This window comes from Salvelinus alpinus, chromosome 7 (genome assembly GCF_045679555.1).
Source record: "Salvelinus alpinus chromosome 7, SLU_Salpinus.1, whole genome shotgun sequence".
Taxonomy (NCBI): Eukaryota; Metazoa; Chordata; class Actinopteri; order Salmoniformes; family Salmonidae; genus Salvelinus; species Salvelinus alpinus.
In genome coordinates this window covers 43,605,900-43,666,847 of record NC_092092.1, presented here as the reverse complement: position 1 = coordinate 43,666,847, position 60,948 = coordinate 43,605,900, and the positions used below count along the sequence as shown (strand labels likewise).

Below are 60,948 nucleotides of genomic sequence, written 5' to 3'. Positions count from 1 at the left end.
TACTTCAGTGCCTTGCTTACAAACATGTATGTTTTGGGATATTTGTATTCTGTACAGGCTTCTTTCTTTTCACTCTGTCGTTTAGGTTAGTATTGTGGAGTAACTACAATGTTGTTGATCCATCCTCAGTTTTCTCCTATCACAGCCACTCTGTAACTGTGTTAAAGTCACCAATAGCCTCATGGTGAAATCCCTGAGCAGTTTCCTTCTTCTCCGGCAACTGAGTTATGAAGAACGCCTGTATCTTTGAAGTGACTGGGTGTATTGATACACCATCCAAAGTGTAATTAATAACTTCACCATGCTCAAAGGGATATTCAGTGTCTTCAATTTTACCCATCTACCAATAGGTGCCCTTCATTGTGAGGCATTGGATAACCTGTGGGGTACAGAGATGAGGGAGTCATTAAAAGATCATATTAAACAAAATGATTAGTCCATGAAATGTATTATGCGACTTGTTAAGCAAATGTTTACTCCTGTAATTATTTAGGCTTGCAATAACAAAGGGGTTGAATATTTATTGACTCAAGACATTTCAGCTTTTCATTTTTAATTAATTTATAAAAATTTCGAAAACATAATTCCACTGATGCTTGGGTGCCGGAGGTTTGACAAGCCAGCGTTGGATTATTTGTCTGGTCGTAGGATGGAGCCACAGCCTGCAGCTACTGCAGATGTCAAGTGCAGCCAGGACATTGAGGCCTCTCCTGCCCTGTCTGCTAGCACTGTGCTAGTTCCATCCCTGAGGGTCCTGCTACCTCCAGACCTTCCAGATCTTACCTCTGGGAACCATATGGACATCACCTTGGGTGACCAGAAGTCACCCCTAATCTCCCCCCTGACCTAGACATCCAATTTCCTGCCACCACTGTAGGGTCAGAGTTCCCTTCCTTCACAGTAGGGTCAGAGTTCCCTTGCTGGTAGGGTCTGAGTTCCCTTTCTTCCTGGTTGAGTCAGAGTTCCCTTCCCTCCTTGTAGGGTTAGAGTTGAAGTTTCTTGCTTACCTGGCAGGTGTAAAGTGTCCAGGCTTTGAGTGTCCTCCCCCAGTGTATCCTGCCCCTGTGGTAGGTCTAGAGTTCCCTGCCTTCCTGGTAGGTCCAATCAATCCTGCATAATTATAATAATTTTCCTTGTCAGGTCCAGAGTCAGTTTCCCTGTCAGGTCCAGAGTCAGTTTCCCTGTCAGGTTCAGAGTCAGTTTCCCTGTCAGGTTCAGAGTCAGTTTCCCTGTCAGGCCCAAAGCTATCAGCACTAGTATGTCAGCCTTCAGCCATTTTAGCTTCGCTGTCTCCAGCCCTAGTCAGCCCATGGTCCGCTGCTCTGCCAGGCTTTCGGTTACCTGCCCCCCTAGGTCCACAGGCTCTGCCTTCAGTTGGTTAGCAGCCCCCAGCCTCAGTTGGTAAGCAGTAAGCTCCCTTAGTGCTACACGTCAAGTCCCCTGTTCTAGTTCCAGGCCCTGGATTTCCTGTTCAGCTCGGCTCTGCGTCAGCTGTTTAGCTAGGTCTGCAGTCCCTGCCCCTAGTCTAGCATTTCCCGAACTCGGTCCTGGGGACTTCAAGTTCAAATAATCAACTCACCATCAAGCTTGAATATTTGAATCAGCTGTGTAATGGAATGTGCACCCCTTGGGGTCCCGAGGACTGAGTTTGGGAAACACTGCCTTACCCAGTTCACAAAGTTCCCTAATCAGCTTTGTTCACAGTCTACTGCCATACTTGGCTCTAAGCCTCCAACCTTAGTTGTAAGATCTAAATCCCCAGGGGGACCACCTGCCTCCTGCACTGGAAGACCCTCCATCACTTGCACCTGGGAATCCACCTGACCTTGTCTCTGAGGCCCAACCTGTCACTACCTTCAGATCCCTGATGAGCCTCACCCAGGGCTTCCCACCTGCTCCACCGTGGGAGCCATCACCTTCAGCAGTCAACTGCTAACGACAGTTGTCGCCGGCGTGCCACATTCCTCCATCGCAGAATGCGAGCCATCTCCTCCAGCTGTGGCCAGCCTCCGGCACTGTACTCAGAATCCAAGGATGTGACCTGTACCAGCTGAGCACCCTGAACCAGCTAATCCAGAGGATCCTCCTCCACACCCACATCCATGGGTTGCCCAGGACTGTCCTTGTGTCTCTGTGCACCTCCCTCATTGGGCTGCCTCTAAGCCCCTTGTGTGCACTGGAACCGGCACCCTACTGGTCCCCATGGTCCTCTAAAGAGACCTTAGTAATCAGCTGCTCCTCTAGTTCGGCCAGATGCACACTAGGACTAGACCCCACCTTGTCTGGTCCCTTTGCTGCTCTGCCCTTTTTCCCTCCTGTCCTGTCGGATAGGACTAGGCCCTTTCAGGACTAAGCCCCCATTGAGGCCTTTTATGATGTGTAGATTTCCAACAGAAATCCAGAGGCCCCCCTGACATCTCACGTTAGTGTGTGTGTCCATGGCATCGCAAGAAGGAGAAAGTGTTGTGCCTACGGACTGTTCACGTGCTGTTTTCTAACCAAAGTGTTGTGTGCGTCCATTGAAATAAGTAATGCCCTGTTTACATTGTGATGTATTTCATTATGCCGTACGTTACCTTCCCGGAGTCTTGCCCTGTGATCATTTCTTCTGGGAGATTGCAATATATGACCTTTTCATTCAAGACAGGATAAATATTTTGTTTCAGGTGATAATAAAACATGTTTTGTTGACTTACTTTTTCCTCAACTTGTTACTCTAACTTTATAGCAAGTCAAGCTTGCACTGCAGTGCAGCTAGCTAGCTAGCTAACTGAAAGATAGGCTAGTTTGAAGATACCACTGTATCTAGTGACCTTCACCTAATAATTATTATCAAAAACAAACCATCCCAATAAACGGGAGGCAACAGTCATATAATACAATTGGCTTAACAGACAATGTGTATTATTTAACATTACTATTACAATAGTACTCACTTATAGGAATGTGTAATAGTTTACCCATAAAGCCATCACCAAAAACCACATATTTTCATCTTTCATCTAACTTCTGTTCTTCGACGGACTCTGTCTGGACTGAAGACAACGTTAAGTCTCGCAACGGAGCCTTCAACCGAAAGGGGGCATTGCGATTCCACTCCATTGTGGATGTATCCATTGAAATGCATGACATCCGGCGCAACGTAACAGAGTACTTATGGGTAATGTGAACGAAGTTAAGTGTTGGAAATGTTAATGGGATAGGATTAGATGTAATATTAGTGAGTGATGGCTACCTTACTGTGCAATGTAACTGTGTAGATAAGTTTGTAAGTAAGAGGTTTGAATTGTTGTTGCTAGCTCTGAGCTAATGGTAGCACTGTCTGGTTATATGTACCCTGTGCACGCTACCTCATCCAGTTAATACTGTTTATTCATTATTACAAGAGTGTTTACTGAGTGCAGCTAGCTTACTCAGTATTAAGTGTATTAACAATGGTTATATTGTTTACATGCTACCGCTGCGAAGTATAGCCTCACTCGTGCCCCCACACGTGCAGTTGTTAATTGCCTCAGATAAGATCTGTAGCCAGGCCATAGAGGGCCATACATCTTAATATCCCTAGACTCAGTTCTCTTTCCCTCTCTGCCAATATGTTTACATTGCTGATGTGTGAATATCCCTGTGTTAGCCTGTACAATTATTGCATTCGTTGATATGTTTTTAATCAGGTCAAATGTTAACACATCCCGATCTCCGTTTAGTTTGCATGTCTGTTGTGTTGCGTCTATTTGTCTCAATAGCCCCCTGTGAGTGGATCCTAATGATTGTATTGCTCTCCCTTTTTAGAACCACACTTACATGAAACCCTTCTAATGGAAGCAGCTGTGTTTGTGGCGGTGACCAAGTTCCAGTAATGGGCCTCAACATCACGTTCTAACCGGACAGCACAATAACGGGCAGAACCAAAACCAATCAGCAGTAACTAGCGGGTGAGTGCATATCCAGCCAACCGACGTTCCTAGTTCCGGCCGGATTTCTCTCAAAGTGTATGGTTTTGGTTTTTACACTGTGTTCCTCTTGAAGTTAGATTACACACTTACAACATTTCAGGCTTTTAGTGTGCTAGACGTCATGTTTACACGACTAAAGGAGCCGTCGAGGAGATGACACCCATGTGGATACACTTTCCTGAGCAAAGAGAGAAAAGTGATTTGGCTGTTAATGTTGAAAACCTTGGGAATTGTCTCTCTATACACTGTGAGGCTATTGAGTTGAAGTGCTTTGCCCGCAGTGCGATGAACATTATTCATATCATATTAAGTGTGTGACTGTCACTGTAGACACGTTTACAGCTGCGAGTAGTTAACTGGAGAATATTAGGCTTGTCAATATTGATTTCCCAGAATGTCATAGACAATACTGAACACCGATAGATATATAAAATACTTCTGATATTCCTCAGTAATAACATTGTAATGACTTCCAATACAATGCTAGATTATGTTTGTGATCATGGTTAACACACACGTGAACTTTGAAGAACAGGTCCAACTAGCCTGCCAAATAGCCCCTCTCCAGTGCTACCCTTATCTCTGTGTGTGTACATTTGATAATCCTCTGTGTTTGTCTGAGCTGTGATTGGCTAGGTTTGGGTTGGTCCATTGCCTGACAGCACGCCTGTCATGTGGCCTTGGCAGTTGCCTGCCCCCCGCGGTGGACGATGCATTCCCCAGGAACCCTGGGAACTCTGAGAACTCAGGAGCTTGCCTTCCCTTAACCAGCCAGGCTAACTTTGATGTTATGAAGCCATACGGCTGAGAATGAGACTATTATCCCAGGCTGCACCTCCATGTTGTGCATCCCTGTAGCACAGCAACCACATCCCTTATCCGCTCGTGAAACTCTACACATCCTTTGCACGGTCTTCACATTTTGCTGCCTTAGAACGTCTTGATTGCGTATGTCTTGGATGCACTTTTGGCAGCCAATACAAGCTGTGAATCATTCTCAATAAGATTCTACCAACTTTGCACAACTCTTAGGGCAACATTTATCCAATGTTTGTCAAATTTGCTCAAGCTCAGTACATTTGGTTGTGAGTCATTGATGGACAGCAAACCTTGTCTCTGATTTTCAAGCACATTTTCAAGTCAGATCTGAGGCTGGACCAATCAGAAATACCCAACACCTCTTCGAAAGCCATTTTGGTGTGTCTTTGGCATACATGTCTTTGTAATTGTCCCACTGAAAATAAAAACTCTTCCCCAGGGTTAGGTTTTTAGAAAACTGAGGCGGGTTTTCCTCAAACTTTTTACCTGGGCTTTGCTCTTTTCATGTTTCTTTTGATCCTGATAAACTCCCCAGTCCATGCCGGTTACAAGCATACCAAACATATGATCCTGCCACCCACGATACAGAGGTTTACACTCTGTTTTGTGTTGTGTTGGAGTTGACCCAAGCCTGTATTTTTTTTATTTAGACCAAAAAGTGCATTTCTTTGTCGTGTTGTCTTGTAGTATTACTACACATCCTTGTTGCAAACATAATCAATGATTTGGAGTGTTTAAAAAAAAAAAACAGGCGTCATTCTTTTAACTTTGCCATACAGGCCAGTAATGTGGAGTGAATGCAATGCTGTTGATCCTCTGTATTTTCAAGTATAGTGGTGGCAGCATCGTGCTATAGGAATGCTTGTCACTGCCAGGGACTGTGGCGTTTGTCAGGGTCAAAATAAATTTGAAAGGAGCGAAGAACAGACCAAAAGTTAAAGGAACTCTTGCCATAGGCTTCTGAATACCGAACCCTGGGATAGAGTTTTTCAGGGCTGAAAATGACACAAAATGTTAATGCTAAAGACACCCCAGAATGGCTTTCCAATAAATGTTGAGTGTTCCTGAATGGTCAAGTCTCAGCCCTGACTTAAATCTCCTTGAAAACCAGAGACAGGGTTTGAATATTGCTGTCCATCAATGACTCCCAACCAAATTCACTGAGCTTAAAAATATGGATGTATGTTGAATCTTTTTCAAAATGTTTTGTGGCTGTATTCTTCATTTATTTATTTTTTATTAATTTGGAAAGCTTTATATTATTTTTTGTTGATTTTGGAAATGTGTAGTAGGTTATGTACATTGGCAGATTTTCATTTTTTGATGTAATCCATTTTGAGATAAAATGTAAAGGCAGCAAGATGTGAAGCTGTGCAAGGGGTGTGTAGACTTTCACGAGGCGCTGTATATCTATGCTATCCATTAGCTTGGTATGCATCGCTAGCATATGCAATACATTACTAGCATGCTATGCGTTAGTAGTAGCAATAGCAATGCCAGCTGTTAGCAGTCACAGCCTCACTATGCTACCTCTTAGCACCCTATGCATGTCTTTTCTGAAATCTGCTCTGTATACATTTACATTTACATTTAAGTCATTTAGCAGACGCTCTTATCCAGAGCGACTTACAAATTGGATATTCCTCCCGTCTGTGTTTACTAACCCTGGGCTCGGAATGCTAACCAGATATGTCACACACACACATGCCCAGAGTGGAGGAGGAAAGGAATTGGGGGTTTGTGTTTGATAAACAATTCTGAGAAAATAATTAGATGTAAAGACACCACTTTCATTAACCGCAGGGACTCCAACTTCATATATCGCCTACAACCAGTCACAGTTAAAAGCCTGCCTAATATTACCATACCATATTCATTTTTAATCAATTAAGGACCTATAGGGGGAAATTAGAAAATGCAGATTTACTCCACTGGGATTGTGGGGGCAAGGACAATTTTTTTATATTTGCATATGGCGCATATTTACACTCATGTATACAGTGATCTGCAGTATATACAGTTTGAGTGGCTGTCTAATACCCTTTCCATACTAGTGAGCCAAGCCAAACTGTATGGTGCTGGCCTGGTTACGCATCCACCGTAGTTGTTGGAACTGGACAATGTTAAGAGAAGATATCTGAGCCAGCACAGTATGGTTCCACTTGGCACGATTAGAGAGTGGTTGTCTGCCATAAATGATGCGCCTGCCACTGCCGCTGCCTGACTGATGTTGATGTGTGGAGCATTGGGTTCACACTGAGGTGAAGATGGGTCTACACTATCTTCTCCTTAGTGGGGGAAAGGTGCCAGAAAAGACTGTCTGGGCCTGAAATGCTGTGTCTGTCAGAGAGAGAGGGAGAGATAGAGGAGGAATAGGGAGCTGGCTGGTTTCTGGGCCCACTCCATGTTCTTACTCTCTACTTCTCTCTCTCCTTCTCATTCAATAAACAAATATGTGGAGTATTTCTCCCTCTGGTGTTCTTATGTTTCTGTTCTTTCTATCTCTTCTCTCTGCGGCTGGTTTGTGACACCTGAGAGTTGACCTGCATTAAGACGTCAAGAACAGCATGACGGTTAAAAGGGGCTGGTCTTAGTGCATATCTTCAAAAGCTTGTTAAAGAGGAAAGCTTTGGCAGTGATTTAGGGAAATCTGCTATTACAGTTTTAATAGGGTTCATCTAATCCATGCTGGCAGATTAGAGCTGTCTGGACATGGCCCAAATACTTGCTGCTTCACTTAATGTCTCCGTCTCCATGCGAATGCATTTATGAGCTGTATAGTATTCACTAAGGCAACCTGTTTCTGTCTCATCGGATGAATGAATCTCCAGAGCCAAGATCTTTCGAGTACTACTACACTGCTTTCCAAGTAACCTAATGCATTCAAGCAGCCTGAGGTAACGTTGTTATTGTGGGGGGTCACTATCGAGATTTAAAAGCTCAATTTCTCTTCTCCTTTGCTAATGGGAGCCTATTCAGGGATTGTGTTTTAAGATCGTTGCGTTGACATCTGTCTATTAGGCCACTACAAATTGTAGTCTATCCTTGTCTCTCTCTCCCCTACCTTGTGCTTTGTAAACTTCTTCACGCTTATGGGAAAATGGGTTTCTTTCGGAATGGTTTAGCCGGTGGCCATCTGACAGTGATTTGCTGATCCTGTGCAATTTCATGATGGCTTTCATCCTCGGAGGCCACAGGGCCCCGGAGAGGCAGCCAATGACTGGCCTCGCATCCTGTGCTGTGTGCAATTATAGGTTAGTGTGTGTCACAGCATCATTGTCTTCAGTTTTTAATGCTTTTGCCCTGTTTCCCGCTGCATTCAGTTATATGTTTATTCCCGTTCTATTTTGACTGGGAAGACATCCAGTAAGGACATGGCCACTGTACTCGAGTCATTGTTGTGTGATGTGTTTTTGGAATACCGCTGAGTTACAAAGGGAACTGGGGGAGCGAGAAGCTGAATGGGTTTTCATTGTGATGGGTTTTCCCCCTGTTATTTTAAGGACTGTCACTGTCCCATTATTTCAACTTGAAGCTGCCCATATAACTTAATTATAGCTGCCCTTCCAGTCAATTTGCACTGTTGGCAGAAAAAAAAGGACGAAAAAACACAAAAGTTTGGTCAAAAAATCACCCTAAATATTGCTGACAAGCCCTGCTTCGGCCCCTTAAAGACGTGGCCTCTTAATTAATTGGCCCTAACAAGATAATGGCACGGCAATGCACCCCCTGAGCAGCAGCAACATGTTTATTTAAATGTTGTTTTAGGATTGGGTGGGCTGCTGTGTGGGTGAGGGAGAAAGGTTTACTGGTGTGAGCTTCAAAGGTATTCATCAACGGTCTTTCTAGGGCCCAGGATGTGCTATTGTCATCCAGCAATCTCTACCATGCACACAACTGATAACCTTCGCTTTTTTGCGATCTGACTTCCTCCCTGCCCTATGTTGGTTCTTGCATGTGTTGCCTCTGGGGTGTATAGATAGGCCTGTTTCATGGAACTCAAGGACAAACGGACACCTCAAATGTTGTTCTTGTCTATTGACGTGTCATCCTGCTGACAAACAAACCATTGAAAACCAGCAAGTGTTAATCTTACAAGACTCCCAATAACAACAGAAAACACATCTATAAAAGGTTATTTGGTTATTTTAAACATGACAGCACAGCAGAAGGCCTTGCTCCATTTTGCAATATCACCGGATCCCCCTATGGGACTGTGTTTACTGCCAGAAATGTACACGTAAAGATTGCAGCACTGTGTGCATCGGCCTCCAACGACCTCAGGATTCTCTGCACACCACTCCTCTGCGCTATTCTGACCACAGCCGACGACCTCAGGCCTCTCTGCACACCACTCCTCTGCGCTATTCTGACCACAGCCGACGACCTCAGGCCTCTCTGCACACCACTCCTCTGCGCTATTCTGACCACAGCCGACGACCTCAGGCCTCTCTGCACACCGCTCCTCCGCGCTATTCTGACCACAGCCGACGACCTCAGGCCTCTCTGCACACCGCTCCTCCACACTATACTGACCATACCTATCCTCCACGCTATTACATTTACATTTAAGTCATTTAGCAGACGCTCTTATCCAGAGCGACTTACTATTCTGACCATACCTATCCTCCACGCTATTCTGACCACACCTCTCCTCCACGCTATTCTGACCACACCTCTCCTCCACGCTATTCTGACCACACCTCTCCTCCACGCTATTCTGACCACACCTCTCCTCCACGCTATTCTGACCACACCTCTCCTCCACACTATTCTGACCACACCTCTCCTCCACACTATTCTGACCACACCGCTTCTCCACACTATTCTGACCACACCGCTTCTCCACACTATTCTGACCACACCGCTTCTCCACACTATTCTGACCACACCGCTTCTCCACACTATTCTGACCACACCTCTCCTCCACACTATTCTGACCACACCTCTCCTCCACACTATTCTGACCACACCGCTTCTCCACACTATTCTGACCACACCGCTTCTCCACACTATTCTGACCACACCTCTCCTCCACACTATTCTGACCACAGCCGACGGACACACAGAAAGAGACCGCCACCAACAGCGGCCTATGTCTTGGGAAGGAATTGTCATTTTTCCAAATGCCCCCAAAATGTGCTTTTAGACAAGGCCTGGGGAAGGTGACTTTCTCTGTCTCCTGTCATCACAAATGTGTAACAATGTAATGATGGGAAAGGTGCAGTATGACCCTGAATACGTTAGCCTATGGGCCAGTGCACTTGCTTTGTTCCCAGCCTGCGATGTAGGGCTAATGTTGCTGAGCCGTACAGTGTGCGGTTTAATCCTGGAGGACAGTTTTGGCTCAGTGACGAGGGAAATTAGTTCAATGAAAGGTGCAACATTACCCAACATCCCCCACCCCACCGCGTTCTCACCATACCTTTTTAGAAGTGCTCTCTAACTTCAACGGAACTTGGGATGATATCATAAGACTCTCTCTACAGTACATACCCATTGGAGGGAATCTCCACCTTAAAGGTAGACTCAGCAGTATGACATCATTATACATTTACATTTACATTTAAGTCATTTAGCAGACGCTCTTATCCAGAGCGACTTACAAATTATGTACCGCTGGGCGACTTCCTCCTTAAGAAATCAACAACAACAATATTCCAATCTTCAAAGACTGCCACTAAGAAATTAAGATCACTTTATTGGTAAATTGCACACAAGTTCCAACCAAAATGTTTCTTTTGTTTTTAACCCAACCCCTCTGAAAGACACATGTACAGGTTTTGAGAGTAGTGGGGAGCTGTTGTTGTGGGGGGTTAAGTGCCTTGCTCAAGGGCATAACAGCAGACAATGCATTTAGGATTTGATACCAGCTGCCAGCTCACTTCCTGACAGAAATAACCTGCTGGACCCGGGATTCAAACTGGTAACCCTCCGGTTGCTGGCTTGCCTCTTTAACCACTAGGCTACCTGCCACCCCATTGGCTATTCCCAATGTGGACATTCCCCAAAGGAAAGATTCAAATTAGGAAAAGCTGTGGCAGTCTTGGCATATTTGATTTCGGTTGATGTCTGTAATTAAGAAATCGACCCTTTTTTTATTATGATGTCATATTGTTGTCCACCTTTTAACAACAGAAGGAGTCAGAAGTCACTCTCTCTCCCAGTCTCCCAGTTTCCTCTCCCCTCCCCACTCCCCTGGCTGTCCTGTGTTTGCACTGGCCTTGTTTTTATGACCACTCCAGTGATCCGTGGCCCGCTGCAGAGGCTGCTGGTGTTACCACAGCTGAGGTGAATTAGACAGACTGTTGTTCCTGCCTCTTACCTGGCTCCAGGCTCTCTGCTTGCAATCCGTAGTGTTTTCCTTCCATCTCAGAGCAGTTGGAGATACAACACCACCCCTCACCACATCCAAGTGGCATCTCTCACAGGCTGTTGTGTAGTTAATTGCCCGTGGTGTTGTGTTCTCTTTAGTTCCCCTTGAATTTTTTACCTTTGAACCAGTGCCTATCCAGCAGCGAGCAGTGTGGCCAGATCCACTTGATCACAATTTAGTGAGATCTTCAATCCAGTCCAGGCGAGCAAAATAGAGCCTTGGACTGGATAGAATCCACCAGTATTTGATTTGTCAGTGGTTCTGAGGGCTTTGTTGGTGGTATAATGGGCCAGCCAACTGCAGTAAAGGGGTTTTAATAATGTGGCAGAAGAAGTGATCCTGGGACTCAGTGCCAAAAGCAGTACAGATGTTTTGCCTCCTGCAGCCTGTCTCCTCTGTGCTCCATAGCTAGCTAGGCACAGCACACTGTGTGCCTCTCCTCCACAGTTGATTCCCCGGCTCTCCCTCGCTTGCCGTGGGGATATTGTCAATAATTAAGAGAGCCACAAGGGACTCAGTGTCTGACACTTATTTCCCATGGTGCCTTGCTCCTCATATTCTACGCCTCAAACCTTTTTCTCTCCCAACTGAAGCGGATGCACCTTTCCTCCCCCTCTTCTCCCAGCCCCCTCACAATTTCTGTGATTGGGAAAGCAGTGGCAGTGACATGCATTCCAGCAATGACAGTGAACAGACTGGAGCCGCTCTTTGTACTGAACCTTTAACCATTCAAAGGGGCCGTCTGGTGGCTGTAACGCCCCATTGGCGACGCTCTCTGCGCCGCACTGCACTGTAACTCTATAGCCTCATTGTCACGCTCCGTATCGCCCCAGTGACCCCCAGCCCAATTATACAGCTGACCTGGGGTTGATGACATAACCTTGGGCGGCTTTTGGGGGTACCGCAGCACAGAGGGGGTACCTCCTGTCTGTCATGCCGTGTCAACTCTGCATGCTAACAAGGCACTTCCCAGAGTGGTCCCACTGGACGTAGTGGAACCAGAACGCAGAACCTTAGACATCTACCTTAACTTATTCACCCACACACTCCCTTCAGAGGTCTTTTCAAAGATTCCTTTCATGATAGGTGAGACCATAATAGACACTTGAAGAGGGTACTTTGTAAATTCAATTTGACATTATGTTCCTCTTTTGGTAGGACACTTCACTTAGAGGGTTAAAGTAGTCCCCTACGTTCCAAGTCAATTTGATAGAACTTCACTGGAGTCAGTGATGTCACTTTAGTTTAGATATTTTTTAAGACCAAAGAAAATACTAGAAGTTAACCCTTTATTCTTGTGATAATAGACAATATTAATAGGTCTATGTGTTTATGTGGGTCAATTAAAGGACAGCGCCAAAGTAGGGGTTAGCGATGTAGGTGGTGATATAAACTAATCTCAAGACGGTATTGTTTTTATAAGCTAGAAGAGAGCAGCTTGAAGCCTGAGGCGACTGTTGAATAATGTGCGGATATTTCACGGAGAAAGAGAAATGTTATGACTCAATATGTCAACTGTAATTGCTTGAGCTGGATTCCTTTAAGATTATCCAGCAGCTGAGTGTAATCTTAGATTCAGGGGGTCCTGTGTAGCAATACGTTGCATGATTGCTAAATGCTAATACAGCTGGACTTATCCGTGATATTCATACTCAGCAATTATGCTGTATTAATGTGCATTATGCTTAATAAGGAGTTGAAGCTATAGGAACCTGTCACAGGCAAGGTGTTACTTGATGGTCATGGGTTTGATATAGGATTCCAACGGAGATGTGGGTGGAGTTCTTTGCATGTGTCCTATTACTTGGCATTGGCTATAGCCACGTTTTATACCTGGTTCTAACATGCGTCCTTTGTCATGATCTTGTCCTCATTTTGATTGTGCTCACATTTTTAGACAGGTGTTTATGATTAAAAGATGCATTGTGAACTGATTTTGATCAGATCTTATAAGTGTAAACGGGCAAGATCGGGACAAGATAAGGACGCATGTTAGTGGCAGGTATAAACGGGGCTTCTGACAGCCTTCTCTTGGGACCAAAGTTAGTTCTATTCTATAGCAGAGTTACAAGACTGGTAAACACGGGCACAAGAGCTGATGACAGGGCTGACTTGAATAGCTGTTGAATGTCAAATGCAAATATACATATTATAATTGTGTTATAATTTAATGTACACTACCGGTCAAAAGTTTTAGAACACCTACTCATTCAAGGGTTTTTCTTTATTTTTAATATTTTCTACGTTGTAGAATAATAGTGAAGACATCAACACAAATTTCCTCCATGTCTAATGTCCATTGCTCATGTTTCTTGGCCCAAGCAAGTCTCTTCTTATTATTGGTGTCCTGTAGTAGTGGTTTCTTTGCAGCAATTCAACCATGAAGGCCTGATTCACACAGTCTCCTCTGAACAGTTGATGTTGAGATGTGTCTGTTACTTGATCTCTGTAAAGCATTTATTTGGGCTGCAATTTCTGAGGCTGGTAACTTATCCTCAGCAGCAGAGGGTCTTCCATTCCTGTGGCGGTCCTCATGAGAGACAGTTTCATCATAGAGCTTGATGGTTTTTGCGACTGCACTTGAAGAAACTTTCAACGTTCTTGAAATTTTTCTGGATTGACTGACCTTCATGTCTTCCTTCAAGTAATGATTGACTGTCGTTTCTCTGCTTATTTGAACGGTTCTTGCCATAATATGAACTTGGTCTTTTACCAAGTAGGGCTATCTTCTGTATACCACCCCTACCTTGTCACAACACAACTAATTGTCTCAAACGCATTAAGAAGGAAATACATTCCACAAATGTACTTTTAAGAAGGCACACCTGTTAATTGAAATGCATTCCAGGTGACTACCTCATGAATCTGGTTGAGAGAATGACAAGTGTGCAAAGCTGTCATCAAGGCAAAGGGTGGACAATTGAAGAATCTCAAATATAAAATAGATTTTAATTTATTTAACACTTTTTCGGTTACTACATGATTCCATATGTGTTATTTCATAGTTTTGACGTCTTCACTATTATTCTAAAATGTAGAAAATAGTCAAAAATTAAGAAAAACCTTTGAATGAGTAGGTGTTCTAAAACTTTTGACCGGTAGTGTACATATTTTAATTATCACACCCAGTGTCCTCTGCAATAATGCTGCAATGTTATCAATTGCTTTCAGTAGTAACACCCATTAACATGCCTCGTTTCGGAGGGACCAACGCAAAGAGGACAAAACACAATAGATTCTTAAAATAAGATTTTTTAATATGACTTATTATCATAAAGATATATTTACACACTTTACAGAAATAGAAAATAAAAACACAAAGCTACGCGTGAAAGGAAAAAATAAAATAAGTACTCCAAGAGCTAAAGCTTATATTTTATAAATTAGAAACCAAAAGTTCAAATATGTACACAGTATTTCAACCATTTCTGACACACTTGTTTTCTTCATTTATTTGTTTAATTTTTGCCCAGTTCAACATCAAAACAGAGACAGGGACTGTACAGTTGGCCTGGTGAGTAATATGAGCACATACCTTCGACAGTAGTAAAGAAGTTCAGGTGTAATACGTTGTCTTTTTAACTGCAGTTTGCTTGTGACCTAGTAAGTAACACTGTTGCAATGGCATTTCAGCCTAAACACTCTGGAGCTCCCTCAACTACTCTGAATGGTATTGATGGTGGACCCAGTTTGCCATGTAGATGGAGAACATTGTCATAATCAATGGGAGGAGGGGCCTTCTCTATTCTGGGGTATGAAGGTCTCATTTGAGGCAGCGAGATAATGACAGATAATTTTCATCTCCCGCGGGAGATCAAATCTAGTTATCCTTCGGATTGTCCCGCCTGTGGAATTGTGTGACTGCATCGGGATTGAATCTTAGCCACTTGATCCTGCAGATACAACACACACACACACAGAGTGGGGGTATGGCGGGTTTAGATGCATAAGGTAAAACCATGGAATGTATTGCATGCTAGCTAAGTCGTTTTTCTTGGTGGGTCGTGTTACGTTTGGAAAGGAGTTTTACTGGAGCTTGTCAAGAGCTGAGAGAAAGTGACAGCGACATCAAAGATTAAAAACCTAGTGGTTTTGATTGACTCTTTGTGGGGACTGCCTACAGCTCGAGCGAGACAGTGACCCATGGTTAAGCTGCAGTTTTCATCACTAGCTTGCTAGACTCCTTTCTCCACCAGTCATACACATTTATCCCTCCACTGCTTCCTACTCCATACACACTCCCAGCCAAGTGCACATTTCTAAAAGTGGAAAATGAGCTGAGCACAAACATGGTACGTTCTTCTCGGAACAAACAAACCAGTGAAAACATGCTAACATGTGCATAGGAACATTACTCAGGCCTTGAGATGTAACACATAAGAGGATTGAGAGGAAACAAGATGAGAGGATGGGAATCGTTTCTCTTGTGGTAGCTTTGCTGGAAAAGACCATTAAGGAAAACGTATTGGTTTCCCATTTCAGTTTGAGCCTGGATGTGCTTGTCCTTCTACACCACAAGCTCCATTAACCTAAAATGGAGGCCTGTGGGGTATGTTGTATAGGAGAAGAATGCGTGAAGCTCTCACCTGTCTACAACATATTGTACTGCAGACAAAATGTTCTATTATTGTTTACGACCACAAAATATACAGCTGTATTCCACACTGTATTTAAAAAAAGTACGCTTTGGACAACCAGCTAGACAAGAATCAGACGACCAAAAATTGTCACAAAACACTGGAGAGCCATTTTATACCAAGGGTTTTCTTCTTTTTTTTTTTACCAGTAGCATAATTGAATTGCAAAAGTGCAGCCTAGCTTGCCCGTACAAAGAAGTCTTGGAGCAAAGCCAGGTGATTGATATTTGGCTTTGGAAGTTTGGATCCAACTGATAACCAACCAGGGTGGACTAGCAGTGATTTGGGGAGACCAAGACTCAAATTGTACTCTATACATAAACATTGGGTCTGCATTTGGAGGGGCGGCTCGGCTGGTGCAGATGGTGGGGGATACATTCATGAAGAACAGTGCGGATACAGACATTGCTTTGCTTCCTTAACACTAGCTTCTCAGACCGGAAAATAGTGATTTTTAAACCTATTATTTTGAGCCAATCCAGCCCGACTCCTGTGGCTTAGAATGCCCATCCCCAGCTCCTATCTCCCTACTAGCTACCTCCCCCCATAATAATACGTGAGCAAAGATACTGAGCAAACGCTGTCTTTATTTAGAAGGAGCAGTAATGAATGCTCTGTCTGAGAGGGTATGAAATAATCATGGTGCGACTGAAATTATGATTTCACAGTGCCCTTAAGATTGAATACATTTTTAATCAAGGTGAGCTCGGCCGGGCGAGTTACCACTGTGATTTGAGATGCTCTCTTATTAAGAGCGTCTCATGCTGGGAGGCAGAGGTGCCGGGAAACTGCTTTTTAATTCTAATCTCTGGGTGAGAAACAGTAATGGGGGAAAGATAACATATTGGATTTCTTGGTTGAAACCAAGCAGCTTAAAAAACAACCTTACAATTTCCTCTCTTGGTCACGTGTAAAAAAAAAAATTGGGGGGTGATTGTTAACAGTCTAGTAGTGAAAGCCATTCTTACTGTAGGTTGAAACCAGATTTGGATTAAGAGACCAACCGAAAAAACAGATTTCCCCCATCCCTCCACATCTAATAGCAAACTGGATGCTGATTGGATGGCATCTGCTCTACATGTCCCAATTGTAGCATGTTACATAAATCAACAAGGGGTTTAAGGTTGTAGAGGGGGGGAAGGGTGTGGTTCCAATCTCCGCCAATTTGACAATAAGCTCAGCCTGTGAGTGGCCCCTGCCAGCCTATGGGGAGGCCCATCTGAGAGAAATTAGCCATGGGATTTGATGAACATCATGATCAAAGCCATGACCACCTGTGCTGTGGAAGCGCAAGCTAAAAAGGCAACTGTACCCAACAGAGGCATAAAGAACCATAATGACTTAGCAAGGACTGAATCTGGATACATGGCTATAGTGGTGTTATACATAGGCAGGGAGAGTAAAGATACAGTATACGTCAATATGCTTATCATATATAAATGTTTGTGTGTCTTAAATAAATGTGCAAAATAGAGACTGCTCTGGCACAAGCTTCTATCACAGCACCCTGAGAAAAAAAGAAATGAAAATAGAAACAAAAAAAATCTGAACAAAACAGTAATATATTCCAGTATGATGGAAAGGCATAGCACATTCCATCAATCAAAGATCTCGGTCAAAGGGTCGAAAAAGCCTCACTAAACAGTCAGAGAAGAGAGCACTATTGGTAGGCTGAACATGGTGGTAGATTTACTGAGCTGACAGCAAGTTTGCTTGAAACGTGTTTTTGGTCTAATTTAACTGGACTCCTTGCTACCACTGCCTGTAAAATGGGATTTTTCTTGTTGTCTAGAAATGTATCATAATGCATATGTGTCAGTGTTATCGAGACTTCAAACGAGAGGTAATGTGTTTCTCATTTCTCTCTTCCTTTCGTTCCTTCGTTCCTGGCAGCATTGTGGAGTAGTTTATTATTTGGCACTTCATTAAAAGGCAAGGGAGTCTGTCGTTCAGAGAGCAGACCAGACCACCCCTGCCAGTTAACAGTCGTGTAGAGAAGCTACCGGGGGCTTCAGAGTGGCGAGGAGGCTGAGGATTGGGAATTGGGATCAGAGGACTCTTATCTCAGGTGGGACAACGTGTCTGTAACGTTGGGAAAATTGCTTAACCCCCCCGCGAGGTGTTAATGGGGTTAGTAACATGTAAAGAGCTTTGGATTAAAGAATCTTTCAGGTGAAGTAATTATCATGATTGTTTTGACTACATGTGCTGTTTCAAATGGTAAAATGGCATCCTCACTCGGGTCCAATTTTTGTTTACTTCACATCTTTTGCTGAAATTATCATGAAATAAAAAGGATAATGATTTTATCCTTTCTCTACTTTCTGAAAGGAAAACCTCGGATTGAGTTTTGCTGCAGACAGGTGAGAATGCCTTGAGTGAATTTGCTAACCTGGCTTTAATGGATCTGCGAAACATGTTGTAGAATAAATGCAGTCAACTTGTGGAACTCTGCCACTGCCTTTCCTCACTATCACCACCCGTTTACTAGTAAAGCCAGAAGTAGTTACACGGCAATGGAACTAATGGCTGTGGTCACCTTGGATCTGAGAGGATGGGAATACCACACCATGGAGAAGTGACTGACGCTTTAAGACTAAGACTGTTTGGAACCAGGCTCCCTGTCAACCACACATCATGCAAAGTGGGCAACACCGACGAGACCAGCTATGACAGGGCTCTAGAAAGCAAATTATAGAAAACACTTGGGGGAGGAGATAGGGAGTGAGAGAGAGAGAGCGAAATAGAATCTGATAGCTTGGGCTCAGTACCCCCCACCCCCCCCTTTCCCTGCCCCCAATTCTTCTTAGAGCTGAGGGTGAGTGGCTTGTCCTGATTGTTTTGTGGACAGAGAAGAGTTGCTTGAAGAACCAGCAGGTGCTATGGGACATCACTCTTCAGGCTGGGCAAGCGTAGGCCCATCGTTGCAAGGCCCCCCAAGGCAAAGGAAGAGCATAGAAATCAGAACTTGGGGGTGGGCGCTCGAAGCAGTGCCTGCAAAACAAAAACAGAGACGACAAAAGTGCCGTAAGTCCAGGCATTTTATTTCCCCCTTTACAATAGAAAGCCCTCTAGGATTCAGTGTTGGTTGGTGTAATTTTCACAACATTTGTTCTTGAGTTAAATAATGCAATGTTTGATTGGAAATAGTAATGTCGACTCAAATCGCCCTCAAACACAAAGATATATCCAGCTGATTAAAACACAGAAATTGCAGTTTACTGTCTGAAGGGATAAAAAAACAATTTAAAAAAACATTGTGGAAAAGAACACTACTTGTTTCTATTGTACTATGCTTACGGCTAGGGATGCCGTCTGGGCCGGCAGCCTTGCGAGGGTTAACACGTTTAAATGCTTTACTCATGTTGGCTGTGGCGAAGGAGAGCCTGCAGGTTTTGGTAGCGGACCGCGTCGTTGGCACTGTATTGTCCTCAAAGCGAGCAAAGAAGTTGTTTAGTTTGTCTGGGAGCAGGACATCGTGGTCCGCGACGGGGCTGGTTTTCTTTTTGTAGTCCGTGATTGACTGTAGACCCTGCCACATACCTCTCGTGTCCGAGCCGTTGAATTGCTACTCTACTTTGTCTCTATACTGACGCTTAGTTTGTTTGAATGCCTTGCGGAGGGAATAGCTACACTGATAGTATTCGGTCATGTTTCCGGTCGCCTTGCCCTGATTAAAATCAGTGGTTCGCACTTTCAGTTTTGCACGAATGCTGCATTCAATCCACGGTTTCTGGTTGGGGAAGGTTTTAATAGTTGCTGTGGGCACAACATCACCGATGCACTTGCTAATAAACTCGCTCACCGAATCAGCGTATTCATCAATGTAATGGTCCGACGCTATGCGGAACATTTCCCAGTCCACGTGATCGAAGCAATCTTGAAGCTTGGAATCAGATTGGTCGGACCAGCGTTGAACAGACCTGAGCACAGGCGTTTCCTGTTTTTCTGTCTATAGGCTGGGAGCAACAAAATGGAGTCGTGGTCAGATTTTCCTTGTTAAAATCCCCAGCTAAAATGAACGCAGCCTCAGGATATGTGGTTTCCAGTTTACATCGAGTCCAATGAAGTTCATTCAGGGCCATCGATGTGTCTGCTTGGGATATATACGGCTGTGATTATAATCGAAGAGAATTCTCTTGGTAGATAATGCGGTCGATATTTGATTGTAAGGAGTTCTAGGTCAGGTGAGCAAAAGGACTTGAGTTCCTGTATGTTGTTATGATCACACCACGTCTCGTTAATCATAAGGCATACCCCCCCCCCCCCCGCCCTTCTTCTTACCAGAGATGTTTGTTTCTGTCGGCTTGAAGAAACCAGGTGGCTGTACCGACTCCGATAGCGTGTCTCGAGTGAGCCACGTTTCCATGAAACAAAGAACGTTACAGTCTCTGATGACTCTCTGGAAGGCAACCCTTGCTTGGATTTCGTCTACCTTGTTGTCAAGAGACTGGACTTGGGAGCGGTGCGCGATGTGCCCGTCTACGGAGCCTGACCAGAAGACCGCTTCTTCTGCCCCTCCTGCGGCGCCATTGTTTTGGGTCGCCGGCTGGGATCTGATCCATTGTCCTGGGTGGTGGACCAAACAGAGGATCCGCTTCGAGAAAGTTGTATTCCTGGTCATAATGTTGGTAAGTTGACGTTGCTCTTATATCCAATAGTTCCTCCCGGCTGTATGTAATAAAACATAATATTTCCTGGGGTAACAATGTAAGAAATAATACATAAAAAAACGAAATACTGCATAGTTTCCTGAGAACGCAAAGCGAGGCAGCCATCTCTGGCGGCGCCGTATGTTATCCTCGGCGTACACATCACGGACAAACTGAAATGTCCACCCACACAGACAGCGTGGCGAAGAAGGTGCAACAGCGCCTCTTCAACCTCAGGAGGCTGAAGAAATTCGGCTTGTCACTAAAAACCTCACAAACTTTTACAGATGCAAAATTGAGAGCATCCTGTCGGGCTGTATCACCGCCTGGTACGGCAACTGCTCCGCCCACAACCGTAAGGCTCTCCAGAGGGTAGTGAGGTCTGCACAACGCATCACGGGGCAAACTACCTGCTCTCCAGGACACCTACACCACCCGATTTCACAGGAAGGCCAAAAAGATCATCAAGGACAACAACCACCCGAGCCACTGCCTGTTCACCCCGCTATCATCCAGAAGGCGAGGTCAGTACAGGTGCATCAAAGCTGGGACCGAGAGACTGAAAAACAGCTTCTATCTCAAGGCCATCAGACTGTTAAACAGCCATCACTAACATTGAGTGGCTGCTGCCAACATACTGACTCAATCTCTAGCCACTTTAATAATAAAAAATTGGATGTAATAAATGTATCACTAGTCACTTTAAACTATGCCACTTTATATAATGTTTACATACCCCACACTACTCATCTCATATGTATATACTGTACTCTATACCTTCTACTGCATCTTGCCTATGCCGTTCAGCCATTGCTCATCCATATATATTTTTATGTACATATTCTTATTCATTCCTTTACACTTGTGTGTATAAGGTAGTTGTTGTGAAATTGTTAGATTACTTGTTAGATATTACTGCATGGTCGGAACTAGAAGCACAAGCATTTCGCTACACTCGCATTAACATCTGCTAACCATGTGTATGTGACAAATAAAAATGGATTTGATTTGATTTGATGAGTTCCTGTCAATGGGACAATCTTTTATTTTTCCCTGGCCTTTTATGTTTTTAGATGGCTAGTGCTCTCGGTGAACTTTGTTGCTCGACAACAGGGTTCATTGATTGACGAGAGCCCGTCCTTTTTTCCAGATGGCATATTTCTGTGGTTGTGTAATGCCAGTGTACTGATGTGAATCTACTCATCCTCTGGGTCATTGTTTGTGTCTGTACTCTATTGTTTATTTTCTCTCTGGTATGATCTCAGTATGGTAGGAATTTCTGAATGTATTATAGAGAGTCAGTGTCAGAGGTGCAGATTGACAAAGTGTAGCGAACTCTATTCTTTGGGCAGAAGAGTTATCATTTCTTGTTGCAAAAAGGAGGTATGGTTTATGTGAGGCAACGGCAAGAAGTCTGACCGTCATCACAATCCACCACGGCAGGTGCCTGTTAGCGTGCTAACTAGAAAAGTTATTTTGTGCTAGCCATATCCAAGAGGTAAGTTGAATGAGAACTTTTCAATAAATAAATAAAAACATTTCAGCTTGATTGCGCGCTTGCTAACTAGCAATATTTACTCTGAATAAGCATATTTAACAAATAATTTTTGGACAAAAAGTCACAGACAGTCTCTATATTGTTTTGATAGAGAGCTAACTGTACGACTCATTTGCCCAATTTATGGAGACTCCCTAAGGAACTGTTGAAAACTTGCTTCTGTTGCAATACTGTCGTTCAACATTTTTTGTAATCCTGTAGCACCTCCTCAGCTCGGAGACTCAACAGCATCTCAAAGGGATGACCCGGGTCTCAGTCTCCTCTCTAATATTTCCGCACATCTCGTTTGTGTCACGTGCTAAAAGTCAAGTTCACCTCCCTCTTGCCTGAGGTGTCAGAATATAATGGATGAGCTGCCTTTGACAATGAAACGGAGGGAGGTGGAGGTTGTGGTTCTGGATATGGTGTGGTTTAAGTAGAGTGGAGGATATTGTCAAGTGAAGCACCTTCCCTACTCATAACGTACACTAATTAGGGCCAATTATCACTTGGATCCATATTCTGGCATATTGAGAAATAAATTTTTTTCTCCAACTCGTGCCTCCGTTGAACTCGGTCGAGCTTAGATCTTTCCTCCAGGGTAAAAGAATGTGCTGCAACAGCTTTTTCTCAAGACATGCATCCTACCATCAGAAAAAGAAAAGAAAGGAGGAGACAAGAACAAAGACAGAGTGGTTTCAATGATGCCTGCCGGCTATATCCCTGCTGGTTATCAGGCCTCGTGAAGAGATAATTCCCAGACTGCACTCAACTGGGGGAGAATGTTTCATTTATTCTCTGGTTCAGTTGAACATGTTGATAAAAGAAGATTCTTTTTTATGAAGGGTTTTGATGGTTTTATCATGGAGTCAATGGAGGACAGTAGACAATGGCATCCTCCTATAGGGTCTCCTAACTTTCTCAACATTCCAACCAAGGCAAATTTAATGGCTTGATTGGCATGCTGGTCAGGTTGAGCTAACTGGAATGCCTTGTTATGAGGATGCATTCGGAAACATAATGTTAACTTTCACTGCTATGCAGATGACACACAGCTGTACATTTCGATGAAACATGTTGAAGCCCCAAAATTGCCCTCCTTGGAAGTCTGTGTTCCAGACATAAGGAAGTGGATGGCTGCAAATGTTCTACTTTTAAACTCGGACAAAAGAGAGATGCTTGTTCTAGGTCCCAAGAAACAAAGAGATCTTCTGTTGAATCTGACAATTAATCTTGATGGTTGTACAGTCGTCTCAAATAAAACTGTGAAGGACCTCGGCGTTAATCTGGACCCTGATCTCTCTTTTGAGAACATATCAAGAGCTGTTTCCTGTTTCAAGGACAGCTTTTTTCCATCTACGTAACATTGCAAAAATCTGAAACTTTCTGTCCAAAAATGATGCAGAAAAATGTATCCATGCTTTTGTCACTTCTAGGTTAGACTACTGCAATGCTCTACTTTCCGGCTACTCAGATAAAGCACTAAATAAACTTCAGTTAGTGCTAAACAAGGCTGCTAGAATCTTGACTAGAACCAATCTTGACTAGCCAGTGACAGGGGCTGAGTCACAGGCTTACTAGTGCTTTTCCATGCCGTCCCTAGGAGGGGTGCGTCACTTGAGTGGGTTGAGTCACTGACGTGATCTTCCTGTCCGGGTTGGCGCCCCCCCTTGGGTTGTGCCGTGGCGGAGATCTTTGTGGGCTATGGATGGTCTCAGGATGGTAAGTTGGTGGTTGAAAATATCCCTCTAGTGGTGTGGTGGCTGTGCTTTGGCAAAGTGGGTGGGGTTATATCCTGCCTGTTTGGCCCTGTCCGGGGGTATCGTCGGATGGGGCCACGGTGTCTCCCAACCCCTCCTGTCTCAGCCTCCAGTATTTATGCTGCAGTAGTTTGTGTCGGGGGGCTAGGGTCAGTCTGTTATATCTGAAGTATTTCTCCTGTCCTATCCGGTGTCCTGTGTGAATTTAAGTATGCTTTCTCTCATTCTCTCTCTCTCTCTCTCTCTCTTTCTATCTTTATTTTTTTTTTATTCTCTCTCTCGGAGGACCTGAGCCCGAGAACCATGCTTCAGGACTACCTGGCCTGATGACTCCTTGCTGTCCCCAGTCCACCTGGCCGTGCTGCTGCTCCAGTTTCAACTGTTCTGCCTGCGGCTATGGAACCCTGACCTGTTCACTGGACGTGCTTCCTGTCCCAGACCTGCTGTTTTCAACTCTCTAGAGACAGCAAGAGCAGTAGAGATACTCTGAATGATCGGCTATGAAAAGCCAACTAACATTTACACCTGAGGTGCTGACCTGTTGCACCCTCAAACTGCTGTGATTATTATTATTTGACCCTGCTGGTCATCTATAAACATTTGAACATCTTGGCCATGTTCTGTTATAATCTCCACCCGGCACAGCCAGAAGAAGACTGGCCATCCCTCATAGTCTGGTTCCTCTCTAGGTTTCTTCCTAGGTTCTGGCCTTTCTAGGGAGTTTTTCCTAGCCACTGTGTTTCTACACCTGCATTGCTTGCTGTTTGGGGTTTTAGGCTGGGTTTCTGTACAGCACTTTGGGACATCAGCTGATGTAAGAAGGGCTTTATAAATACATTTGATTGATTTGCAGGGAAAAAGCTCTAAATGAGGTGAACTATGAACTTAGCAAGGCGAGAGGAGCCAGAGAAAATATAAATCATCGTCTTGTTGTGATTGAAGTGATGTTAGCGGTGAAAGCATTGTGAGTCAGTGAGTCAGTACATATAACAATCCATAGATTGTAAAACCCATGTGGGGACAAAAGAAAGTGGAGCTTCTCACCTTCTAGGGCTTTTATCCACTTCCCTTTTAAACTGATTAAGCATGCCTTAAGGGGAATGACACATCTGCCTCATCCCAAGCCTCGTCTATTACTGGGATTCATTTATGGCAGGCTGGCGTTGTGTGGCTGGCACCTCCTGCAGGGATGTTGTATCCTGCCAAGCTCCCCCTGTATCTCATGTGGTCTGGGAGAGACATGTGTCTCATGTGTGACAATGGGTCTTGGGTTCCTCAATTCATGGCAGTTCTTGCACATGCCTGGGCGAATGGCCCTCCATTCAAGACCATCATGGTAGAACATACACTACTGTTCAGAAGTTTGGGGTCACTTAGAAAAGTCCTTGTTTTTAAAAGAAAAACACATTTTTTGTCCATTAAAATAACATCAAATTGATAGGAAATACAGTGTAGAAATTGATAATGTTGTAAATGACTATTGTATCTGGAAACGGCTGATTTTGAATGGAATATCTACATAGGTGTACAGAGGCCCATTATCAGCAACCATCACTCCTGTGTTCCAATGGCACGTTGTGTTAGCTAATCCAAGTTAGCTGGAATAGCCTTCACTTCTCAGAACAAGAATAGACTGACGAGTTTCAGAAGAAAGTTATTTGTTTCTTGCCATTTTGAGCCTGTAATCGAACCCACAAATGCTGATGCTCCAGATACTCAACTAGTCTAAATAAGGCCAGTTTTATTGATTATTTTATCAGCACAACAGTTTTCAGCTGTGCTAACATAATTGCAAAAGGGTTTTCTAATGATCAATTAGCCTTTTAAAATGATAAACTTGGATTAGCTAACACAACTTGCCATTGGAACACAGGAGTGATGGTTGCTGATAATGGCCCTTTGTACACCTATCTAGATATTCCATTCAAAATCAGCCATTTCCAGTAGTCATTTACAACATTCCAATAGTCATTTACAACATTAACAATTTCTACACTGTATTTCTGATAAATGTTATGTTATTTTAATGGACAATTGTTTTTGCTTTTCTTTCAAAAACAAGGACTTTTCTAAGTGACCCCAAACTTTTGAACGATAGTGTACCTTCACCAGTACTATCGGTCAACAAGAGCACACTGAGGCTTTCGAATTACAGCTCTGATTACGTATATTAACCAAGTGCACTGATTGTCTGCTCAGATGCTAGCTGTGGTGTTGTGTGATTTTCATGAGTGCTATTTTTCCCATAAACCTGCTTGGAGTTAATTGAATGACACGGTATGTTTTTGTAATAGCGTTGAAAAGTGTGTGCAGACAGTGCCGGTAGAAGGTGAAAAGACAATATTTTCACACATTTTGGGATGAAAGACGCTTCATACAAAGTCTTGTTTTTCTTGACGGAAAGTAAAATATTCTTTCATGTGAAAGATACACTACTGTGGCACTGCTACGAACTCAACCCCGCTAAGTATTATCTTTGGTAAATTATTTTAATTGACATTATCAGATTGAAGGAAAACGTTTGTTCCTCTAGAGTTGACTCACCCAGATTATGTTTCTGAGTATAATCGACCTCCCACAAAAAGCAGTATATTAGCTTTCACTGTGTCAACAACACTTCTGGAGTAAGATGAATACATTAAACCAGTAGGCTTTGCCTGTGCCAACAATAACGTCCCTGTGTTGTGATTAAGTTGAGAGGGGAGGACGTGATAGCCATTTACAGATGTCCTTTTCTTCCTGTTACAGTTTAACTTTTCCACACACTGACTAAACATGCTGAGTGATACGTTCAAGAGAGGGATCAGTCATGAAGGCTGGATCTCACACTAGACCTCAGTTTTCATCATCAGCCCTGATGACCAGATAACGGGTAAGATACTCTCTTGAAAGGGAATGAACTTTGGCATCAGGGGCCTATGCATCGAGATGTGTGATGCGGTATGGAACTCACCTTGCTCTAGAATGGCATGGGCCCCTTGTGGGAGAGACGGGGTCGTGGGCGTCTCCTCTTCCAGCCGGCTGGTCTGTGGCTCTGGCCACCCCTGCCGGGGTTCTGCTGGACCAGCCTTCTCACGGCGCCCGCCTCTTCTAGTGCTGTGCCATGCTCCGTGGAGGCCATAATGGGACCTGTAGAATGACAAACTCTTGTTAGCACCCCAAAATGGCCACCACTACACACATGTACTTTATCAATGAGTTTTGCTACTTCTGTAGGACCAGAGGTGATGCATGTTAGCACCCTAAAATGGCCTCCCTGTAGACATGTACTGTATGAAGCCTATCAATGAGTCTCGCTACTTCTATCCTCAGCTAGATTGATCCTCATTTTGATTGTGACTTCTGTAATCTCACTCTGTCATGTGTACATAAGACACAAATATGGATAAGAGCTATAGCGGATGAGCCAATCGAAGATATGCAAAGCTAGCATCTGTGTGGGCCTCTCTTAGCCCACCCATGCATTGAAGTTCATCAAGTCAATGTGGTGGAACCAAAACACAGCAGATGTAGCTCGACCTCGGTGAGAAACTCAAACCGTAGTGTCTCATGTCCCGTGTGACTCACTTCAAGATTACAGATGTCTCACACACCAGGTTTGGTGAAGGTACATACCACAGCACCCTGTGTTTGACCCAAGATTAGGGACAGGCTAAATAGTAGTATGCGTCCCACAGTGTGTGTGTGTGTGTGTCAGAGAGTGAACCCAGATGTTTCTAGTCATTTCTCAATAAGTGTGGCTTGATCTTTTAAGCCTCTACTCCAAATGGTTTGATCCACCTCAGTGTCTCCGTAACCTCTTCGACCTTTTTGCAAACTCAAAGACGTTCTTGAGAGAGTACAGACTTTCAAGTTTTTTGTTGTTGAGTATCTCGATACCATTATATGATATTTAATGTGGGTGATCTTTCACACAACCCCCATTCATTGCTTTAGTCGCATAAAATGTCAGTACTTAGTTTATTTGGAATTTTTGTGTGAGCCTGTCAAAAAGATTGAATGTCTCACAGTGGAAAATTCTAGTAAGGCTTTGTTAAAAAATAAATAAAAGAAAAAAATTATAGTAACTAATAGATGGATGAAATAAACTCTTGTATGCAATTCATTTACAATTTGCTAACCTAATTAACTGAACAAGTTGACAACCTCGTAAAACATGTCATCCATCAATCACAACCCTTCCTAGCTAGCGTATAATGTTCTTAGAGCTTGGTGAAAGCGTGGTTGTCCTATGTGTTATTTTGCATACAACCTTCCCACAATTGGAAATGGTGTAGGATAGCTTGACTTTGGAACATTCTCAGCACATTTAAGGAACTTGACAAGTAAATGTTATTTTCTTAGTATTTCATGACTTTAACAGAACTTTTCCTAAAAGTTCAAACATGGTTACATTTAATCCCAATTGTGGTAATGTTCTAGGAACGTTCTCCAACTGGTTGGACATTGGGAATTTTCTCAAATAGTTCAGAGAATGTTAAGAAACAACATTCTTCTGTGGGAATTTCAGTACTTGACGATAACATTGCCTACACAGGTTTCCTCATGGTTCTATTTAAAGTCATGTTCTCAAATTGTTCCGAGAACATTAAGAAACCTTTCCATAAAAAAACACGAGAACTTTTGTAACGTTCTAAGAATGTTATTTAAAAACCTACATTCCGTTCTCAGAACGTGAAAAAAACGTTCTATAAAAACCACAAGAAAACTTAAGTAACATTCAGAGAATGTTTTAAGACTGTTATTTTAAAACAGATACATTCCGTTCTTAGCATTAACAAAACTGTCTATCCTCTATCTTGTTAAGTGTGTTCAACTGTGTTGGCCACACCCACTGATTGGCCACAAGTGATCTTAACTCAACACTGAAGTTGGAGACATTTCTCCCTCACTAACTTTAAGCGTCAGCTGTCAGAGCAGCTTACCGATCGCTACAGCTGTACACAGCCCATTTGTAAATAGCCCATCCAACTACCTACCTCATCCCCATATTTGTTTGAGTTTTTCTTCTCTTTTGCACACCAGTATTTTTACTTGCACATCCTCATCTGCACATATATCACTCCAGTGTTAATTGTTAAATTGTAATTACTTCGCCACTATTGGCCTATTTATTGCCTTACCTCCTTACTTCATTTGCACACACTGTATATAGATTTTTCTATTGTGTTATTGACTGTACGTTTGTTTATTCCATGTGTAACTCTGTGTTGTTGTTTGTGTTGCACTGCTTTGCTTTATCTTGGCCAGGTCGCAGTTGTAAATGAGAACTTGTTCTCAACCAAATAACCTGGTTAAATAAAGGTGTAATAAAAAATAATAATAATAACTTGTAGGAATTGGTCTATATGGATACAAGACTGAATCCAAACATTACATTTTTTAAATTTTATTTGTGTTTTACATTTCCTGTGTGAAAATACTCTGGATACATTAAGTAACATAAAAATATTATTGAAAAACTTGGGGTAGGTGCAACATGAGACACAAGAAATGACAAAGGTTTGAGTTAGAGGTCAAACTGGTGTCTCCAAGTGTAATTTCAATGCACTTTTATGACTCAAAGAAGACTCTATAAAGTGCACTCCTAGCTGTGCCGTGGAGGAACTAGAGCAATCACTGCATCCCCACCATCACACAAGTACTGTTGTTGTTTACGCAATCCAAAAACGGTCCATTATAAATTGCTTTCTGGGTCAGGTGGGGCTCATTTGAAAGCTTGTTCTGTTGCCAACATGCCTAGCTAAATTATAAAATCCGATCTTACAGTGTTAGGCTTTCACAAGGCAATTCAGAGAAGCAGATGGTAATTTTAGTGGGCATAGAAAGGAGTCATGAGTGCATTCAGGTGCGTGGTCCGTAGCAGATCTTCTCCACAATACAACAAACATAGGCTCATTCTGTTAAGAATAACCCAGGTTATAATGCCATGTCATCTTGTAACTGTACATCAAACATAGTGATCATAAACGTTGACACTGTATATTACATTGATTTTGAGATATGGAAGTTTGAAGTGCTCATTCGGCTTGTGTTTGGCTTGCTTTCAAAGTACATTCAGTCCTCTTAATTTACAGCATTTCTCTGTCAGACAAAAATATTTGCAAAAGTTGCCAAATTTGTGGGAGGGATGGGGGCATGTTCAGAATGGCTGTCAGTCAAAACCCACACAGAGCTGTGAAGCGGAGAACCTGAGCTCTGACGTCATGTATAGCATGTTACCGTACAGCCATTGCGTTTCAGTTTAGGCACTTGTCAGTGTTCAAATCTGCCATTTTCAACCCGTATACAGGTACAAGTGTAAAGGGTTAATGAGTGCTTGTTTCCTTTTGAAATGTGGTCTGTTTGAATATACAAACATTAACAGCTTTGTATGGCGCAGTGGATAGAGAACAATGTCAATGATGCCGTGTCACAATAAAAAATAAATGTGTTTGCATGATTAACGCCTAAGGAAATTCATTTCCATGTGTCCTATCTGTGTTTGGAGTTCAAAAAAGTCAACCCCAAATAACCTAGCAGTTGTTATGAAAAGTCTTGTTGAAACATTCAGTGAACGTTTTAAGGAACTTATTCAAACACCTCCAAATAACCTATCATTTCCATTCTCAGAGCGTTAATAAAACCTCCCAGGGAAACCTTCAAGGAATCACAGTAAAACCTTTTTAGGACCTCCTCTGCAACCTAACGAACGTTCCCAGAACAGTTCAAAATGTTCACTTCTGTTTTCAGAACGTTTTAAAATCGTTCTGTTTACCGGTCAAGAAACATCTGGCTTCATTCCCACAACCAATGTGAAACCAAAAACATAGTATGTTCCCAAAACGTCCAAGGAACCAAATGTGCTAGCTGGGTTATTTCCGACCCAGTAAACATGTTTTGCATTTTAAATCTAAGCTATACTTCGTCTATCAGAATTCGTCACACATTTCCGTTCTCAACTTCACTATGCGTGTGCGTTCCTAAAAGAGGCATCTTTTGCTGAGAGACACATAAATACCTTTCCTGAAAAATAAACAACAATTCCCATTAGGCTTTTCTTGTCAAAAACCAAAGTGACATCACTCACATGGTGTCATGACATTCCAGGCTCCTCCCATAGGAGAGACTGGCACCATTTTTAGAATTCTCCTGGGAAGAACCTTCCTTTTAGGTTTTATGTCTTCTCCTAAAACTGGACAATCATCCACATCCTCCCGTACAGGTGGGAAAAGGAGCGGAGATACTTAAGGGCTGCAATAGAGCAGTTGTCAAAGTCATGATTACGTTAGCCTCTAGTGATTCTCCTAATTGACAAGGTTTATGGAAAGTGTCTGGAGACCATTCCTGTCTCCCCATGTCTGCTTCCTGTATCCAGCACAGCAAAACACAACTGGAGAAACTGAGGCTGATGAATAAACTAGCAAGGGGTGTCAATGGGGTGGTGGATGGTGGATCCTCATTTTCTGTTAAGGAGCTTTCAGACTAGGGTTTAATTAACATCTCTCCGCTGCACACATGCGGACCCCTTCTCCAGCTGACAAGGTAAACTCATTTGAATGGGGAACAGCTTTTGCCTGAATTGAATTCATTATCCACATGCCATCACAGTGAAAGCACACGTATCATGTACATTGGTTGAACCCCCACCATGTTTTGACACTTGATATTCATTGATCATGTTCTAAACAGTTTAGAATAGCATTAGAATCAGGAAATCGAGACAGCGCCACGATTTGAATGGTTTTACACAATGGTGAATTACTGTTATTGTACCAGAAGGCAAATGTAATTAAAAAAAAATGTTTTCCATGTATATCCCCATGAAATGCCAGACGTCTGAAGTTTAATTTCCTGGGCTAATCTTCTTCTGGGCACATATAGCATATTTGCAGGAAACAGTGGGCTAATTCATTTGCACCGGGGAAAAGGCTCTGTTGCGTATTTCAGCATCTAAAACAGCATCCCCCCACTACGGCTGATGTGTGAAGGCTGTGCTGTTGGAACTGGCACTTTGACATATGCGCACACGTACACACACACACACACACACACACACACACTGTAATTACACCTGGGCCGGCTGTGCTGAACACAACTCATCACCCGCTTCCCTCTCCTCTCTGGGTCGCTCAGTCTGTCATAACCCGGATCTGTAATGAGACAATTTAGATGTTTCCTGCCACGGCGAGCTGTCAGCTGCTGCTCAACTCTGGGCTCTGAGGGGAGCACATCTCCTGACAGATCTCAGCCCTACCGCCCGTCTGGCCACAGGAAAGAAAGGTGTAATGAAAGCTTCTAAAAATAAGCCAGGGCCCAGTGATAAGACTGGCAGTTATGGATTGACTCTTCCCACCAGGAGAGAAGGTATCAAGCTGGGCCAGACATGATATAGCAACTTCCAGTTCCAGGCATGTATCTTTAGCCATATCTGGATAGATGGGATGAGAAGGCAGCCATCCAAATGACATAAGACCTTGTAATTGAGGCCCAACTCAAAGTAATAATTTGTTAATGCACATTTCATCTCCATAAACAAAACCTACTATACTATCGTATTGCTGTGAAATTGGATCCAGCATATGTAGCATTCCATTTGATATTTTCCCACTGTGGGATTCCCACAAACATGATAAGCGGGTAAGGAAGCAATATGGCAGAGATGACATATTTCTCACGATACCACTCCTCCTTATCTCAACATCTGACCCCAGAGCCCAGGCCCTCATCACAACCAAACTCAGGCATTTCTCCCCCTTCTGGTAATTCCCTAAGTAAACTCGAATTAATAGGGAATTTCTGGAATGCCGGAAATATTGCAGCTACCGCTGCTGCCTCTCCAGACCTATCTGAGAGGGAAGTGGTGAGAGAGAGGGAGAAAGAGAGCGAGAGCAAGACTGAGAGAAGCAGAGCTGTGTCACAAACTGGCCTGCTTCCAGGCTTAATGATAGATCGCCAGTCGACTGCTATCTAGTTCCCCTTCCTTTGTTTCACCACACTCCTCAGGTGCCATCCATTACGTTGCCTTTTTCACTTTATCTCATTTCAGAACCGGCCGATACACAGCGTTTCTGACAGCCCTTCCCTGTCAATGCCCCTGCAGCCCCATCACCCGGGCAGAGTTGTACGTCTCCCAGCGCTCGCCGTTCTGTCAGAGAGAGAGAGGGGAGTAGTAGGGAGAAATGGATGCCTGCTGTCTGGTGCCAAGTCTATCGATCGATAGCCGCATGGGTAAATTGGATATCACATTGCTGCGACGTGGCACGCCGATGGAGGAAGCACACAGGGAATGGAGAATGAGGAGCACTGTTTCTTTTGTAGAGAAAAGCTGATTTGTGTAGGATGCCAAGAGGCCCACATAACATATCTCTGGTCTTGTACATTTACCAATGGCTTTAGACTTAACTCGGTCGCCAGGAAATATGACATTTTCTCTCTTTCCAGGTCCATGAGTAAACCAGCAACAGGTGAGAAGGTTGAACTGGTTATTTATGGATTGATACAGAATCAACAAGGTTCCTCAAGCGTGTCGCACTGAAATTGAATCCTTGCAGTGTTTCATTTTCTGTGCGTAAAAGCGAACTAATACATCGTTTCAACTAATCTTATCTGTTTCTTAACTGGAATAGTCTTTGCTCATTGCTCAGCTAAACTGATTATAAATCAGTGCACTGTCTCATCGATTATCTTTCACGGTTCACAGAGCGATTGGAAAACAATCCCTCTTTCTCTGTTTTCTCTCTTTCTTCATCTGTCCCTCCATCCCTCCTTCCTCCTGCTCCTCCACACCCTACATCTTGCTCTCCGTTCTATCCTTCCACGAAGCAGAGGATGAGGCAGCCTGAGAGGCCCTTGATGTGTAAACAAGCAGCTGCCATAGAGTGGAAACGAGAGCATCGGACTGGAACTGGGCTCTGCTCTGTAGTAACCATGGCGAGAGATGAGGGTGGAGGACAATGAGAGAACAGGAGAGAAGAGAGTGGAAGAAAGAGGAGAGGAGAACAGAAGAGATGAGAAGGGGAGGGACCAGAAGGTAGAGGAGAGAACAGGAAAGAACAGAAAAGAAGAGAACCAGCATCCTTGCTTGGTAAAACACTGGCTCCAGTGCCTAGCCCAGTGCCTCGCCGCTTGATGCCACATCTACCATGGGGCATCATCAGGCTCCTATTTGATGCTGGCAACGGCTAAGTGCCTCATGTCACAGGTGACGGGGACGTGATAATGAGCTCCATTGATTCAGACAGAGATACATTTTCTGTTCAAAACCTACTGAGCCAGAGGACCATGGTTCAGTGCAGCTTACAGTACAGCATGTCCCTTTTCCGTGGAAGTAATAAGCCCGGCAGAACAGACACTGTTTCATGGTAGTCCACTTAGCCGAGGGAAGAGCGATAGCAGTTTATATGTATGTAATACCATTAACATCATCTGCAGCATTTTATACACATCATTGTATATACATAGTCTGTAGCTGTATATACAGAACATTGAGACAGTTTGCTTTGTACCTAATTCCGTGCATTTGCCTGGGTGATCCTTATGGGTAACACTGCTAGGGATGTGTTTGCGTGAGAGTAAGAGTAAATACCCTAGTGAGTGTAGCTATGGTTATTAGTGTGACGTACGGTAAGAGGAGTGAGCCCACACTGTCCATCACATGCTTCCCTCATTCACTAAAACAAGGCATGGACCTGCAGCCAGTGATTCCCTGTGTGTTTAGTACTCCCACAGACACACTAACCCACAGACCCAGACACACACAGACACACCACACATACTGTGCCCAGGGATGCACCCTCCAGGAGTATATGAGGGGATCAAGAATATTTAGGCAGAAATGAGACATGTTAATCATACCGTTTTCCTCGCATCGCTATTTTAGCCCTAGCATGAGCAAAGCTTCTGCTGATGCTGCTAAAGTATGGTGGTGGATTTGCTAGCCGTCTGCTAGTCTAGCTTTCGCCTTTGCATCTATCACTACCTCAGATATGGAAATGCAGTGGAAGAAGCAGACACCCCTGCCCTGTTCAGCATTCAGAACCCCCATTTGGAAATGTTCTGCCTGTTGAAGCCGGAGTCTGTCAGTGTGCTGCTAATCGCATGCCTACCAGTAACTCTGGGCCTTGGCAGAAACTGGTGCGGACTTTCAGACCCACGTTACCATGGCAGCCACTGTGAAAGGCACTCAGGGAGCAAAAAGAATGACATTGTCAGTTGGAATGGATCAGGTTTCCCAGTTTACAAATTTCAGCGCATAATTAACCTGACTGGGCAGCTTATTTTTTTTCAACTGTTTCCCCTGGGCGAGAGGGCTTGGGTCCTGTATGTGTGTGTCAGCCCTTTGCTTTCATGGCGAGCAGAGTGTTCCAAGCAGTGTGTTCCACTGCTGCTCGGCCCTGTTTGATATGTAGTATTGTGGTACTTGTCTGTGGTAATAATGGGTTGTGGGGGTGAAATGAAGGCTGGCTTTGTCCCTAACCACTCCCTAGAGGAAACGGAAGTGCATTAAACATAGCGCCCGCTGCATATTCCCAGCTCTAACGTAACCCCCTTTCTAAACTACGCTAACTATCGCTCACTTAAGTTGAGGGCTCAGAAAAATTTGAACAGATTTGGCAGACCGCTCTGTTTCTGCAATGTCCCTTTGAGCATGACCTTACCCCCTATGTCGGCTGTGAAGTTGCAGCCCTTTGAGTGAACTACACATGCTCCCAAATTAGTGAGAGTGTTTCGTGATGAGGTGTGAGACTGGGCAGCCTGCTCTGGTAGCTATGATCAGAGCTCTGCGTGTTCAAAGGGCCTCGGGCGGCGGCAGCGACGCTGAAGGGCCAACTAATGAAGCAATGGAGTCCACCACTGGACCGCCTGGCTGCTTTCATTCATCCACCATCCAACTCAATGGATTGGTGTGAATCTATGGCTAGGAGTTTACTGCATTTTAGAGTCTTTTAAATACAGGCAAAACCAGAGAGCCGGCCATGCATAGCATTTGAAGAGAGATTTCTCCCTGAACTGGCTTCCAGGACGGTAGCAGCCTGCTGTCTGAAAGAGGATTTAACACCCCAAGTAGGAGGCTGGAGGTAACAATAGGCGAATGGCATTTTAGACCTGGATTTTCCAGTAAGCAGTAGTGGGCTGAGGCCCAGCACATCGGTCGGTGTGTAGACTAATCAGCGAGGAGGTGAGGTGGGTGTCGCCTTAATCTCCAGAAACAGCGTGGCAAGGGCAGAGGGATCCTCCAACCGCCCGTTTCCATGGGCACGCTAATCAAATGTGAAGCACCAGCTCTAGCCCCTCCCCTCTCTTGTGTCATCACTGCCCCCCTGCTGTGAACTGACGTGCCCTCTCCCATGTTATAGGGGAGTTGTGTGTGTATGTGAGACGCCAAAGGTTCACTGCAGCTCTGCTACTTTAGGGATCAGTGCTTCTCCCATAGGGTAGGATTTAAAGGAAAATAGCATCAACATTGCATAAGGCTGTTTCTCAGCTAATGAGGGCATTTTGACGTCATGGTTAGGTAAACAGCAAACGCACACATAGGTGAACAGCCAAGTCAGCTACTCTTACCTGACTGGCAGACATCCTAGTAGTAGCAGGACTTATGCCACCTGCATTTATAACAACATTAGTATAAACGTTCGAGTCAAGGGATAATGCTTTTCTGAAAGGGTTTTATATACAAACTGTGGTATACCTGTCAGATACCTGTCCCCTGGGTCACATTGTGTCACATAAAACTGAAATATATAAGCTTCTTACGGCGTTTTGTTGACAAATGTACTGCACATGCTAACCTGTGTGTGTTTGTCCTGAAGCATCCGTGAGATGTTCCGCTGCTACTTGACTCGACGTTCTGCCTGATCGAGATATATGGTTATGTATCCCACTTCTTGTTTTCCCCTTTCACAAACATTTGTTCATGGTCAGGGGCCAGCAAAGAAAGGAGGGAACCTTTCTCTCTCCTCATCAGTATATGAGATCGAGAAAGAGGCACTGTGGGAGGTCCAGCCCTACACCAAATATAGCCATTAGGAAACATATTGAGAGATTCCACCTATCAGTCACAGGCTGATTGACCCACGTTGGAGCTCTCTCTTTTGCATGCGTGGAATAGTCAAATATCATTAGTTAACAAACTACGCACAATGGCAACTTCCTCCCGCCATGAATAACGTATTGTTTCATAAATGAATGATTCCACGTGTGGTTTCTAGTTCCATGCATTTAATTTAAATCGGGAGGGGTGGGGAGAGAAATGAGGTACACCTCCACCACCTTGACCTTGTATGTGTGTCTTTGAGAGAATAAAGAGGTATAGCCGAAATAAGGATATCCTGTGGTCTAGGGCCTGGGAGGTAAGACTAAACACGGTGGGGGCACTGGTAAGTGTTCCCAAACTCTGCTAAGCCCTCTTTGCATGGCCCATCGTTCCAATGTATGATCCACTACTTCAGAGTTCGCATGAATCTCCCCAGTCCTCCTTATCTATAACAGTCCCTAAAAAGTGCCAGCTGTGTCTTGCTTTGGACCAGGTGTCCGTAATGAATGTACTGTACGTGGTTTTAGCATTAATAGGGATACATTGGTTATATTTTCATTCCACTCTCTTTCTGTTTTACCTCATTCTAAAGTGATGTCCAGCTGCTCCTATATTTCCATGCATTGAATTATGGATATCTGTCATGAAAGAACGAGATGAAACAAAACAATGTTTGGCCACAAGAAATGATGGGAAATGATATCTGTGACCACCACTGTTCAAGAGTAATATTTTCCCATTCCATGTTTTGCGTAAATTGACCGTGTAAGTAATTAAAGCTCCATTCATTCATTCCAACGACTCCAGAATATTTATTCAGGGGTTTTTGGTGTGCTGTTAATAAAAATGTCCACTCCGATCGTATCACAATTGACACCCACTTTAAATGTAACACTTAATGTTTGAACAGGGAGTCATAAATCACGTTAATATTGAGCCCCTGGTGGAGCTAGCACAGGTTTTGAAAATATCTGGCTTTGATTAAGCTATTGGGTGCGAGAATGGGAGTAACCTGGGCCTGGGGATAGGGATCTGGTGGTGCTCAGAAGAGGCCTGGCTAGCATGGTGAGTAACCCCAACCATCTGCCCCAGGGCAGCATTCTCATAGCTCTCATATGAGGGAGACAGACTAAGGCCCGACTCCGGAACAGCTAGGGCCACATAATGGATTCAGGGTCAGGCAGAGGCAGAGAGCGTTTCAAGACTAATTGTTTTACTACCGTTGCATGCCACCTTTTATTGCTCTTGTTCGTCCACCTGCAGAAATTTGGGAAGGCAAGTGAGACCACCAGCTGTGAAGTTTTTAGAGGCTTTTTAATATTTCAGTGTCGTGCATGGCGCTCCCCTCGCCACTGAAAGCTTAAACGACCCTTGTGCTCCAAGATGGCCGCTCTCTCTCTGTCTTTCCTTTCTTTTTTTCTATTTTTCGCTCCCTGTGTCTTTCTCCTTATGCATAGGCCTACACTTCTGACCGATGTTCTAAGTGAGTTGATTTATTCATTCAAAGGATTTCTGAATTACATTACAGCGCCTCAGCAGTCGCATATGCTAACGTCTTGGAGCCTACCAATTGACGATTTCCCCCCCAAATCTCTTCCCTCTCCTCTAACGCAATTGTGGACGGTTTATATGAAGTCCACGGTGAGTGGGAGTTATACCAATGTACAGTATAAAGTGGCTTATCACAAACAACATTAATAAAGTCCCAAGACTTTATTATTGAAGTCAACAAGACCAGACTGTTTTTTCAATACAGTAAATCGCAGGCTATGGGTTTTTACTAGGGATTTAGGACTTTATTTCGATTTCTCCATGTTTGTCATTCATTTACATGGCAGAGTGCAACAAGTAGTTAGCAGTTAGTAGAGGTTGCTAATAAAATAATTAGCTCTTCCTGATTTGGGGGTTGAAGAATGAAACTAGGCCTACATGATGTGTCCATTCAGGATTGCCACCATGCACCATACTGTAGCCAATGGTCAAACATTCTTGCTGTCTATTGAGCATGTCTGGTTGCCTCTGTAAAGAGACAGAGCCGTGAGTGTCTGTGTCGTGTCTCTCAGACTAGCTGTCCTATCTTGAAACTGATGGTTTGGCTCTGATTCTCTGCCAGCGTTGCGCAGAGAGGAAATCCAGGTTATTCACAATGTGTTATTCTTCATGTGTATCTGTGTGTGTGGGAGAGAACAAGACAAACCCAGCTGCCACTCACTCGCCCAACTAAGCTAGCCCCCGTGCCTCAAAGACCCTCTGAATGATTCCCCATAATCCCCTAATAACCTAACTACTGCGCCCACTCTGTCGCAAATGTTTGCCCACCATTATTATGTTATTGCAGGACATCTGGAAAAGTTTTCCTGTTTTTGTTCTCTCTACGGCCCATATAATCACTGCAGCAACAGCGGACACAAAAAAACTCTTTACATTACCAGAGCCAGTGTGAAGGAGCTGGGATTATGATTTAAGGCTTCCTGGGTACTGTTAGCATAGGTCCCATTGATGTTGTTTCACCAAATATCCTGGCTTTTCCTCGCCGCCTCCCTTTTCCCTTTTTTTATTGTTGAAAAGAAACATTGTATGGATGTAGGTGCCTTAATGAGGGCCTGTATTTATTTTCTCCGGCCTCTCTGTGGCTCTCCCTGACCCAGAACGCACCACAGGTGCAGCTGAATTGGGACTATGCTGGTGCCGAATCCCGAGAACCGACAATACATCAAAGTTTAACACGGAATAATAGCATTGCTGACAGCTCACGGGAAATTGCCTCCCTACTGTAAGGCAGATGATTTCTCCCATATATAATTCCAGTAAGAGGAGCCCCCCTATCATGCCCACCTCACAAAACCACCAACCACCTCACCTGTTCAAATGTGCCTGACTCAACCCGGAGTCAACCAGGCCTCTAACATCACACACCTCAGAAGCATTGTGCCTTTTGTGTGTGTGTGTGTGTGTGTGTGTGTGTGTGTGTGTGTGTGTGTGTGTGTGTGTGTGTGTGTGTGTGTGTGTGTGTGTGTGTGTGTGTGTGTGTGTGTGTGTGTGTGTGTGTGTGTGTGTCAGCATCTGTTGTTTTCCTCCTGTGCAACTCTCTGCATTTAGGGATTTGGGCGGAGGTGTTTCCGTGCCTGTGAAAGATGGGGTTTTGATATCTCGGCTGACAGGCCTGAGAGGCCAGACTGTTTCCACAATACGGATTGTTTACATACCAGCCCTTAAGAGTTAGAGGGGGAGGAAGACAAGTGATCGCCTTCAGAATGAATCATGAATACCACATCTGAGGCTTTGCCTGCTCTCTCTTGCTTTCAAGGTAGACTGTGCCTTTTTGAAGATGGGTAATTGAGGTACGGTATGCTGTTCAGGGATGGTGATATAGAACCAGCAAGGCCACTGTAGTGCTACTGAATCTACTCAGTGACACCGAAGGACTGCTGGAGGGGAGTGTTAGATTGAGGTTCTGTCGCCTGTTGCACCATGAGCTCTGACTGCCAAACACACACACACAGGCACACAAGCAGTCACATACACACACAGGTCCCCACCCTTTCTCTGCCTGACCATGCCAGTGCTTCAGACTACACACACACACACCTGAAAACAGATAACCCGGGAAAACTCCTGGTGAACTGGAAAAAGCATTTGTCTCGAGATGAAAGGCTTCACACCCACTTCCTACACACAGAGCCTTCTCCCGACACCTTCCCGCGACAGCACAGCGCATATAGCAGAGGCTGGTGCTGCACAGGCACAGACACAGACTCCAGCTCGAACTAGCAGCATCCATCTCTCCCCACACCCACTAACGCTGCTATACAGTAGCCTCCCCTTTCTCCCTCTCAATGTAGACAATACTACAGTACCAGCCAGGGAAACAGGCAAGGAGAAAGAGCAGATACAGGCAGCATGTCCTGAAAGACGTAGAATCATTTGAATAAGCATTTTTGAGCCCACACAGCTTCTTTTCCTCCGTCATCAGAGCACAGGGAAGGGGAAGTGTAGGGCGGTGCTGAGCTCTCGGGCGTGGAACATGGTCAGACACACGCAGGGGCTGTGAAAAAAACGACACTGACCGTATAATGCAGGATAATTGCTTCCCATGTACTCGTGTGGCCGAGACAAAAATAGCACGTCACACGCCGTAATGAATGCAACGCTCGGAAGCATGGGAGACGATGAGCGTCTCACTGCTGCACCTTGTAGTTTTATACGCCAAGTGTGGCCAGTACACCTCACAGATGCATGTACAGTCAGGCACATAATACAAGTAGATATACACAGATACACAATTATGTACACGCACGTGCCGACCAGCAGTGGTTAATAGATAGATGTCAATCCTCAGAGAGGTAGCTAGAAGCATTGACACAAGACCCACTGTTGTGTTTTCACACACCACTGTTACCTGCACCACATCTGCAGGCTGGCCAATGGTCAGCTAACTGACCCCCCCACCCCTCCCACATCACTAAAGGCTCCTACTCCCATGAGCCACCACTGAGAAATACCTCTAGACACTATGCTCCACGTTCGTTGTGGCTTATTGTAATTTGTACGCACAGGGATTCTCATTTCACACCCGAGTCCAACACAATGGCTCCAGAGCTGCGGCAGCACTTTACGGAAATGTACTGTGACAAAGGAGCACAAATTGAGCTCCTCAAGAGACCATCCAACCATGCATCTAGGATTATGTGCCTCCCCCATAGACATTCTAAATACAATCCTCATCAACAGCACACCAAATGAATCAGAGCATTGGATTACCACGGGAACAGGCATGCTGTTGCTATAATGTGGTTAAAAACAATACACTAATACATTATAAATGCATTTAGTCAGGTGGAATTAGGATTGTACAACCAGTTATGCCTCTACCAGCTATGGTTGATTTATTTCCCCACACTACCTTGCAGTACATGTGCCATGCCATGTCCACTGTCCATTTCATAACAGTCACAACAGTCATATAGCAACACAGCCTTGACAACACTCAGCCACAGCACTCAGCATAGACAGCAATGACCATCAATAAAAGCCCCTAAATATTTCATATGAGCCACAATCTCTGCTGTCCCTCAAGCTGAATCAAGTGAAAAGCATATGACCTAGAGCACCTTATACACTTCAATACAAAATACAGCCCCAGCAACAATAACATGGAAACCACTGCACTGCAGTACTGTACACAGTCAGGTGCTGAACAGATATTCCTTCCCTTTTAGTGGCACACAAGGCTAATCACACTGGGTAACTGATCAACTACAGCTGCCTTAGCCGAGCCTTAGGGCCGATAACGAGGGAGAAAATAGAAAGCATAGGGAGGCTACAGGCAGAAGCCCGAGCGAGCCCTGTACTCACCAGCACTGGCAGAACACAGCAGAGACACCAAGAGCACAATCACCAGCGTCAGGATCTTCACATTCATTTCTGCACTCCCCTCTGGCTCTCCGGTAGTCGCTAGCTGATATACTGTAGTGGTGTGTGTGTGTGTGGATGGGAGTGAGGGAGAGAGGCAGAGAGAGCGACTGAGCGAGCAAGGGAGAGAGAGAGAGAGAGGGAGAGAGCAAGACTGTTTGCTTCTCTCTCTGTGTGTGTGTAAGAGTGAGTGTGCGCGTGCCTCTGTATGCACCCTGGTGTGTGCGTGTGTTTGTGTGTGTGTGTGTCTGGCTGCCTGCCTGCCTGGTGCGTGTGTGTATTTCTGTATGTGTGTGTGTGTCTAAATGCGTATTTGTATATCAGTGTGTGACAACGCCACTCCAAGACTGAAGGCACGTCTTTATCTGAGCTCTCCCACGGAGGTGTGCAGTTTTTTTTTTCCTTCTCGGAGAACACGGCAGCCAGTGCCAAGTTCAGTAGAGCTGTGAATGTGCTGGGAGTCAGCTTGCAGTTCGAAGCAGGTCTGTCTGGCTGTGTGTGTGTGCAAGTCCTCTGTTTGCCTTGGATAACAGGAGCCCAGTCGCTCATGTGGCTTATGTATCATTGACTCTGTGGGTCCTGGAAAAGGGGGCCACCCCACCCACAATGTTGCCCCCCCCACACACATACATCGACCCTCCCACTAAAGAAGGAGAGGGAAGGAAAGGCAGGCGGGGGTAGGAAAGGAGGAGTGGTGGGGGGTGTCCAGGTTTATCATAATAACCAACCACATGCTCTTGTTGATAAAGTAGTCTTTGAATGTAGCTCCCTTCCCTTATTCTCTGTCTAAAACTCCAGTCCTTAGAGACTAAGGGCATGGCGTTAAATGTTTTGCGGTATTTCAAGTCAATGTCCCTTAGTCAATTGGGAGTACCCTTAGGAAAAACTTAGCAGACTCATTGGCTTGATCCAATCTCTTGTTGTTTGTTTCACTGACTCTGAGTAATTTGTTTGGTTTCATTTCCAATGTTATATTCTTTGGTGAACAAAGCAACCAGAAAGCTACCCTCCCTGTAAGGCTCTGAAATAAGTACACTTGTTTTTTCATTTGTTCATTAGACGGTAAACAGGAAAGGTTGCATTTCTGGTACTGAATTGTGAGAACTATCCGTGCGACCACTACAACTGTAACAAGTACTCTTATCAGCTTTGTCCATAGATAGGAGGAATAGTTTGTCACATCATGTTGAATGCAACCTGTTTCACTATCGCCATTGGAGCAATAAGTATAGTTTGTCACTATACTGACAAACTATACTTACAAGACATGTCACCAGAGGTCTCTTCACAGTCCCCAAGTCCAGAACAGACTATGGGAGGCACACAGTACTACATGGAGCCATGACTACATGGACATTTTTCCCACATCAAGTAACTCATGCAAGCAGTAAAATTAGATATAAAAAAACTGATAACAATGCACCTTAAGGAACAATGGGGACTGTGAAGCAACACAAACATAGGCACAGACACATGCATACACTGTCACACCCTGATCTGTATTCACCTGTCTTTGTGCTTGTCTCCACCCCCTTCAGGTGTCATCCATCTTCCTCATTATCCCCAGTGTATTTATACCTGTGTTCTCTGTTTGTTTGTTGCCAGTTCATTTTGTTTTGTCAAGCCTACCAGCGGTTTTTCCCATGCTCCTTTCTTTCTCTAGTTCCTGTTTTCGAGCTTTCCCGGTTTTTGACCATTCTGCCTGCCCTGACCCTGCCTGTCGTTCTGTTCCTTTCGGACTCTGCTCTGGACTACTGACCTCTGCCTGCCCTTGACCTGTTCTTTGCCTGCTCCCCTGTTTTGGAAATAAACTTTTGTTACTTCGAAACTGTCTGCATCTGGGTCTTCTCCTGAGTCTTGACTGCAGGGTGTATCTGTCCTTCTGCCTCCCCTGCCGACGCAGGGTTCTTCTTTGTGGAGAAGGACAAAACTCTGCGCCTGTTCATCGATGACATCACAGTGAAGAACCGCTACCCGGTACCACTCATCGCCTCGGCCTTCGAGCCGCTCCAGGGGGCCACCGTTTTCTTCAAGTTGGACCTGTGGAACGCCTACCACCTGGTGCAGAAACGGAAGAGGTATGTGTGGAAGACTGCCTTCAACACGGCCAGCTGTCACTACAAATATCTGGTCATGCCATTTGGCCTTACCAAAGCATCAGCAGTGTTACAGGCCCTGTTCAATGATGTTCTCCGCGACATGTTGAACCGGTTCGTCTTCGTCTACCTTGACGACATCCTCGTTTTCTCCACTCAGCCCAAGAACATGTGCTCCACATCCGACAGGTCCTCCAGCACCTCCTGGAGAACCAGATTTTCTTGAAAGTGGAGAAATGCAAATTCCCTCCCCTTCCTTAGTTACATCATCGCTGCAGGGAATGTACAGATGGATCTCGGGAAGGTGAGAACGGTGGTGGATTGGCCCCAGCCTACGTCTAGAGTGCAGTGCAATGTTTCCTGGGATTTGCCAACTTCTATCGCCGCTTTATCTGGGGCCACAGCTCCCTGGCTTCCCCCCTTTCTGCACTCACCTCTCCCAAGGTTCCGTTCACGTGGTCCCCAGTTGCTGACCGGGTGTTCCGGGACCTCAAGCACCACTTCACCACAGCTCCCATATTGGTTCATCCTGACCCGTCCCGTCAGTTCGTGGTGGGGGCTGATGATTCGGATGTCAGAGTGGGGGCTGTCCTGTCCCGTTTTGCCCTGGACCTCAACTTACATCCCTGCGCCTTCTTCTCTTATCGCCTCAACGCCACGGAGAGGAATTACGATGTGGGAAATCGTGATCTTCTCGCGGTGAAGATGGAGTTGGAGGAGTGGAGACACTGGTTGGAGGGGGCGGAACATTCGTTCATTGTGTGGACGGATCACAAGACCCTGGAATATCTCCGCACCGCCAAGTGTCTCAATTCCAGGCAAGCTAGGTGGGCCCTGCTTTTCACCCAGTTGAACTTCTCCCTCTCCTACCGACCGGGATCCAAGAATATCAAGCCGGATGCGCTGTCACACCGCTATAGCCCCGCGGCTACACCCTCGGGCCCCGAGACCATCCTTCCCACCTCGTGCCTGGCAATGGAACTCAGCTGGGGAATAGGGAAGTAGGTCCGTGAGGAGCAGCGTTCCCAGCCGAACCCAGGAGGGCCCAGATAACTGGATGTTTGTTCCTGACTCTGTCCACTCCTTGGTCCTGGAGTGGGCCCACTCCTCCAGGCTTGCCTGCCACCCTTGACATACACACACACACGATAACATATGCACTATACACACACGTACACATGGATTTGTGTTATAGATACAGTATGTGGTAGTAGATTAGGGGCCTGAGGGCACACATGTAATGTGTTGTGAAATCTGTTGTGAATTTATTGTAATGTTTTTAAAATGGTATAATTGCCTTCATTTTGCTGGACCCCAAGAACAGTACCTGCTGCCTTGGCACCAGCTAATGAGGATCCATAATACATACAAATACAGCTGGTTGATTTCCAAAAAGGATATGTATATTTTGGGGGGGTAAAAACATATTTGTTCTGATCAGAAATATCTACATAATTTCACCCTTACCCAACCCTTCACATTGGTTTTTCAGGTTTGCTTAGGTCCACCCTTTTCAGCAGAATACAGAGGCTGCAGTCAAAATGTGACTGAACAATCAATGATAGCGATCGAACAGGGAAATGGTTAACACCATATAGAAAATAGTTCATAAATTGGAAAGCGTAGCTCATTATTTGACCTTTCAGTCATTCAAACACAAACCACGTTTGCTATAATATGTTAGTTGATATATGGTGGTTGATATATGGTGACTCTCTAGCACTGGTGGCCTACAGTGCTAGAGAGTCACTAAATGGGGAACAGTGACACATGATGGATGCTGTGCCCTTGGTCACAACCATGTGCTGTCACGAAAAAAGGGACTTTACTGCTGTAGAGACCTGAGAACGGCCCCCAAGGCCCCGCCCTAAACCTCACATAGCCCAGCCTTTGTCTCTTGAAGCCCCTCTGTCCCAGGGGCCAGCATGTCCGCGCCACCCACTTGAGAGCCAATAACAGGAGCACCTTCCATTTTTACATACAGCACTTGAAACCTTCACTTTATGTGTGTAGTAGTCCTCTCGCCTCGGGGCTGGCTGATGACTGAGGCCAAGCCTAAAGATATTTTCCCATCAGCCTTTACTTTTTTTTTGTTGTTGCCTTAATTAATACATTTTTTTGTTTTGTTTTTGAGTTAATTAATTTGAAGAATCAGTCCAAGGCATGCATTCTCCCATACAGGTGCTCTCATTACCACTTTACCAGAAAACATGATGTTTTTTCCTGAAGTTGCACAATGACTGACATTTTGGGAAATAGCATATTCCCTGCTCAGTCTGGGGTTGGGCGTATAATTCCCACATTCCATCATACTCCAATTTTTACATGTTCCGTGTTTTAGGACTCATTTCTATGCCTTTTGGGATGACTGTATTAAGATGCTTTTTTAAAAATTTACTGCCGAATATCAGTAGGGATTTGTCTGTTTTTATATTGAGTGAGCTTGTGCATACTTGCGGGGATCCAGGTGCATCTGGCTGCGGAAATGGACTGCTTGTGGATTTACAAATCGTTAAAACGTCCCGAGTTATTAACATAAGAATGTATGAGTCGACACAAACTTGGCAATAAAGATCAAAACATTTGCAATCGTATTATCTTTAATTATGTTTGCGTGAAGAAAAGCTTGTAATGTTGAAATAAAGCTAATGACGAGAGAGTTGGAGATTTCCCCAAAATGCCGTCGCAGGATGCGGTCTGTTGTGGTGACGTGAGTGTAGGCCAGTAACGGTCTGCCTGATGGGCCAGTGGAGGTCTTCCTGATGGACCAGTGGGGATCTGCAAGATTGGCACCTCCCGGGAGCAGAGTGAGTCAAAGAACCGCAATACAACCACATCTGCCCTGACACAGGAAGCACTTGGAAGTTAACAGGAAACCCGTCTGATAAAAAGAATTCCATCTATGCTTGGATTTGGTCAGCAATGACGATACTGGTGATGCCCTTGTGGTCTGTAAATGACTAGGCTTTCCTGATTTGTTAACTTGTATTATTAATAGTTCAACTTGAATTCCATAATTCCAGTGACGTGTGTAATCGGAAGGAGTGGAGGAAATAGGTGCTTCTCTCCGAAAGCATGTTTTTCCATTCCTATCCATCATTACTGTGGAACAATCAACAGGTTCCCTTTAATATACAGATACAACGAGGTCACCGATCTGTGTGGAATAATTCCGGCATTATTTTCCGGATTCAAGATTGTGTTTCCTGTTTACTATCGGACTCTAAATTAAGAATCTGAAAGTCTGAATGTGCCAATGGCAGACCTCCTGTCTCGAAAAGATGTCTGACCTTAAGTGGGCGGATGTTTGTTTTAATTGTCCCGATGATTGAATGAGCAGAAGGGGAGGGCTGTTGTTGTTATTGTTGTTGTGCAGAGGTGAGAATACCTGACCATCCGGCACTATTCCCCAGGCCCCCGTCATAATCAGCCTACTGTAAAATGGAGAACATATCGAGACTGAGTAAGGTGGAGTCTCATTCACCAACCATAGGCACAAAGCCTGCTACTGTATGCAAGTTGTTAGTAAGACAGTAAGTAAGATGTGGTTCTCTTGTGATCCGTAATGAGAAGGGGGAACTGTTGACATCTTCATTAAGACTTGTTTAAGTCTGTCTTATGAAGGGGATCTGAGGGAGCTGAGCCATCGCTCTCCACTTCTTCACAGATGCTTTAAACAAACACGATACTCCCCTCAGGCGGCGCAGTGCTTCATATCACAAATGTCAAGAATCACAGGGCCGGTGGATTAACTTCTCTGCCTTTTAATCGTAACATTATCGGTGGCTCTGAAATTCAACTGAGAAATGTGCTCTGCTCCCCGAGGCCCTGGATGGAAGATTGGCAGAAAATTGCTGCCCCGTCTTTGATTCTCACTCAGTCACCTCGCCTCTGAACAATCACAGTACCATTTCTTCCATAAGGTCACTCTCAGTATACAGTAGCACCGCTGCAGTAGTATGAAGGGTTTCTTGGAACAACAGGCAACAGGCAGAGGTGTCTTGAAATGGTTTAGTCTGCTGTGCTAACGGAATGAAAAATGTGTGAGATGCTCTGTTTTTGTCTCTATCTGGAAAGATGTCTGGGTTTTATCTTGTAAGTCTGGGGGGGTCATGAACAAATACACACAAAGCCCTTAAGAGTAATCATAGACACTTCACGTACACAGTTACTCAACGTGTCCCCAAACGTTTCTGTATTCCCACCAATTCCGCAATCCCAACAATAGATATCAACTCTCCATCCTAATCTTTTTCTTCTTCCTTTTCCTCCTCTTCCTCTTCCCATTGTAACAAATGCATACAACATCCTCAGTAGTGTTGACGTAGGAAGCAGGCGGGTGCAAATGTCACAAGATAACGGCCTTCTTTTCCAACATCCAAATAATGAATGAACACTCTTGCTTTTCTACTGACTGATGGGAATATTTGCCATTCATCCCATCACGTATAAGGTATAACATGGGGCTTGTTTCACATATCCCCTCACTACCCAATATCTAACACACACTTTCAGCCGACCCTGGGACAATTATCCCCTATGACCATTTGCTCCAGTGTTGCGTGACTCCACAGCTGCTGTCTCCATAATCCAGGCTATCCCGTCCCAGAGCAGTAATTGAGTCTCCGATATGGGAATTGACAGTTTAGGGCCGCGTCGACAGAGGGAACGGAAATGATCACTGGGAAACTGTGCACCACTATGCACCGCTATGGGCCTTTCAAGTAGTTTAATAAATCATAATATTTATGTTAGGTGACTTCCGCCTCTGCTGATTTGTGGTAAAGGGACCAGAGTTCGTCTCCTGTGATGTTGCACCTGCAGGAGTCGTCTCTTTTACCTATGCACTTACGTCATGGAAGCCTGCTTGGTCGACGAGCATGCGTGTACTGTGCATGTGTTACTCTATCCTGCAGCTGGGGCATGATCAAACCCCAAGGGAATGTATAAAAACTGCTCCACGCCCTCATAAGCCTGTCAGATTGAGATTCTCTATAGATATCTTAAAACAACAAACAAAGGCTGGCTTTTGAAGGATTTCCCCAGTGACTCTAATCAAACCTTAGATCTTCAGAGTTTTTTCTCTCTCCAGGTGACAGGTAAGAGGAGCACTGCTCCTGCCGTCACCTACGGTACTGTACGTCTCAGTGGCAGTGTTGAATGCCCTGTGGAAGTGATCAGGGTGCCAGAGAAATCATCTGAAGCTTAGAGTTCGATCCTCACTCCTGACTTTGCTGTACTTGTGGGTATGGGTGTGTGTCCTCGTGGAGTGTGAAAGGCTGCCAGCTTTTCACCTGCCTCCATGCACTTCAAGTGCACTTCATGCTTAGAGTATTTTCTGTCTCTTTCTGGCGAGGAGATATGTTGATCATCCACAGTTCCTTTATTGTAGCAGGAGATCAAATGGAGTCAAAACAAATTAAACGGTTGGTGTGAAGTAGCCAAAGCGGATAGTGCTCTCTTCCCCTCCAATATTGTTGTGCTTATCGGGATTTCTATCTGTTGAGCGCAGTGGCACGCAGTTTGGAAACGGACTGCTTGTTTCTTATGGATCCCGGGATTTAAAGTGCTGGGGGTTTGGAGGGAGGGGGACCGAGCGTGCTCTGGCTTGGTCTCTCTGACACATTGAGAGACGGAGAGATGCGACTTGACAGATGAGAGATAAGAGGAATGGGGGAGGAAAGACTAGGCAGACAGGCGTAAGGTGTTGCTGAATGGGTTTTTGAAAGTGCACAAAGCCCGAGCCTCCATCAGTTAATAAGAGCTTGAAGATTGCTGTCTCTCTACGCTCTCTACACACTCAACCTTTCATTGGAAGTTTTTCCTGTTTAAATTTTTTTCTTCCTTTCTGATACAAGTTCGGAAAAGTTCAAGGATAAATGCAGTTCTGAGCATGAAACTCGGCTAACATGTCCCAAAAGATGGTAATCTAAGGCTGGCAGAATTACCTGTTGAACAGCACCCACTGGGCACAGATTTCAGTTCAACACTGAGTTGTCAACTAACGTCAATTCAAAGGGAAATCAGCGAAAAATGTAACCATCTCATTGGATTTAGAGTAAAAGTTGGGTGAAAAAAAGACAACAATTCCCGGATTCCTTTAAGTTTATGACTTTTTGTAAATCCAGTCCATTTCCATGTTGATTCGTCATCACAATACATTGTTTTGTTGAAATGGCATGGAAAAAACGTGGATTCAACCAGTTTATGCTCAGTGGGCAGCCTTAAAAACACTCAAAAAGTAATTATAAAAACCAGCATGTTATTGTGAGCTGATTTGGCCCTTTTTTAAATGATCCTTTTCCTGTCCTCATTACCGCTGTACTGAGTCGTGTTGTAAATTTCATCATTAGCCAACGTTCTCTTTTCGATGCTTTGCAAATGCAGAGAGACTTTCACAGGAAAATTGCAGCCATTCTCTCAGAGGTGATTCTGGTGCTGATGCAACCAGGCCAAGGTGAACAAAAGCAGAGAGAGGGAGAAGTGTCCATAAAGAGAAGGGTTTAGCGAGTGCCGCTACGGGGTATGCCGACTTAAAAAGAGGTCTCTTTTTTTCACGACCTCCTTTCTGCTGGACGCTCGTTGATGGTTTGCCATTGTGCTACTTTGAGTGCCCCCTGTGTCATGGTCAGAGATTCGTGTCTGAGTTTGGCGTGAGGTAGAAGGAGCAGTAGGATGAAATGGGAAAATGTTCCTTTTCGACTTGAGTCAGTGGAAAATAAACAGGCTCTACAAAAGCCACAGCAGACCGGCGGTGTTTTGAACCCATTGTTTTTTTGTCTCTTATGCCTTTGTGAAGTTTGTCTTTGACGCGCTGTCACTTTTTCTTCAAATAATTATCTTTGCTCACATTTGGGAAGAATAATATCACGAGTCACAATTCATAATGAACCATTTTCTCTGCTATATGGCGTGTAATAAAAGTAATTTATATTCCGTCACATGTAAAGTCAAAGCCAATAGGTCTTGTGACACTTTTCCCCCCAGCTGTGTATTGTTATCAACTGAAAGAGAAACGGGCATGATAAGCCAACTCCATTGATGACCTATGTTTCATGGCCAACTTGGAACTTCAGATATCCCAATCATGAATCATTTATTTTTGTGTTGTGCCACTCTGGTCTTCACCTGCCTCCGGCAGTATAGTTTCAAGGCATTTCTCAACATGGGCTCAGGGACCCATTAAGAAAAGTTTACTTTGTACCTCAACGAAATACAGATGGGAAAACCTGAACATTTCCCACATGGCAGTTAAATTCAATAGAATATATAAAGCAGCTACATTTGTTTAAGAACTGTAGTCTAGTAGTTGAAAGCGTGTTTGGTTTGGTAGAAAAGGAAGGATAGGGCCCCTAGAGAAAGGAAAACACTAGACCTAAATAACTTATTTCTTCACAGTTAAAGATACATATCAGTTCTCGAGTCAAGTCCATGTCCTTCTCACAAAGAAGAAATAGGGTTGTTTCTTTGTTTTGTGAGCAGTTGTTAAGGTTTTAAAGAAACCTTTGCAATGGAGTTCAAAATAATAAAATAGCAGAGAAAGAGACAGAAAAAGGGAAATGTAGCCAGCGAAGGATGTGTTGTCCTTTGTGTGTTTGGCACATTGGCGGCACTTGATAAATGGACTTCTCTGGTGAAAGAACAGCGTGTATGACCCTTCTCAGTTACGTAGAAACTAGACTTTCGACAGGAATTGTATTTCACATAATTTTTGTCTATTAGCGAACACAAATCATAAATCTAAGTGGGCATGTGTTCACATTTTCTTGAACCCCATGTCAGCACTAGTAGCAATATCTAATAACACAACGTTTCCCACCAACCCCTCAGACTTGACTGTTCTGATCTCATGATAAAAGTGGACAATTAAAACATTTGGGACATTGAACAGTGGTCAATTATTCAAATATTTGTCGTTGTTTAGTGAAATCAACCCCCAAAAATCTGATTTGAAGTGCATAAATGTTACCAGTTGAATCAGACAATTTATTATAAAATAGACTTTAATTCAAAGGCTCCAGGCCACCATCCAAAGCAATTATGAAAAAAACATTTATGGTTACTGTACTGGGAATTCCTGCCTCCCAATAGATTATGCAATCACCGACTTCCAGCTTGAGAGACTCTGTGTGGAGTCGTTTTGCTGTGAGGTATGCCGAAATGCCTGCTCGCTAAATTTGCTACGTTTTTGAGACCGAAAGCCAAAAACTCATCCTTGGAGGAGAAAAAGAAAAAAATCGAATGAGCACAAACTGGAGGCTAGCAATTTCAATTTCAGCAATTTCATCAGAGTATGAGGCCGACCAGGAAAACTATGGGGAAATGAAAACTAGTGTTTGTAAGTCAATTCCTTGAGAGGGCGATATTCAGAGACACTTACAATCCAAAACCGTGTTGACACACATGAGATGCCAGCCTATCTCTGTAACCACTGACGTTAGAGGACTACTCAGTTGTTGTGAGAGTGAAACTGATGACAAGGCTGTCACTTAAAGCCCAGGGTGTTTTGAATCTGGGCTCACACCACATCCCGAATGCCACTGCCTCATGTCACAGCTATCGGGTTCATGTTTAATTTCACTCGTGCCAACAAAACCTCTCACCACCCAATAGGAAACATGGCTCAGAACCTTATCCTGCCCATGTGGCATAACCCGCTGGTTACAAACCATGGAAGAGGAACGTGGCTGGAGTGTGTAGGGTGTGGAGTCCCCCAAATTCACTATACCTTGAATTACAGTTTACAACTGATGAATTGAGAAAATAAATGGACAGTCATTATGTAGCCTAGGTCAAGAACACTGTAACTGACTCTTGACTGTAACTTAAGGGCTGTAGGACAGCACATGATTGGGTCATTGGTGGACATGTTCCCCCATGGTCACATGGCTCACTGTATTCTGTGTCATTGGGTGTGGATCCCTTGGCCCTGGGGTCTCTCACTGAGAAGAGTGTTCCAGATCTGTCTCGCCACCCCAGCCTTCTGACAGCCCCTGTCTGTCCCGGAAGGGTGTCGAAGAGGGTGGGAGGATGACGTTATCCCCCAGGCTGCAAACTGTGTTAAAGTCTATCCAGGGCAACAGCTGCATTTGCTGGGAAAGCAGCCCCATGTGTGCCTGGCAAGGGCTCCAGCGTGGTAGCACATTCCTTTCCCATCACTCTGGCTACTGCCAACATAGTTGAGTGAGCAGGTATAGGTAGTGGGTCATCACTCTGGCTACTGTCAACATAGTTGAGTGAGCAGGTATAGGTAGTGGGTCATCACTCTGGCTACTGCCAACATAGTTGAGTGAGCAGGTTTAGGTAGTGGGTCATCACTCTGGCTACTGCCAACATAGTTGAGTGAGCAGGTATAGATAGTGGGTCATCACTCTGGCTACTGCCAACATAGTTGAGTGAGCAGGTTTAGGTAGTGGGTCATCACTCTGGCTACTGCCAACATAGTTGAGTGAGCAGGTATAGGTAGTGGGTCATCACTCTGGCTACTGCCAACATAGTTGAGTGAGCAGGTATAGATAGTGAAGTATCTGTCCCTGCGAGGCTTGTTGACTGTCAGGACACTACTTCGTACTGTGGGAGGGTGTAGTTCAGATAAGCCTGGAATGCTTTCTATAAGTGTTACTTTAAAATACGCATCGATTTTGTTCGTATTGAGAAGTACCCTTTCCCATCAAAAGGGAGGTTCTCTTCCTCGAGCATCACTTGACAGTTTTCTCGAAAACGCTCCCTTCAGAATTTCATTCCCGGAGTGTATGTGAAAAACTGTTTCATCATCTTTCTCTTTTTCTTCTGATGCTGTTGCTTTGCTTCTCTTGTCCATTTTCACACTTAATCTCCCCTGGCTGCCAGCTGCAGCCTGTGCCTCGGTGGTTTGCTGGAATGGTTTGTTTGTTGTACATGAAAGAAATAGGCTTGAGTGCTCCTCAACAGATGTGTATTCACCATGGCACAGTGTAGGAAATCTCCAAGAGAAACCTCCTTCTGTGGTTTGCTGTTGGTAAATGGACTGCTTTATTTGGCTGTGGAAGATTGCACACAACATTACATACTTGGATAAACTACTGTATGTTGAAATTATGTGGGTTCAAATGTCATGTTTATACCCAGCTATGACAAGCTTGACTATCTTCAGGAGCCGTTTGGCTGGTTGCACCACAGTTGTAAATAGCTGTATGCTTGACAACTTGAAAACAGGCAAGACAATACAAGATATATTCATAGCAGATAAAAATCTGCTATGAATGTGCTCCTGTATGCATTTGGTGATGCTTTTGGGTGTATATTTCAGCAGGTCGTTCATTTATTGGTCTCTGGTATTCTCATCATAATTTCTCGTGGTGTGGAATATGACATCTTTGGCAATTTGAGGAGAAAATATGTTTTACCCATTTTTCTGGAGGCCTCTAACCACAGGAAAGAATGTATACACATGGGAAGAACATGGAGGTGTCAATGTAGAATATGTCAACAACATAGCTGGAGTTGTAATTTGTTATGTATTGAATTACAGGCATGTACTGTATGTTTATATTACAATAAGATCAATCACCCCACACGTATACTTTGGCATATATTCTTATTATCGTTTGAGAATTGATGAGTCACCGTCTCTTTATTACCGTGATAGCTAACACAGCAAAGAGGGGGCTGTCAGACATCCTAACCGTCAGGTGTGCAAGTCAAAATTCTCGGTCACTATTAGCTCTTTGAATCCTGGGCATTTGTAGTAACATGACAAATTAGCAATGCTACATTTGCCACTGATAATGCCGAGCTCAGACAACCTAATTGTGACAGAGAATGTCTTTCTTGTTGGTGACGCACAAAAGAGGATCTCTATAGAACTTGCCTATAGTTAGATAATACACGAGTCAAACTTTGAACAGCCATTGTGTTGTATGACAATTTACAGTGCCTAAAAGGGATTCAATTACATGTTTTTCCTACTGATCTAGGCAACCTGCTCCAGACTTTCAAAGTGAAAGAAAAGCAATTGACAATTTTTGAAATTAATTTCAAATAAAAAACCATGATGTCTTCATTGTGTATGTCTTCAAACCCAAGAGTTAATAAGGCAGCAAAATTGGACAACCGTGCAAGGAGTGTGTAGACTTTTACTAGGCACTGTAACTCTTTTGTACTGTGATCGTGTTCATTGAATCCAATGCATGTACTGTACAACACTACAGCAATGTAGGATACAGGTATAGGCCTACAGATTTATACTGCAGATCGGGGCTTCAGACTAACATATTTCCCTGGTAGCACTGGTGCCACTAACCTTTTCAGTTGATGGCACCAGCCCATGATTTGGTGGCACGGCACCTCCCCAAAAACCATTTGCAGCATCGCACAATAGAAACATTTTGAGTAATCATCTCATAAAGTCCTTATAAAGTCTTTCACAATGCTTAACTAAGAAGTGTAATAGGCTACTGAGATGGCATTCAATAAATATGTTGTTACATCTAACTTGTCCAAGCGGGAATGCATGATTCAAAATGTGATTGTTATGAATTTTGGGTTGACAATTAGAATATTTTTGTTAAATTTTACCCTGAAAATAGAGCTCCAGAATTTTTTCTTTTTTTTTCAACAGAGATGAATTTGCCTTCATCTTTATGTGCATTAATAACATATAAAGGCCTAATTCAGTTGGTGCTCATTCACCACCTGAGGAAGTGGAAACTCAAAACACATTATCTAGTTTGCTAACTCTAAATATACCCACAACTGCTAGTAGCCATTTATTCATCTAACAGTGAACGTAATATCCAAAAAAGAACTTTGCAATGAAGCCTAGTGCACTCGAGATTGGCCGATGCGTATTTTGCTCACTTCGTATTTTAAAGCAGCTATATCAGATATCTTGATTGTAAAACCGTGTGCTCTAAGCTCAATAATGGTAGTTGAGGGAAAAAATGATACCTGCAGAAAGCTGAGAACATCTTCTCTTTAATATGGACAACTAGTTGTGTTTGTTAGGCACAATTACATTTTGAAATGTTGAGGGTGGAGAGAGATTGTCTGAGGCTCTTCTCATCATTACAGCAGCTGGCCTCAGCGAAACAGGCAGGCACAGAGGCGATCATGAGGATAATGCACTTTCCTGTTTCATGATTTTATCCGCCTAACAAATAGCACGTTTTGATTGAGATGCCCGGGTAGAATGCGCAGCTCGCCACAGTGCAACCAATATTTTTTTTCAAAGGTAGCAAAATGTGACTAAATGTATACAGCATAATGTTGCATATTGGAGGGGTCAATAAAAAATATATAATATTGTTTCTGTTGAATTCTGAAGGTAAAATACATCCCACACTTTCCTGATAGTTTGGTCAATATATCCCAACCCACAACTGAAATACCAATAATTTCTGTATTACTTTAAACTGCTGGTCTAACTCTTAACAGTTCAGAAAGTAACCATGCTTGGCAATTGTTTTGTTGATCAAATGTGAGGAAGTCAGTTCTGGTGAAGGTTCAGTTTAAATTAACGTTTGCTACGTTTGTGTAATGGCTTGTACTGAACGACACGTTTCCCCAAAACGTTCTTCAATGTTCTTGAACAGACTTTGAGGTAGTCTACCTTTTTTCCATTTGGTGGGTGTGGCTTGAAGCAATGAGTGACATATTTGAAGGGCAGCGGTGCGTTTTCAACCCACAACCCAACCCCTGCCCGTTTTTCAACTAGTCGTTCAGAACAGCACCGTTTCCATTTAATTGAACGTTGCATTATGTTTTTTCATACTGAATGCAGCCCTGGTGACTTTTCTACTCCAAAATGTATGAAAATAAAATGATGGTGACTGATTAAAATACTTTGTCCCCTAGCCTAACAACATACTGGTCCATATTATCAGGCTGGTGTGTTTATTTAGCGATAAGCATTATTACCTGTACATTATTACCTATAGCCCAACAGATAGCATAGTGGCTATAAATAAATAGATTGAAGCACGGGGTTGCCCATCTGTATTTTTGCATATCATTAGTAAATCAGTACTTGCCAAACTTTTTCAGCCATGACCCCCTTTCATCATGGGGGAACATTCTATATATATTTAGCCCAATATAACCATTGCCAATTATCACTTGTTTTGAGAAATAGCCCACTGGGCACAGACATCAGTTCATTTATACTGAACACTAATATAAATGCAACATTTAACCATTTTTAAGATTTTACTGAGTTAGTTCATTTAAGGAAATCAATCAATTGAAATAAATTCAAGAGATCCTATTTTATGGATATCACATGACTGGGCCGGGGCGCAGCCATGGGTGGGCCTGGGAGGGCATAGGCCCATCCACTGGGGAGCCAGGCTCACCCACTGGGGAGCCATACCAGTCAATCAGAATGAGTTTTTCCCCACAAAGGGGCTTTATTACAGACAGAAATAATCCTCAGCACCCACCCTCAGATGATCCTGCAGGTGAAGAACGCAGATGTCGAGGTCCTGAGCTGGCGTGGTTACACATGGTCTGTGGTTGTGAGGCCAGTAGGACGTACTGCCAAATTCTCTAAAACGATGTTGGAGTTGGCTTATGGTAGAGAAATTAACATTCAATTCTCTGGCAACAGCTCTGTTGGACATTCCCATAGTCAGCATGCTAATTGCATGCTCCCTCAAAAATTTTGACATCTGTGGCATTGTGTTGTGCAACAAAACAGCAGATTTTAGAGTGGCCTTTGATTGTCCCCAGCACAAGATGCACCTGTGTAATGACCATGCTGTTTAATCAGCTTCTTGATATGCCGCACCTGTCAGGTGAATGGATTATTTTAGTGCACACAATTTTTGAGAAATAAACCTTTTGTGTGTATGGAAAATTTCTGGACCTTTTATTTCAGCTCATGAAACCAACACTTTACATGTGGCGTTCATAATTTTGTTCAGTATAGTTTTGATTTACATTTGGTTGAGTTGTCAACTAACATGAATTCAACGTGAAATCAACAGCAAATGTCACCATGTCATTTGATTTAGGTTAAATTGAAATGACGTGGAAACACTGCTGATTCAACCAGTTTTTGCCCAAACTTTCTCCATTTGAAAAATATCTTATATAATACTTATTCTTGCTTATGAATTTACCATGTCAAATGTGACTGTCACGCCCTGACCATAGTACGCTGTTTATTCTCTGTGTTGGTTGGGGCGTGAAGTGACTTGGGTGGGTCATCTAGGTGTTTTTGGATTTCTATGGTGGCCTGATATGGTTCCCAATCAGAGGCAGCTGTTTATCCTTGTCTCTGATTTGGGATCCTATTTAGGTAGCCATTTCCTCATGTGTGTTTGTGGGATCTTGTCTATGTTTAGTTGCCTGTCAGGACTATTTGTATAGCTTCACGTTTCGTTTGTTGATTTTGCTGTTTTTTGTTCAGTGTTCATTCATTAAAAGAGAATGTACGCATACCACGCTGCGCCTTGGTCCATTCTGTACGACGACAGTGACTGTACTTCTTTAGGAGCTATTGCATTGTTCTCCTTACAAGCCTTGTGCAGGCCTTTGAGGATCGGGCCAAACCAAAGCATAATTTGCGGCCGGGAGATCCAATCGTGAAATAAGGAATTGAGTAGTATTGTGTACTCTAAAGCCGCAGATTGCCAGAAGATACAGTGGGAAAAGTCCTGCAAGTCCTGCAAGTTACGCACCTGGCTGTAGATGCATATCAAATAGAAGTTTAACTGTCTTAAAGGTTTAATCTTCTTAAACTTCTTCAGGATTAGTGGGTCCCCTGCGGGACGGTTGAGCTAACGTAGGCTAATGTGATTAGAATGTAACAAGAACATTTCCCAGGACATAAACATATCTGATATTGTCAGAAAGCTTAAATTTTTGTTAATCTAACTGCACTGTCCAATTTACAGTAGCTATTACAGTGAAAGAATATCATGCTATTGTTTGAGGAGAGTGCGCAGTTTTGAACATGAAAAGTTATTAATAAACAAATTAGACACATTTGGGCAGACTTGATACATGCAATACATGCAGAAATGCAATGGTTCATTGGATTAGTCCTAAAAATGTGCACATACACTGCTGCTATCTAGTGGCCAATATCTAAATTGCACCTGGGCTGGAATAATACATTATGGCCTTTCTCTTGCATTTCAAAGATGATGGTACAAAAAATACAAGAAAAGTTTTTTTTTCTTTGTATTAACTTTTAGCAGATCTAATGTGTTATATTCTCCTACATTCCTTTCACATTTCCAAAAACTTCAAAGTGTTTCCTTTCAAATGGTACCAAGAAAATGCATATCCTTGCTTCAGGGCCTGAGGTACAGGCAGTTAGATTTGGGTATGTCCTTTTAGGCAAATTTTTTAAAAAAGGGGCCGATCCTTAATCGAAATGTGAGAATTATTTGAAAGACATTTTGGTCCGAAAATATTATTAATCTCAAGAATGAATGAAATATTTTGAATATAAAATCCTAATGTTTCTAGTGGACACTGCTACTGGCAGGGTTGGGTAAGTTACTTTCTAAACGTAATCTGTTACAGTTACTAGTTACCTGTCCAAAATTGTTATCGGTAATGTAACTTTTGGATTACCTAAACTCAGTAACATAATCGGATTACTTTCAGTTACTTTTAGATGACTTTCCCCTTAGCTTCTCTAGGGTAGGCATTCGGAATTTTGGATGAAAAGCATGCCCAAATTAAACTGCCTGCTTCTCGGGCCCAGAAGATATGATATGCATATATAGATAGAAAACACTCTAAAGTTTCCAAAACTGTTAAAATAGTGTCTCTGAGTATAACAGAACTGATTTGGCAGGCGAAAACCTGAGAAAAATCCATTCGGGAATTCGTTTTTTTGTTTTGTTGTAGTTTTCTATTCAATGCCATTACAGTATCCATTGACTTAGGACTCAATTTGCAGTTCCTATGCCTTCCACTAGATGTCAACAGTCTTTAGAAATTGTTTCAGGCTTGTATTCTGAAAAATTAGGAAGTAAGAGCAATCTGAATGAGTGGACCCTAAAGTGTCACAGAGCTTTTTCATGAGCGCGACCGAGAGAGTGCCTTTCTTGTTTACCTTTTATATTGACGACGTTATTGTCTGGTTGAAATATTATCGATTATTTAGGCTAAAAACAACCTGAGGATTGAATATAAACATCGTTTGACATGTTTCTATGAACTTTACGGATACAATTTGGATTTTTTGTCTGCCTGTTTTGACTGCGTTTGAGCCTGTGGATTACTGAAGAAAACGCGCAAACAAGGTTTTTGGATATAAAGAGACTTTATCGAACAAAAGGAACATTTATTGAGTAAATGAATGTCTGCTGAGTGCAACCATATGAAGATCATCAAAGATAAGGGATTAATTTTATCTCTATTTCTGACTTGTGTAACTCTTCTACTTGGCTGGTTACTGTTTGTAATGATTTGTCTGCTGGGCTATGTTCTCAAATAATCGTAAGGTATGCTTTTGACGTAAAGCATTTTTAAAATCTGACACCGTGCTTGGATTCACAAGAAGTTAATCTTTAAACCTATGTAAAATATGTTTTGTTTTCTGAATTTTTATAATGAGTATTTCTGTATTTGAATTTGGCGCCCAGCAGTTTCACTGGCTGTTGAAGAGGTGGGACGCTAACGTCTCACGTACCCAAGAGAGGTTAACCGCTTAATGCCTCATGATTTTAGTTCGACTATCACACCCCGTG

The 60,948-nt window shown here is 43.7% G+C and overlaps 1 protein-coding gene across 1 annotated transcript; it reads right to left on the bottom strand.

Annotated features, from left to right (window-relative positions):
- Positions 1-14,382: 14,382 nt before the first annotated feature.
- apln (apelin) lies at positions 14,383-42,701 on the bottom strand. The gene is made up of 3 exons (XM_071410442.1): positions 42,108-42,701; positions 26,688-26,863; positions 14,383-18,779 (listed from the first exon to the last, which is right to left on the bottom strand). Exons 1-2 carry the CDS (start codon positions 42,172-42,174, stop codon positions 26,694-26,696), a joined length of 237 nt encoding a protein of 78 aa, XP_071266543.1. The 5' UTR covers positions 42,175-42,701; the 3' UTR covers positions 14,383-18,779; positions 26,688-26,693.
- Positions 42,702-60,948: the final 18,247 nt, after the last annotated feature.

Bases quoted from the DNA above. Each gene is read 5' to 3' on its own strand.
- apln (XM_071410442.1), bottom strand. From the start codon at position 42,174: ATGAATGTGAAGATCCTGACGCTGGTGATTGTGCTCTTGGTGTCTCTG. The intron at 26,864-42,107 runs GTGAGTACAGGG...GTCATTCTACAG, and splicing joins GCTGTGTTCTGCCAGTGCTG to GTCCCATTATGGCCTCCACG.